Source organism: Micromys minutus (assembly GCF_963924665.1).
Source record: "Micromys minutus genome assembly, chromosome: 13".
Taxonomy (NCBI): Eukaryota; Metazoa; Chordata; class Mammalia; order Rodentia; family Muridae; genus Micromys; species Micromys minutus.
This window is the reverse complement of record NC_137982.1, coordinates 4451370-4522258: the sequence shown is the minus strand read 5'-3', so window position 1 is coordinate 4522258 and position 70889 is coordinate 4451370. Positions and strand designations below refer to the sequence as shown.

Genomic DNA, 70889 nt, shown 5'->3' with positions numbered 1-70889 from the left:
CCCGAGGGACTTGTGAGGATTGAACTCAGGTTGTCAGGCTTGGCAGTAAGCACCTTGTACCTGTTGAGTCATCTTGATAGCTGCTGTCATGGAGTAAAAAGTATTCTTACCTTACCACACAGTCTTCTTAAGTAGCACTGTGTGGATGCTCTTTGGCTTCTGAGCACATCTCTAGGCAGACATACCATACATTCTGGCTGGGCTACTGTACGCTGTAGTCTTGTGGAGTCCCTGACCACAGGGCTGCCAGGAGCCACTGCTGCCCAGCAAGAGCACTGGGCATGGTAAGAGTGAAACATGCAAACTTGGGGATGTGTTTCCTGAGCACATATGGCTTTCATACCATTCTAAAGCTGAACACTTGTGCTGTTGAGCCCAGGTGACACGGATGTCGTCAGTAGAGTTCCATGGGCAGTCTTAGACTCCGACATGTCTCATCCCTCCCTGTCTCCACACTGGCATCTTTCTTACATTGTAAACCCCACAAGACACTAAAGGAAGGTTTGCTTCGAAGAGATAGTTGCATTTTTAAGAGGTCAAAGGCATAGCTGAATGTATACATAGCTTTGTAGCCACAGCTTTGTGTCAGAAACCTTTAGCCCAACCGTTAGGTAAGATCTGTGGTTTGCACCATTTTCACTTTGCCCACTGGACTTCCCTCTGCACACCTGCAACCACTTTTCCAATTACAAGTGTCTGCCAGGCACGGAGAGCACCTCTCGTCTGCGGCGGGGTCTCGCAATGCCGGGGAGCTGTCTTTCCGTGTTCTTCCAGCTTGCCTGCTCTCCAGTGAGGTCCAACATCCTCACACTCTGCCCCAGCAGCCTGCAGCTTTTACCGTGGACTGGTGGCAGTTTGTGCACCCTGTGTGTCGTTTCTCTGTTAATCCATCTAAGACTTCGGTGAGAGTTTAAACTTTGTGGGGTTATAGTTTCATCTGATACCTTCTTCAATCATGTCTTTAAATAGACTTTTTTCCATTCCATTTATTCTAAGACCTAAGGCCTGGGAATATTAGATGTTGGCAAGTTAGGTCACAGACTTTAATGCTTGTTTTCTGGGACCCTTCTCTCTGTGCCGTTTTGAATGATGGGTCCCGGTAATGTGTGAGAGTTTGCTGATGCTAGACAAGTACTTGCTCTATGGCTGAGCCACACATCCAGCTGTTCTCCACCTTGCATGTCCCCTGTTCCTCTGTAATAGTCATGTGTTAGCAGTCATGTGTTAACAGTCATGTGTTAACAGTCATGTACTAGCAGTCATGGGTTAATAGTCATGTGCTAACAGTCATGGGTTAACAGTCATGTGTTAACAGTCATGTGTTAACAGTCATGTGCTAACAGTCATGTGCTAACAGTCATGTGCTAGCAGTCATGGGTTAACAGTCGTGTGTTAACAGTCATGGGTAGCTTTAATTTTCTTCAATATTTTTAATGATGGTTCTTAAACCCTTTAACCTCCCTTCTAGCCTACCACCCACTAGAGGAAGTGGGAAGAAAAGGGATGTAGAGGAAGCAGACCTGTTCAGAAAGCGTTCTTTAGAACAAATCCCATCTGCGTTGTGAGCAAACCAGCAGTTCAGTTCATAGGTCGGCAGCTGCAGCTCCATCCACTTGCAAGCGCTTCACAGATGCACCAGCCGCCCAGTTCATCAGCGTCAGGATAATAACAGCCTTGACGCAACACAGCAGGAGCAGCCAGGCCTCACCTGCGTCAACTCAAAGATTCGGATCAACGGGGACGCCAGGAGACGTTCTCGGCTGTGTCTCTCTCAGTGAAGACCAACAAGTATTGTCAGCTAGCTCTACCAGTAAGTAAGCCAAGCCTCCGTCACTGTCCCGGAGTCCTATTTATACTCCCCCCAGAGGTCATGTATCCTCCACGGGGTTACTCTCAACACACGAGTCTGTCTTAGTAAAACTTCACATGCATTGTATCAGTTGATGTCACTGTGCTAATCAGCCCGAGTCTGCAGAAGTGACAAGAACCCATAACACACCACCAAAGGGTTTTTGATGCATTTTTTCTCTATGGAGTCCTGACCAAAGGAACTCAACTACACAATGTAAAGTGGACCAATAATTGCGTGTAGTCAGTGAAGAATCCTTCATTATGGGTCCCTTCGCATGCTTGTTTTAACAGAACATCCTTTGTCCTCGGTCTGCTTCAGTGAAACGTTCCTTCACACGTCTGCCTTAGCCTTTCATCTGTGTCTACTTCAACAAAACGCACCTTCACATCAAAACACCAACACAGCTGACTTTCCAAAGAGCCCTAGGTTTCCCTTTGGTCACATTTTCTTTTCAATCAAGTTATATGAGATCACTAGACCTTTGAAGTCTTTATTAATTTTTTTGCATATACTTATCTATTATGCTGTGTGTGTGTGTGTGTGTATGTATATTGAGAGTTGTGCTACAATGTACAAGTATGGTGGTCGGACGACTACTTCTAAGAGTCAGTTTCTCCCCTTCTACATTTGGGTCCTGGGGATTGAACTCGGAATGTATTGCCATCCATAGAGGTATCCTGCCAGCCTGAAGTCTTTTCTGGAGCATTTTAAAGTGGATGTAGGGTAAATGGCATCCTTACTCTAGGACTAGTGTGCCACCCTTTGCCTAGTGCTAGGTGCCTGAACCACGGAGACATCTGTTGTCTTTTGTGGGAGCTGGGTACTGTGTGGCCCCTGGTTTCCAGTGTTCTGCTTGGTCCTCATGCTATGTAGACCACAGGTGCTGAGAAGAGGCCTTTAGGGGCCCAGGGTACCTGACTAAGACTTTGGAAAGGGTTCTAAGTGTTCTTTATGCTCACATTCCATCCTTACCAGCCATGCACCCTCATTCATTCATTCATTGCCTCTGGGGATCTCCTCTGAGATCCTCTGATCTCCTCTGCTCCCTGAAACTCACCATAGCACCCACTAACTGGTGAAGTGGAAACTCAAGGGTTCTTTGGAAAGTCGGTTGGATGGAGCTTTGCTGGGGCACACATGTGAAGGGATGTTGAGCTGAAGCAGACACAGGAGAAAGGATGCTCTGCAGAAGCAAGCGTGTGAAAGGACACGTGATGAAGGGTTCTTTGCTAACGACATACTTGTTTCGGTCCGCCTTACACTGCGTAGTTGAGCCACATTTGTCGGAACTCCATAGAGAGAAATGCAGAGAAAAACTCAGAGTGGTGTGCTGCGGTTTCTTGTTGCTTCTGTGGACTTGGCAGAGTGATGTCAGCTTAGGCAAGACATATGCTGAGGCAAGACTTGTGGAGGACACATGCTATTTGGAGAGAAAATAAATAGGACTCAGTGGACAGTGACGGGCAGAGGGAGGCGCTGAGCCAGGCTTGCTCATAGAGCTCGATGTGCAACGCCTGTGGGTCTCACATCTCCTGGCGTCCCCCCCACCCCCCGTGTCCCTCCTGCTGACATGAGCCGAGGCTGAGGCCTGGCTGTCTTTTCCAGGGAGTACCTCCATTGCTGATTCCTACTTGCTATCCCAACTCTACCAGACTGGACGGCTGGTGTATCCATGACATGTTTTCAAGTGGATCGAGCTGCCTCCTGCTAACCTGTGAACTGAACTGCTGATTTCCAGACAACACAGGCAGGAGTTGCTCCAAAAACCCGTTCTAAACAGGTCCCCTTCCCCCAGATCTTTTCCTTTCCACTACCTCTGGTGGGTAGCAGGCTAAAAAGGAGGTTGAAGCATTTAAGAACCATCATTAAAAATAGGTTTTAAAAGAATTAAAGTTACAGACTGGGGTGCAGCTCCTGCCACAGCCAGCATGTGAGGCATAGAAACCCTCATACTAGATGCACAGGGACACTGAAGCCCCAAAAGGGATGGGACGGGCCTGTGGTCCTGTCATGAGTCTTCACCAGACTCAGGCCTGGTCAGGCCCATGCCTTCTCTCTCAGGAGCCTCTCTCCTGCTTAGGTAGATTCTGACCTGATTTATTTTCCTGGCTCTAAAGAAACCCGGAGATTGGGTCATTTATGAAGAGTAGAGACTTGTCTCCTGCCAGTTCTGAAGACTTTAAGACCAAGGGCAAAGAAAACAGCCGCAGGTCTTATGTCTGGGACAGGCTGCTCTCTGCTTCCAGGATGGACCTCGGGCCCCTTTAGGTGCTGAATGCTGCATTCTCACAGGGCAAAAACTGAAAAGGCAGAAAGGGACAGCCAACAAGGCTTTCACAGTGCCTCATTCTGTCCCGAGGACAGAGACCTGCGACACTTCCTAGGCGTACTTCCAAGTCAAGCGCTACATGACCTCAGGGGTGTTTCTGCTAGGTGGGGAATTGATACAGAGTCCCTGAATATCCAGCTGCCCAGGGACATAGACCACAGGCCTTATCTCTGTGGGACTTGGGGGGGGGGCAGTTATGGGCAGGGACCCCCGCCCTAAGCCCTTCAAGCAGACTTGGTGCTCATGTTTCATGGGATGCAGGTGAACCTGCTGAGCTCTGGAGGGTAGGAAACTAGTTCTTGGAGTTGGGAATAAGTTCCACAGAAATCTTAATGTCCCAGATGTTGACAACATTGAATGCACCCCTAGCATAGCTTCCTCACACAAGGAGGCCAGTGGCCTGGGATGTTGCTCCAGGGCCCCCACAAAGATCACTCATCGTTCTTATAGGAGTCAGATACCGGTTCTGTTCAGGCTTGGGGACCAAGGACTAGAGGCGATGTCTGTGCTGAATGAACAGGGGCACCTGTGTCTAGGGTCCTGAGATTCCTGCCTTCTCCTCCCAGCAACCAGCACTCGTAGTTGTATCCTCCGTGTGCCTGTGGCCTGCCACTGCGGAAAGGGTCAGGAAAGACCCATGCGGCAGTGATGCGCCTGTTTCTCATGGTCCTCTTAGAACTCCTCTGTCAGGTTCTGTTCCCCTGGAGGACCGAGGACCACAGGCCCTGGACATACCAACTTGGTTCTGAGCCACAGGACAGAATGACCAGGCAGCTTATACACTCACTGGCCCCCAGTGCCCCAAGGCGCTGAGCTCTGCCCCCTCCCCATCCTGTTTTTTGTTTCTTGCTAGCCCCTAAGCTGTATTCCAGACCCTCCAGCAAGCTAACGCCTGCACAAACTCCTTTGCTAAGTAAATCCTCTTTTCTGTAAAAAGACTCGAGTTGCTTTCTCTTCGTTTCTACAGCCCACATTTTTCCAAGGACTACTTACTACTTATTGAGAAGGAACTGAAGCTAGGCCGATGGAAGCGCAGACTCTGACTGAGAGCCTCCCATGGGGATCCTGCCCTGCGTGCTCCTGAGGTCCCTCTGATCCCCATGCCTCTGTGACCCTGTCTGTGTGGTGAAGGAGAGAGGGTGGTGGCTCTCAAGGTTGCTAAGTTTGGGGAGACACCGGCCAAGAGATGCTCTGTGAGGACACACCCTGGCCAGTGAGATGGTGCCGCGTCTGGTTGCCATGGCAACACTGCCAGCATGCCCGTCTTCTGTAGAAATGGGTCACACGCTTGCCTCCTCCACAGTTTTGAACTTCTGTAAAATAATGATGATTATCTCCAAGTGCACACTGGCCTGCTGCTGCGAACTCTTCCTCTTGGCCACTTTCTGAGCAGTGTGTCACTGTAATGAGCTACCAGTCAGAGGACGGGGGGGACATTTGTCACCTCAGGGGGCCAATTTATCTCTGTATTCCAAAGTCAGCTGCAGCCTGTGATGAAAGATGAAACAACTTCATACACAGTCATGGAAGTCCTGCTTTAAGTCTGACTTTGTGCCTCATTGTGACACCTGATGAGTAAGGTCGACGGGCCTTGCCGCAGTGTGTGTGACTCTGTTCGGTCTGTCAAGGTCTCTAGGGGCCAGACTAGGAAGGACCCTGCCATTCATTCACACCCTAAGACGGAACAAACCTGTGTATTTCAAAGACGGGAGGGTGGGCCACTTTCCCAAGGCTGATGTCAGAAAACCAGAGGAGACACTGCAGTTTACTGGAGTATGGGGTGGGGTGGAGTAGGAGATGCACGGTTATCCCGGGGGTGGTGGGGGTGGAATACCCGAGGAGTGAAGGGCAGGGGCAACCGTCCATCGTCCTCATCTTCCTCAGGCACAGAACCCCTGAGTTCTGGTGGGTTGGTCACTAGCCTATAGATTTCCAAGCCTCCCTTGCAGTAATGGGTAATGCTGGTGACTGGTGTCAACTAGTGGAACAAGCACAATGTTACACTTGGCCTTGGGAGCCACCCCCAAAAATCAGCCTATTCCTCGTTTTGACCTGTGCTGTGACCTGCTGCCTGAAGCTGGCATGTGATGGCTGAGTGCCGGCTGGTTTTCTGGCCACAGGGCAGCAGACCCAGGGTGGCAGACATAGGGCAGCCGAATGGCTGCTGCGAGCTCTGAGCCTAGGAGCTGAGATGCAAGGCCATGCCTGGACCACGCAGAGTTCTTGCCCGGGAAGTCTGCGATATAACCTGGCCTGGAGAGCTGAGGATAGAACAGCCGAGGGTCTGAGCCTGGGCAAAGGCTTGTCACTTAGTGCTGGGTACAGATGGCACAAGCAGACCTGGGTGAGAGGGACACAGGGTGAGGATGGCTTTGTCCTTGAACACTCATCCTCAGGGCAGAACTTCATGATGGGCTTTGCTTCTGACTGCCGTGTTCACACAAGTCCGAGACGGAAGCTCCCAGAAGGGAGTGTGAAGCGTTCTGTTGAAATGGTTCACACCTGTAGCCTAGCACACAGGAGACCTAGCATTCCAGCCTAGCCCGACTCAGTCCCTGAGGAGACAGCCAGTGGGAGCATTATGAGAGGGGCCATCTTCCTGACAGACCCAACGTCTGGCTCAGACACTCACAGCCTGGCATTAAAAGTTAGATAGACTCCTCAGAGGCCGTGGAAGGAGTCTATCAGCAAAGACTGTTCTGTATGAGGAGGTGGGCACAGAGAGTTCATGCTACCCCAACCCCTCTTCTCACACTTCTGACTGAGGTGCCTCATTTCAGGCATGGAGGGCAGCCCAGACCCGGCAAAGGAAGTCACGGAGGGCAGGAAGATGTGAGGAAGCTCTTACACACTCACATGAGGACGGGGTCTGGAAGGATTATCATTCTCTGAGTCTCCAGGGGTCCTGTGCTGGCAAGAGGACAGAGGACCCTGCCTTGCACGCAAGCTGAGGAGAGAACCCTGACATCCTGCCTCCAACTCTGTTACTTGTGTGAATGTGATTCTTATGAGCCAGACTTGGGCTCCTTGTGGGCTGGGATGAACCTATTCCACCCTTATGTGATCCTGAAAACGGTCCACGGCAGAACAGGTGTTATTTGGAAGTGTGCTTAAACTCAAATGCTATAGCCTGTTAGAAGTGGCTCAGACCTTGACTTTCCTTGCCTGCCTGTCCTACATTCTTTTTTTTTTTTTAAGATTTATTTATTTTATGTATGTGAGTACACTGTGGCTGTCTTCAGACACACCAGAAGGGGGCATCGGATCTCATTACAGATGGCTGTGAGTCACCATGTGGTGGCTGGGAATTGAACTCAGGACCTCTGGAAGAGCAGTCGGTGCTCTTAGCCACTGAGCTGTCTCTCCAGCCCCTGTCCGTTCTTGACACTTCCTCTATGGTCAAGGCCACTCCACAGCTTCAAGAGCTGAGGCAGAAGTGTGGGAAGGAGCCCTGGATGGGGATGGCCACTAAACTGGCCTACCGAGGACAGAGCAACTACCTCTTGGGATTTGCCATTTCCTCTGTGGCTGCAGGGCCTCTTCTGGTCCTCTGGAATGTGAGGGGTGCCCTGTGGTCCCTAGACTCCCCAAGGCGGCTCTGTGGACCAGGTTCTGTCTACGTGCTCCACTGACTCACAGTCTCTGTGAGGCCTGCGAGCACCACAGAGGTTTTTTTCCACTGCCGCCTCCTGCAGAGTCCTCCTCTTCTTGGTAACTTAATTAGCTCCCTTGTTTCCCAAACAGGGGAGCGTGACTCAGCACTATCCGCTATATTTGTCCCTTGCCCCCACCCCAGGTGCCTAGTAGCCTAATCCTTAGAGAAATTTGATCATGAGGTTAGGAAGGGATTTGAAGGTGTCCAGAACCTTGTCCTGGCCACATCCGGGATGCTCTACTTGTTCCCAAGAGGTCTGTCACAGAAGACCTGAGGCCCCTCCCTTGCCCTGACTCCAGTAGGAACCTCTGTAGTTGGTGGAAGTTTAAACAACAAAAATAAAGTTTATTCTATCATCTCCCTTGGGCACTCAGAGCCGAAAGGCCCTGTTTCCAGCTTAGTGCCAAGGTCTCTCTTCCTCCCAGAGGCTTTAGCACAGAGCAGCTGGGGCCCTGGGGCCACACCCTGCATCTCGATGGCCTGTACCTGAGCCCTGATCCTCACTGGTCCCTCTGCTCCTCTGTTTGTCATTTTCTCCACGTGCCAGGCCTGGCTGCCCCACCCCTGAGGATGTGGTGGACTCACTGAGGAAGAAGGGCCCTGGGAACCCCTCACATTCCAGGGGTGCCATGCTCCAGAATTCAGCAGGGAAGCAAAATGCACCAGACAGCAGATGGTGTCTAGGGTGACGGGGTAACAGGTTGTTAAAGGGCCAGACCTTTCTCTTGGAAACCCTGGGCATTAAGCACCTGCATAGTCTCTTCACCTGGATGGGAAGTGGGTCTGTTGACATGACCATAGTCAGCTCCATTGCAGGTGATAGGGTCCCCATAGCCCCATGGTTCATGGGAAGTCCAAGGCAGGGCAATATGTTTACTCCAAGTCAGGAGCCATGCCTTTCTCCTGTCTAGCCCAGGGTCATCCTGCCTGTCTTTAAATCCCTCTGTCCTAGGGGACAGATGCCTCCTTCTCCCTCCCCCTCTTCTTCCTGGCATGACCACATCAATGCAGTAGGTGGCTTAGACAATCACCGGGCCCTGGACCATCTCCATTCCAAAGCTGTAAGTGAACTACATCAACCAAGGCTCTTTGGCACGGAAGACTCCCTGCTCACAGATTCCAAGGCAACACTATGGTTTTTCTGCGTGCTGCTGTTCCGGTCCAGCCTCTGACCATCCCTTGTCTTATCTTTGAATTCGTTTACTTCATGCAAGATGCTACTGCCCAGGTTCACATGGAGCCTTCACAATGAGCCGGCTCTCAGATGTCCTCTTGGCTGGACTGTGAACTCTGAAGACCATGTGTGCCTTTCTCAGGTTCGGGTCTTAGCCTGGTGCATCATCCCAGCCATACTGTGGTCAAAGAACAGCCCCCAGGGCCTCTGACTGCCGCCCACCTGGCTGAGGCGCTGGGTGCTTTATTTCTGTGCACCTGCACCAGGAGGCTGGGAGGCAGCGCTATCATCCCTGGCTGGGAAGCGTAATTATAGATGAAGAATAAATGGCATGTTAACATAGCCGACTGCCTGCTGCCTCTCCTGCTGTCATTAGCAACCAAGTGACATGGCCAGATGCTCCTAAGTGGACTACTGAGGCAGTGATGGAGGACCAATGGAGGACACACCAGCCTGGGGCCCATCTGAGGTTAGGGTTGTGCAACCTTGCTTGCTTCTCTCTTGCAGCTACCCCTCTCCTCTCCTTTACTTCCTCTGCTTCAAGGGCAGGATGGATTCAGAACTGAGGCAGCCCCTGACCTGCTGCCTTGCCTATCACAGCAGCCTGGCCTTCCCACTTGGAGGTTCAGCCTTGACCCCCAGTCCACCCATATAGTCTAGCACCCCTGGTTGAAAGAGTGTTCCCTGAAAGTCTGTGGGATGAGACGGAAGGCTGTGGGGACAGCCAGTAGCAGGCGACCGTGTCAGTGCCCCACACGGGCACACACGTACTGGCTTATGTGGTGAAGCACTGTCTTCACTCTCTGGACAGCTATGAGGCTGGTGGCAATGCTGTGGTTTAATGAGACTCACCGGTGTCCATGCATAGAGGGATTAAGAGGGGGGCTGCTGAAGGTGACATGGTTTGAATATACACTGTTAGCTCTCTGCTGGGTGTTGCATACATGCACCTTGGCGGCCCTGCATCAGAGACTGCATCAGAGACTGCAGCTCAGAGAGTGTGAGTCACCTGCCCGGGGTCACACAGACTTGCAGCTGGCCTCTTCAGCTCAAACCAGCATTTCCTGCTCTAGTCTAAGAGGTACAGAGAGGTGAGGCTTTTGTTTTTAAACTGGGGATGGTGGGAGATGAGTCTTCACCAGTTCCTGCTTCCAGGAAACCACACCTCTCAGCCTCCCTTGAGTCAGGCTGGGACCATTGGATCTGATGTGGTCAGTTCCGTGTGTAAGGAACCATCTTTTTCTAGGGAGATTCAGGAGGAACAGCTTGGAACTCTGTGTATCACATGGAACAGAGCAGAGATGTCAAGAACTTTAGACCTGGGTCATTAACCTCTGACATTTACCCTCAAAAATCAGAAAAATGCAGCCTGCTAGTCATACCGAGGAACCACAAAATGGGGTGGGTGGGCTCTTTCTCAAACAGGAAGTGAATCTCAGCACAGCCAAGGCAGAATCTATGGCTCTTGTGTCAGAATCCAGAGGCTGGGGAACTGTTCTGAAGTTAGGGGGAGCCCATGCAGCTGTGCTGGAGGTGAACGTGTCTCCTAAACCCAAAGGGCTGTGGCAACATGGCTCCATCCTCTTCAGCCTTTGCTTCTCAGGAAGCCCCGTTACTTCCGTGGTTTGTCCCCCACCGCCCGGGGACATTTAGGCCGTAAGTCAAGCGTTTTATATCCAGAAAGAGGGAAGGCGGCTTCCCTGAACTCATCGCTCTGATTTATAAAGTCAGCGAATTCTACAGAGCTCACGGTGACCAGTGTTTTATGATGCCCTTTTATATGCACAATCCATTTTATGACTTGTTTAAGAAAGAGACAGGAAAATGCATGCCTTCCCTGTGTAGGAAATCGGCAGGCCCAGCGTCTCCAATCAATAAAATCACATTCTGCTGACTTTGAGCAGGAAGCTGAAATGTCTGTGCAGGGGGGCGTACTCCAGCTGTGGGCGGGGTAGCTGGAGGGTTCTTGACTTTGATGTTGATTTATTGAAAAAAACAAACAAACAAACAAATAGATCTGACTTCATGCACAGAGGTGCAGGCAGGGTGGGGCTCACACTCCTGGAGAGATGCCGGAGAACAGACCAAGTGTGCAAGTGCCAGTCCCCAGGGTAAGTTACAGCCATGCAAGGAAACAGTGGGAAGAGGCTGTGAGCCACCCAGATTTACATACTGTAGGGTTTGTGGTTTCTGGGGAGGTGGGAGGGAGCCCGCCCTTGTCGCGTGTGCACCTTACAAATTTTCTCTCTGCAGTCTGTATTTCCCTTGTTTTCTGGTCATTCTATGCCCCAAATGATAGTTTCATGTGAGCATACTGGAAGGTGTTGGGTGTGTACCCCCCGTATGTGCAGACACGTATGAGACATAATCAAATCCATTCTTCACAGGGCCCTTGTACCTTGGGCATGTGGCATTGGGCACACAGTGTGGCAGAGCTAGACTCTGAGCCTGAGGGAATTAGGTTGGACAGGTGTGTCAAAGATGCAGCTTTAATTTGGACTCTGAGGCCTTGAGCTAATCCCAGCCACCAGGAACACAGCGGGTAGAGTAAGTCGAGGAGGAGTCCAGGCCTGGCTGGGTCTGCTTCTGTCTGCCCACCCTTCCTGGCAGATCACAAGTCTCAACAACGGAAATAACTTTGGCCTACTATTGGTGTTGGTATTCTGTCTAAGCTCCACCCCACGGTTACCTGGCAACAGCCAGGTGTGCCTTGCACTGTAAAAGGGCTGCTTGCCCCCTCCTCATACTTTTGCCTCTCTTGTCCTCTTGCTCTTTTACCCTCTTCCTGCTTTGTCCCTTCTCTCCCTGTTCCCTTTCTCCCTCTTTCTCCATGTGCTCATGGCCATCCTCTTCTCTACTCCTCTTCTCTATCCCTCTTCTCTCCCTTTGCCTCTTTCTACTACCCTCTTAACTCCCCTCCCCATGCCCTAAATAAACTCTATTCTATACTATGCTGTCATGTGGCTGGTCCCTCAGTGGGAAGGGATGCCTCTCTATCGTTCTATAAACACATCACTTGGCCCCCTGAACTGGAGCCACCCCTGTCCATTGAAGACGTGATTTAGGCTTTGGCAGCTGCTCCCTGTCTCTGACCTTTCACTTTCAGGATTACAGAACCCAGGACTGGATTGCTGCATCCACACGCAACACAGTTAGCCAACTGTCTGTGCCTTGGACTACAGCCTGAAGCCAACCAGGGGTCACGACAGCTTTGCCCATCCCGTCCAGAAATTGCTCCTGTCCCTGAACTCGACGAGGTCCTTCTGTGTTCTGCTGTGGAGAGCCTTAAGCTAACAGTCGTTCCCCCAAATGCCTTGCCCCAACCTGCCCCCGCCCCGATCTGCCGTCCCCATTTCCCTGGCTGTTTGTGAATCTTCCCCTCAGCCTGCATCTCCCTCACTTGTCACTAAGATCCCTCGGTGGTTCCCAAGCCCCTCAAGCCAAATCCTCCTCAGGCCCCCTCCCTTGCCCTTCCTCAAAGCCTTTCTTTGTTTCCTTCTCAGTTTTGGGGTCCTTCTTGCATGATCTTAGCTTGTTGTATTTGTCTGATCTCAAGCCTGCCTTGGCCCCGCCTCCCTCTTCCTTTTTGCCATCCATGATCCCCATAGCTTACCCGGATCTCTCTGCTGACTGTCTGGGAATAGCCCAGTGCTCCTGGACATGGCCCCTCCTCCCTGCTCCTCAGGTGACACTGACCTTCACTCATGCTTCACGGGTAGCTCGAAGCATCCATCCATCCTCTGTGCACACTTTCCTTCCCTTGGGTACCAGGCACAGCATCCCCAGGCAGACTGAAGCTGCATCTCTTCTACATATCTCTGGCTATTTCTATGTCTTTCCATTCTCTTACCGCCAAGTTCTCTGCCCCTTCTTTGGACTCAGCCTCTGTACTATCCATCATGTGAGCATTTGGGGGAGGGGGACTCAGTTCTCCTGGAACCATGGGACCCATCAGGTTTGGGGGGGGGTGCGTTAGATATCAGCAGCCATGCCAGGAAAACCCACAGAACAGTGTACAGTAAACTGCATGGAGAAACTCCGCTTCTGAGTATTGCTTTTGAAACAACCAGTTGCATCTAATCAAATAATGACTCCTGTAACTCACAGCTAATTTGTTTCCAGGATCAGCCTTCCGAGCTTGCTCCAGTTGGGATGTGTTTGCTGTCTCTCGGTGTCTGCACACGTCGCCTCAGCTCCTCACCCCACTTTGCCTACTCTGAATAATTCACACATACCAAATTGCTTCTCACTCCTGCAGCTGAAGCCTGGCGAGAGAGCTCTGTGGGGTGGGTTGTGGCCGGGAGATGGCTTTCTTCTGCCTTCTTTGACCAGGGGCTCTGGGCCATCTGAAGCTAGAGCAAAAGGCAAGAGACTTGGTACCAATGGCGGAGCTTCTGTGCTTTCTTTGCACAGAGCATTTGTCCTAAATGTTTAGTTCCCAAAGGCAGAGAGGATGCATACAAGGAATTCAGCCTTGTTTGGTGGCACTAGCTTCTCAGGAGGTTAGGGATGGAGCGTTTGCAAGTTCGAAGTCAGCCTGGGTTACATATGAGTTCAAAGCCAACCTGAACAGTTAGTTGAGACCCAGTCTCAAGCTAAATAAAAGTGAGCTAGGGGTGTGATCTTCAGTACAGCAAGAAGATTTCCCCAGCAGCCCCTGCTGTGTATGGCAGGCCTCCCAGGAGAGGGCAAGAGCCAGAACCTCAATATCTTGTGACTCAAGGGAGGACAAGCCATTTCTTGCTCCCCTCAAGTTGAGCGCACAATGGGTGTTTCCTATAGCCTATAGCTCTAGAAAATGTCTAGAAACGAAGAACGGAAGGTTCTGGAAGCCAAGGATGGACTCCTGCTGGATTTCAGTCTTTCCAGTGGGAAGTAGCAGTCCCTTCTTCTTCTGTGGTATCCAGTAACTGCCCATCCTCCAACTGTCCTCCTAATCAGAGTTTTCACTTTGTCAGCATGGGCTCCACATTATTAAACAGATTATTCCAGAACGAATTTACTCCTCAGCTTTCTGTCCGCCATTCTGCTACGAGTGAGGGAAATCTCACAGCAGCCCAGTATTTCCTGCTGGGTGTGAGCAGTCTATGCCCAGGGCAGTCATGATAGTCTGCTACCGAGTGACGCCTCTGTATAATGTGTTTGTGTTTATGTAGTGCTGACCTTACTCTCTCATAGCTCTAAAGCAAGCAGGTAGTGCAGAGCAGAGGCCAGGCATCCTTCCAGGAAAGACATATGAACTCGCAGGCCGTGGGGCATGTATGGAAAAACACAGTTCTCATGGGTGCCCCTCTCACCCGTAGCTCCAGGCCTCACTATGGTGGGACATGTACTCTACTAACAGGTTGACTGTATGGGCTTCTTCGTCACACCAGGTATACTAAGTGCCCCTGGGAGAGTTGAGGACCAGGAGGGAATTTCTGACTTCTGCTGGGTCAGTACCCACATCTGTAGAGGGCACAGGCATATCCAACCACTATCAAGTGTCTGAGTGAGAAGGTGTTGGGCAAGTGGGCTGTGCTCCCAGAGCCTGGTGTTCTCATGAGAACTGGAAGTAACGGATCTTTCAGCTGAGTTGCCCTTTCCCCTACGGTAGTGCCACTGCTTTGGCAGAGGCGGATTCACCCACCAGGTCAGCCAGTAAGTCCCTGTCCCCATGCGGGCTTAGATTTTTAATACGAGGAAAGGTGGGGATATTTATCATCAGACAGGATATCAAGTGCCAGAGGTTCGGTCCAGTGGTTAACAAAGAGGAAAAGGTCAGTATCTGGCCAGGATGGGGATGGCAGGGGTAGATAGAACCTACTCACAGAAGGTTCTAATGCCCAATGCAGAGGGACTGGGCAGGATGGCCAGCTGCAGTAAAAGGAAGGCCCGGTTGAACGGTGATAGCCTTTAATTGAATCTCTCCTCTGCTGGTCCTTCCTGAGGCAGCTCCTCTGGATGATCCTACGCAGCTGCTGTTTGTCTTCTTTATTATGGCTTTGCCACAGCCAATTTAACAGGGACAGTGCCAGACTGGGTGAGACAAACAGCCTGGAGCTGCTAGCAGACCTATCCGGCTAATTATAGGGGTGGCTTTAGGGCAGGAGGCAGTAGGAGCGGAGGCAGGCACCTGTGCCCGACATGGCAGTGAACTGTGCATTTAAGGCTTCTTGCTGGCCCAGTGGGCCTCAGGTGTCACAGGTGTCCTGAAGACAGCTAAGGCCCTTGCTGGGGATGAGGGCAGGGGTCCTCCAGGAGTCACACAAAATTCAACCGTCAGAAATAGGACTACCAGTGACTCCCGCCCAGGACATCATTCTTGGTGACCTTATTTTCCATGTTTTGGTGGGAAAAAAGAGATCAATAGGAAGTCTATTCACATCTCTAGTCTGCTGGGTTCTTGTGGTCCCCGTGGGCTTGGCTCAGAGTGGAAAACAGGCCTGGGCTGGGGCTGGGGAAACAGCCTTAGTCCTCCAGGACTCCTGAACCAGCCAATTAGCAGGCAGTTGCTGTGTGATAATGCAGCTGGTGTCTCCGTCTTGAGCCAAGGCCGGTGTCTGGAGACTTGGGTCTCTCCTTGAGTTTGTTCCAAACTAGCTGTTCTAAGCGGAACAGGTGTTAAATGGTCTCTCTGGGCCTCTGTGTCTCTTCTGACAGAGCGAGGACGGCAGTGCCTCAGCAACAGAGCAAAGCACCCATGTTAGTTAGTGGGGGGCACCTTCTCTAGGCTGGCCGGGAAGGAGCGACTATGACACATCTCTTAGTGAGACTGTCTATGTAGACTCTGAGTACGCTGCCATGATACCTGGTGGAGACGTTCCAGCTCTGCAGCTCATCCTCCTGAAGAGGATGGCTAATGGGATGGTTCTTCAGCTCTCTCAGGGCCCCTCCCTTGAGGCTAACATTGGTATTCCTGGTGTTGGGTGAGGAGTAAGGCCAGCAGTCAGGAGGACAGTTGGGTGACTTCCTCCATCAGCGTGGTTTGAATATGCTTGGCCCAGGGAGTGACACTATTAGAAGGTGTGGCCTTGTTGGAGCAAGTGTGTCGTTGTGGGCATGGACTTTAAGACCCTCATCCTAGCTGCCTGGAAGCTAGTCTCCTGTTTGCCATTAGAACAAGATGTAGAACTCTCAGCTCCTCCTATGCCATTCATTCCTACCAAGAAGCTGCTGTGCTCCTGCCTTGATATTAATGGACTGAACCTGTAAGCCAGCCCCAATTAAATGTTTTATAAGAGTTGCTTTGGTCATGGTGTCTGCTCACAGCAGTAAAGCCCTAACTAAGACAGCCAGTGTTTCACTTCCCCAGCCATAGTCACACAGGATCGTTAGACAGGAAGTCCCTGAAGCCCTGGGAGGGCAGGAGAGTCATGCTCTGGAAGAAGACAGGTGCCTGGGGACAGGAGGCAGAGTAACCACTCTGTTACTGGGAATACTGACTTGATTTTGCATGGGAGAGAGAGAAAGGGAGGGAGAGAGAGAGAGGGAGGGAGGGAGGGAGGGAGGGAAGGAGAAGGCAATAGGATAGAAAGGAGTGAAGAAAGGCCTCTCTCCCACATGCCTGCCCCTCCCTGTAAAGGCAGAGGAGATAGGAGATGCCCAACTCTTGGCTCCATGTTCCTTGGCCAGGATCTTGACTGCTTCCAAGGCCCTACTCCATGCCAGGCCACAGTGACTCACAGGCTCTGGAGGATAGAGGACAAACCTGGAACCTTTTTTTCGTGAAGGCTCTTGTACCTTCTGCTGCCTGCGGCGGGATGAATAATCGGGTCGTGACTCAGTTGCAGAGCCTGCAGAGTGCTCTCCTGTGTAGGGCCCAGAGGCTGGCTGGTGGCTTTCCCTGCCACCTGTCAGTCTGGTTCTGGCTTCTGCTCTATTGCCACATGTCAAGGGAGGCCCTGAGAGGCTGCACAGAAGAGAACTCAGCTTGTCTTTGTAGCCCTGTAGTTTCAGAAACTTGACACTTGGATCCCTGGGAGTATAGAAAACAGGACATATATATGCAACTCAGATGCTCAAAGCATAAAATAACTGATAATGTTGAGCCCAGTTGGCAAACCCACAGTCAGAGCTGGGAAGATGGGCTGGTAAGGTGCTGCCTGAACAAACATAAGGACCTGAGTTCAGATCCTCCCAGCACTGACATAAAAGCCATGCAAAGGGTATATACCTGTCATTTCAGTGTGGGGACAGAGAGAGAGTCTTGGATTTGAAGCCCAGACAAACCAAATTGGTGAGATCCTGTCTGAAAAAATCATCTGTGGGTTTGCTGAGACAGCGGCTAAGCCTAATGACGTAGTTGATTCCACACAGTGGAAGGAAAGAACTGATTCCAGAAAGCTGCGAGCTTCCACCTACATGCTGTGACACGCACACAGGCAAGTGCACACACATGCACACAGGTACGAATGTGTGGACACACGCACTCAGAATAAAAATTAAAACATATAAGATAAAGAGTGTCTGAGGAAGACACCTGATGTTGGCCTCTGGTCTCACATGTGTATTTGTTCACAGGTACACATAAATACACAAATATGTGCACACACAATACATACATACAGCATACACACACACACACACACACACACACGAATAGCTTTGCATCCTTAAAAAAACCCTTGGGAGCAAGAACAACCCTCCCAACACTGACTGTAGACTTGTCTAGTGTGCTCAGAATCATCAGCCATGATTTTTATGCTTTAACCATCTGAGCTGCACTCAGTATGTCTTGTTTTTCCTACTCCCAGGTTATGAAGACTCAGGAATCCACAGGGATGTGCAGGCCCCTGTACAGTGTTAAGACCACCAATACTTTAGAGATTCCACAATGAAGCAGGGGCCATTCCTTAAGAAACACATGAATGTTTGCGAAAAACACAACCAATCACCTGATGGCTGCTTAATCCTCTGCCCTAACATGAGTGCCTAGTCTGTCCCTGTCCAAGGCTGGTGAGAGCACCAAGCTTCCTACTACCACATCCATGAGCCCAAGATGGCCCACTGAAGCCAGCAGCTGCCTTCTCCAGCTCAGGGATGGAGCATGGGTGTAAACAAGAGGTCCTGTATAGCAGACCTTTGTAACTTCCTCAGGAATCAGGCCTAGTGACTCCAGCAGAGTGGAAGAGGGCCACAGGATACCTGAGGCAGGTGCCGAGACATGCTATGGAACACAACCCCTGTAGAGACTGGGGGGACGCCTTGCCTATCTGTGAACAGAACCCGGAGTTTCATGCTCTGATTTCTGAGCATCTCAAAGAACTGCAGGATTTTGATTCCAGGCCAAACTTTTAATAAAGAAAATTCATCCAGAGATGCTAGGCTATTGGCTGATATATCCAGATATTGGAATCCGGAAGATTTAGTGGCAAGGGGTTGTTTTATTTGCTTTCTAGATGAAGCCATTTTTTCTTGGGTATTTAATCTCCTGGCAGTATATTTTCCTGAGCAAATACAGTGTCTGGGACAGCAAATCCATGTGGCCTCGTCATGTCCTTATTTTGTCTTTCAGTGACTCGCAAATGGGCATTTGCTTACTTCTGATTTTTTAACTGTGTCATTAAGGAGAAATTACACAGAAATCAGCCCACAGTTACTATCCGAGACCATGGCTCCAGTCTGATGATGTGCATACAAAACTCCATCTTACTGGGGCTGGGGCAGAGGCCTCTCAGCTTGAGTGATGGTTTCATTGAAACTTGGGACTTTAGGTGAGCAACCACCCAGTGTGTCTCATGGGGGTGGGGCTCTGCATGCTGTCTCACCCCAAGATGATCTGTGAACATGAAAGTAGGAAAATGCCTCCCACCTCTGAAAGTTTTAATTGGAAGCTCTACCATGCTGTGGCCTCGGACCCGATGTTCAGGGAGCCTTGCAGTTAACTATAATTAGGGATTAGCTGTCCCCAGACCACCCCTCTCCTCTCCTTACTCCTGTCACCTCAGGTGAATGGATTCTTCGAACTTTTAGGAATAACAGAAAGCAAGAGAAGAATTCTTCTCTCTCTCTCTCTCTCTCTCTCTCTCTCTCTCTCTTTTGTTTTGCATTTAGAGACTCACCTATTTTAGATGCTTGAACCACTTCTCTCATCTCTCATAACCCAGAATACGTTGGATGAGATTGGTCACAGGAGGCCCGAGAGCCCGTGGAAGATTCTCCAGCAGGTGCAGAGGTGTGGAGGCCTCTAAGATGTTTGTGTAATGGCAGGAGGGATCTGAGGCCAGAATGAAGGTGGTCAGGGGCATGTGAGGGTCCTGTGCCTGGTGATCACAGTGAGAGGGGGCCAAAGCCAGCCCTATCTCTTACAGAAAGCTGTCCAACCTGCAGGTTGAGTGTGGTTACTGTGATGGTTTGTATATGCTTGGCTCAGGGAGTTGCATTATTTGGAGGTATGTCCTTTATGGAGTAGGTTTGGCCTTGTTGGAGTAGGTGTGGCCTTGTTGGAGTAGGTGTGGCCTTGTTGGAGTAGGTGTGGCCTTGTTGGAGTAGGTGTGGCCTTGTTGGAGTAGGTGTGGCCTTGTTGGAGTAGGTGTGGCCTTGTTGGAGTAGGTGTGGCCTTGTTGGAGTAGATGTGGCCTTTTGGAGTAGATGTGTCACTGTGGGAGTGGGCTTTAATACCCTAGTCCTAGCATACTGGAAGTAAGTATTCTGCTAGCAGCCTTCAGATAAAGATGTAGAACTTTCAGCTCCTCCTGCACCATGCCTTTTTGGATGCCACCATATTTCCTCCTTGATGATAATGGACTGAACCTCTGAACCTGTGAGCCAGCCCCAATTAAATGTTGTTCTTATAAGAGTTGCCTTGGTCATAGTGTCTGTTCACATCAGTAAAACCATAACTAAGACAGTTACATTCAGAAGAGGACAGCTATGAATGTGGCCCAAACAAAATCATGAATTTACTTCAAACATTTAGAGATATTTCAGGGGCTGGAGAGATGTCTCAGTGGTTAAAGCACTGACTGCTCTTCCAGAGGTCCTGAGTTTAAATCCCAGCAACCACATGGTGGCTCATAACCATCTGTAATAGGATGCGATGCCTTCTTTGGGTATATCTGGGGACAGCTACAGTGTATTCATATAATAAATAAATCTTTAAAAAAAGAAAAAGATTTTTGCAATTTCTTTTTTTAATCTTGAACTTTGCAGCTAATGTGTCAAAATGTCAAAAGGTTGGACACACCAGAAAGGCCGGACACACCAGAAAGGCCATTGGTATCAGCAGCCCACTGAGAAAGGGGACTGGGATCCAGGTTGTGGTCCCTAGATCATCAGCAGCTGGGAACTCCACTCCAGGACTGACTGATCTGTGCTTAGTACCCTTCGAGAGGCCTCCAAGACCAGTTCCCACCATTGTGCTGTGGCTCTATTGTCAAGGATGCTATTGTACTAAGAGTGCCTAGCATGCCCAAGCTGGACACAGTCCCTAAATGTCCACAAAGGTTCTTAGTACCAGGAGTGTCTGGCACGGGGGTCTGATCCAGAGAAGAAGAGTCAGTAAAGGATGGGAGGCCCTGGGGCAGCCCAAGGTGTGGGAAACTCCAAGCCTTTCTGGCTTTGGGAAGTAGAAGGAGAACTCTCTTCTGAGTTCTCACGGTCTACAGGGCAGCTATGAAGTCTGGGGGTGCCCATTACATCCCTCTTGTCACAAACAATAAGCAAAGCGAGGATATCTCCTAATATCTTTATTGTTTCTCAGATAACTGAATAGTACAAAGTTGCCCTCGTTGACTTATTTTTTTTTCTTTAAAAAATGATCTTTCCACACATGGCTGCCCTTGGGGAGTTCCTTCCTGGAGAAAACTGAAGTTTCCCAAGATGCGTCCTTCCCATCCATGGTTACATAATTCAGATAACTTGACAAGAGAAGAATTCCACTGGGTTATTATCAACATGAACTTGACTATGTCTCCTATAAGGGCGAACACTGATTTTTTTTTTCTTTTTAGAAACAGAAACCATCCACTTATCAATCCAAACTACAGCATTGCATGACAACATTCATTGCATAAATTGAACACACGAAGTTACCACCTTGGGGGATAACAGACGGACACCTCACGATCTAGCTACGGGGTACGCAAGTTCAACAACGTGGGTACAGCAACTTCACTCTACGCACACCCACCATCGCTTCGGAAAAGTACTAGACACAGGTCCATGAGCTACCGGGAGTCTCAGCACAGTTAATCTAAGAGACAACAACACGGTCAAGAGAAAGGCAGCTGCGATAGTGTGGGCCGAAGCAGCCTACACCGAGTGCCACGGGGGCTGGGGGCTCTGGGTGGGGAGAATGGCCATCACGTCATCTCGCTGGGCACAACCTAAGGAAATGTCCATGCAATCCTAATGGTGGGTTGTTCTTGGGTGAGAGGGACCAACAGTCATCGCCTTGCTTCTTTGAGTTATTGGACCAAGAGGGATAGGGGTGGGATGGGGACAGCCAAGGAGCCTTGGGCTGCAGTTCCATCCACATACACGGCGGTTTCTTCTGAAACCTGTGGCCCACCTGCATGAGTAGGCGGAACACAGAGAGGACACCATCTCTCGGCGTCAAAATTGCACTGATTTCTCAAAATCATGACCGTTAGTATTCTTGGAATCATTTGGCAGCTGTTTCGTGGAAATGTCCTCGCATGAGGACTTGGACCCTTGGCTTCTGGAAAAGCGGGAGCTACAACTCGTCGGAGCGGATGACGTGGAAGAGGGTGACATTGTAGAGGGTCTGATGGCCGTTGTTCCAGGCGTACAGCGCACGGTCTTTAGGGTTGTAGTCCAGCATGGAGATGTGAGAGTATTTGTTCTGGAAGGGGATGTCAATGTACTCATAGGTTGAGGCGTTGGTTTGGTAGGCATAGTGGACCTTGGTACCCCCCGAGTAACCGTTAGTGACGTAGAGGGTGCCGCAGATGATGAAGGCCTCACCGGCACTGCGCTTGGGGTAGCTGGTGTTCCAGGTCTGAAGGATCTGCAGTGAGACAGGATCCAGCTTGCTGATGACAATGTTGCCTGCATTCTGGTTTGTGGCATAGACAGCCCAGAGCCCGTTCTCGTCCACCATGAGGTCGATGTCTGAGTGGCCACCCCAGGCATAGTGGTACATGTTGTTGTAACCAGCGTAGTCCAGGCTGCGTGTCTTCAGGATCGTCTCTGTCTTCAGGTCAAATCTAATGATAATGTGACTCTGGAATTTGTTGAAATAGATGGAGCCATTGTAGACCACCTGGCCCGTGCCCGACCAGGGGTGTGGGAGACGATGCGAGGTAAAATTGTCTGTGTTCATGAAGTCCACCATGGACTTGTACTCACGGACAAAGCGGTTGTTGTGATAACCATCCATGTACCAGACCTGTAGCGAGAGCAGATGTGGTTAATGTTCCACAGTAGGAGGGTCTGGGAACTTAAGATGGAAGGAGCTTCTTGAACAGTGGACTCCCCCTGGTCTCCACTTGGGCTTATTTTCCTACCCCTGTGAAGAGTGGGGCATGATGGAGGGACAGATAGGGGTCAGGCAGTCAGGGCTCTCCTATATGCACAGTCCACAGTCAGTCTATGCAATATACAACAGTGGGTGGTAGGGAAAACCCCACCAGGTCTACAGATAGAGCCCTCACTACTTGGGATAGCACCATGTTATAGAACAATGGTCACGTCTTTTTGCTCACTATTGGATCTTAGCCAAGGGTTTGTGAGAAAGGAGTGTCATCAACTCGGGGACTCAATGCTCAAGTCAGTGTTGCGGAGGGTACAGCTGCTAGATAGATAGTCACACACTGGGGAGCTTCTGTCTGTAAGAACAACTGTCTCTCAAGGTTACTGGGAAGAGCCATTTTCCAGTGTGCTGATGGGATGTGGTGAGTGAGGTAGTGAGTCTCCACCTTATCAGCCTGTTCCTGATGTACAGTCTGAGTCACTGTCTCTGCTGGTGTGTATGTGTGTGTGTGTGTGTGTGTGTGTGTGTGTGTGTGTGTGTGTGTGAGAGAGAGAGAGAGAGAGAGAGAGAGAGAGAGAGAGAGAGAGAGAGAGAGACGTGGGGATGGGGACCAAGCTTAAGCAGGGAAAGATAATTAACCCAGGCTTTGGTTTGCTGTAGGGGGCAACTGTTCATTTTCTAACCTGGTGAAAGCACTTATGAGATTGGAATGTGGGCCTCCCAGCCATGGAAATCAACCAAGTAACAAACTCAGTCTCAACCTGAGTTAGAAGGGTTACAAAGCAAGTGAATCCTGGTGACTGCTTGCATGCTAGTTAACCTGAGAACCATCTAGACTTGGAACAAAAACCTTTAATCATCTTAAAGCCATGTTGGGGCAGATGAGGAAGGGGCGGGGCTAGGAGAGGAGACCTGGCTCCACTCTCTGCCTGGCATTAAGACAGCTGCTTTATCCATGGAGAGCAGGGGTGGGGGGGTGGGGAGTAGTGGGGGCTGAGCAGGGATTAGGGCTGTGGCAGCAGCTCTTGGGATTGGTTCCTGAGACATCTGATCAAACTCTGGGAGGCAGATGTGCCTTTTGTTTTTAATGAGATTAAAAACAGCAACAGCAAGGACAGGGTATCTGTCTTATACTGAGTCTCTCTTAGACCTGCCCTCAATGATATGGGTCATGGTTTAGAATGGAGATATCAGGACATATACAGATAACCCCTTGATCTCTCTGGAAAATCGCTACCTACCTATACTCCCTCACTGGGCTGCCTCATGGATGGGGAGTTCTCCATCTCTTTGTAGCCTCTGCTCTAACCTCCTTCCATAGCCCTTCACCTATGAAGCAAACTCCTCCTTAGTGTTTTGGAGTGGGCTCTCCATGGCAGGAAGCTAGTGATTGGTTTCTGGGTCTAGTGTACAACAAGATGATACCAATATCAAACTTCTAAGGATTTTTAAGTGGTCTCTTCTCCATATACTGGCAAATCAAACACAGGACCCAACTGCTTTCTGAAAACACAGATTAGGTTACGTTGGGCAGTGGGCTTCAGAGGTTGCATATTCAAGTACAGGCTACAGAGGCTGCTTGGGACATGGACCATTCTACAGAAGAGAGCTATATGGCTTGAAGCCCAGAGCATCATGGGAAGAAGCCCCATTTCTACAGGGTTGCTCCTCCACTCAATGCTGTGATCTCTGCTCTGAAATGCCTTTGTTTCTCTTCCTTTCCGAAGCTAGTGTTGTCTCTGGGAAGTGACCCCAGAGACAGTTGCTGGCTCCCAGAGACATGGCTCTCATGTCCTCTGGAAGGACCAATGGTTCTTTCCAACTAGACTCAAGGATGTCCAGCTAAAGTTCGATGGCACAGTTGAGGGTGTCAGGGTACCTATACCATTAGACTTTATTTAGGGGACAAAAGTGTCGTCATAGGAGCCTATGCACCAGTGTAGCTGCCTTCAATGTAGGAGAGCTTCTTAGAACATAGCCACCCCACCTTCACTCTTCTGGTCCTGATTTGTCTCTCAATAGCTGACCCTGAGAATTTTGGCATAACTGACTAGACCACCTGAAAGAGAAATACACACACACCCTTTCCTAAGTAACTGCACAAGGGAGACTGTTAAAATGACTTGCGAACCATGCCTCAAGTTCAACTCCACTGTGAACTATGTGTGACAGAGATTCCTTTAACCCATGCTTTATCTCTCGTATCACCCTTCCCTACCTGCAGGGCGGACCTATAAAAAGTCTGCTCTTCAGGGAACTAACTCCGTGGCTAATAAAAAGAAGTGCGTCGGCATAGCCTAACGTCCAAACTTAGTTAATAGATTTAGTAGTTTTCAAGTCACTACATCACACCAGTGGCCGCTGCCCAGCCACACAGGGACGTTCTTCTCACACCCGTGCCTCTTATTTTCCTGCCTCAGAATTAACGTGCTAACCTTATCATTCTCTTTGATAAATGTCACGGGCATGCCTGCCTTGGAGGTTCCCGAGGCTTTGTGGGGCTCCCTGAACTCTTCTGCAAGTCTCACCCTTTTCAGACATGGAAACAGAGGTTACTTAACTGAGTTCAGTTGCTTTTCCGCTGAGAGAGGGACCAGGGAAGAGCTGCCATGGCTCTGCTCCACATCTTATGGTATAGTCGAGATGTTGGGTGATGCTATTTAAGGGACCATCTTAGTAACAGGGCTTTAGTTTCGTTCTTCTCTCTGGCTTGGCAAGCATCTGACAAGTGTCCTCCTGAAACCGCTAACATCAAGGAATTCAGCCTTGGAAACCATGTTCTAAAGGGAGCAGTTAGTGAAGGGGTGGAGAGAGCCTCAGTGGGAAGCTAGGAGGAAGTGGCAGGATGCCAGCCACCCCAGGAATGTCCTAGTCCCTACTCCCACTGAGAAAGGATTAGAAAAATGTCTAAGCTGCCTGCAGACAGAGCTGCAGGCACTAATAGATCTGTGTAATCTAAAGCATTCTGGATAATTCCACCCTCTGCTCTAAGGATCAGCTGCTGATTTTGATGCTGTTTAGATGAGGGAAAAGAGAAGGTTTGAAGAGTATGCCACCCTTTTGAACATGAGCCTCCTGGGGCAGTGGGAACATGGTATAAGCCCCTCTCTGATGTCTTGTGTAAGCTACACTGAATTCCTGAGGTAGGGAACTCATAAGAAGCAGAAAGGGAGGTGGGTGGGACACGGCTCTGCTAGACTGTCCCAGTCCAAGTAGACTGTGAGCGTGAGAATGCAGAATGAAATCTCTATAATTCCAGGGGCCTGGAGCTGTGGTAGAGTGGTAGGGACTTAGGTATCCCACACACAACAAGTACAGCCAGCTCCTCCTCCCAAGCTCTTCCCACTTCCATGTTGCTGTAGAGGGCCTGGCCTCTGTTGGGGGCTGAGGGTCTGTGGCTCAGTGCTGAGTCAGGTTTCTTAGCACAGCACCTTACATAGTTGGTGTTTGTTAGAGGACAGCCCATGTAAGGGTGTCCCAAGCTAATTCATTTTGTTCTAACGGTTTACACAGAGGCAGTGGGGACTGAGCTGGCTCAGCACAAATGCCCATGTGAGGCTCTGCAGCTTCCCGAGGCCTCCTCATCCCTCTCCTCTGTTTCATCCCATCTTCCATGGATGCCTGCTCTAAAGCCAACATCAATTTCTCTTTTCTTTTTTTCTTTTTCTGAGTGTGTGCCGAGTTATCGGTCTCCCATGTGTATGTGATCAAAAGTAAATGGGGGATTGGAAGAAAGCAAACAAAACAAACTCTGCTGGTGTTGATCAATGGTTAAGCGAGGCGGTATGTCACTTAGCAGGCTGGGATACAGAGGCCACTGTGGGGAGCACGTGGTTCAGAATGGTTAGAGCCCAAAGTGCCCAGAGCAGCATCCAATACTATGTCTGCTGCCAGCCAGCATTCTCCCTCTTCCCTGTTGTCAGCCCTCATGAAGTCCCCTCCTTCTAGCCTCTCTGCCTGCCACCAGGGCCTTCTCTCCTGGAAGGCAGTCACGAAGCAGAAAATAGATACTCAATTGTCACAGCACCCATGGGTGTCCTGACAATGTTGTGAGCCTACATCCTTGCTATGCCTTATATCCTAGATGCTGAGGCACTCCAGACTTGGGTCCCTCTCTTGGCCTCGGCTAGCCAGTGTGGGATCGATGGTAGTTTTCCTGCTCTGTGCTGTGTGGAGAGGTCCTTACTGGGTGGCATCAGGAGCCTCAGTCCAGAATCTCACAGATTCAGTGACACCAGGGACCAGTTTGTGAGGACCATGGGTAGGATCTGGTCCATTGAATAGTGGTTAACAGTTTCTCAGAATCTTGGAAGAAGGTGCTGGTGCTAGAAGGTGTATAGTGAGCAGTCTGTGTGTGGGGGTGGAGGGGGGGGGAGGCGCAGATGTAACTATATCATTCTCTGCAATCCAGAGCAGGTAACTAGACATCACATGGCTGGGGCGTGCTAGTCTGAACTTCCTAGGCATCTTCTGTCTTGGCTCTCTTTCTCCCCATCATGGCATCCACATCTGTAGTAAGGGGGTGTTCCTAACCAAACTTTGAGCAGAGGTAAGTTTTTCTGACAGGATGTGGGTACAGTTACAACCTAAGTGTCCCAGTTAGCATTAACTGTCGGCTTGACACAACCTAAAATCAGCTGAATAAAGAGTCTCAGTTGAGTAACTGTCTCTAGTAAGCTGATCTGTGTTCATTTCTGGGAGGGACCATTTTTGACTGCCTTGCCTAACAGGAGGGCTCATCCCACTGTGGGTGGCACTATCTCCTGTGCAGTGGTCCTAAGCTATGCTAGAAAGCTAGCTACGCATAAGCCATTGTTAGCTTCCTCCATGGTTCCTGCTGTAATTTCTTGCCATGTGCGAGTTCCTTAGTCAGGAGTGATGCTTAGAGGAATAGCAAGCAGGTCAACCCTTCAGAGTCCTGCTTGAGTTCCTGCCCTGACTTCCCCTAGTGATGAACGTGGTGAGGAAGTGTAACACAAAATCAACCTTTCCTTCCAAAGTCGCTTTCTGTTGAAGTGTTTTATCACAAGCCACAGAAAATAAGCTAGAAGGTTGAGAAACTTTCTTACTGCCATGATTCAGAAAGTAGTGTGAATGCATACCCACATGGCCCTGACCCTACTGCAGCTTCTGGGCAGCCTGTCCAGCCTTCCCAAGCTGTCTGACCCTTGGCACTGGTCTATAAAGCCATGTCTGGAGGGTCTTTTGCCAACCCCCAGTCTCCTCCTGTTTCCAGTTCTGCCTAGCCTTGCTCTGCCTGCTTTGGAGGAGCATTCAGTCCTCAGTGTGTCTGCCCGTTCTCCTGCATTTCAGGCTGCTTCCTCTGGGCCCAGGGAGGAGCATCCAGTCCTCAGTGTGTCTGCCCGTTCTCCTGCATTTCAGGCTGCTTCCTCTGGGCCCAGGGAGGAGCATCCAGTCCTCAGTGTGTCTGCCCGTTCTCCTGCATTTCAGGCTGCTTCCTCTGGGCCCAGGGAGGAGCATCCAGTCCTCAGTGTGTCTGCCCGTTCTCCTGCATTTCAGGCTGCTTCCTCTGGGCCCAGGGAGGAGCATCCAGTTCTCTGTGTGTCTGTCCGTTCTCCTGCAAAGCTCTGATGAGACAAGCTTTTGGCAGAAGCACCCGGGACCCAGGAGGTTCATCCTGGCTGCAGCCATTAGTGCTGGGTGTCATCAAAGAATCACAGAAGTGCAGCTTCTCTTCCATCCCTGTGGGAGCTTCCAGGAGATCCTGACAGGCCCTTAGTCCCCCATCCAAGGGACCAGCCTCTGACCCCCCCCAGTTCCTAAAAGGGCTGAGACCAGTTCCAAGGAAGGAGAAATAGACAAAAAAAAAAAAAAAAAAAAAAAAAAAAAAAAAAAAAAAAAAAAAGAAAGAAAGAAAGAAAGAAAGAAAAAAAAAAAAAAGGAAGAAGAAAGAGAGAGAGAAAGGGGGATGGGGGCTGCTGGCGGCTCAATTTCCTTTTCTGAGCTTTGCCCATGGGGGAAACACCCAGGAAAAAGGAACCCAGCCTCTTCTCGGAATGGCAAATGAGTACAAATCAGCCGTCGTTAAACAAGAAAGGCCTAATAGATTCCATCTCCGGAGCAGAGGCTGTGATGGGAACAGCCCGGAGCGGTCAGCACAGTAGATGCTGTTCCCCTCAGTGCCACCGCTGGTTTCAAACGGACAGCCTCCCTTTCCCTCTATCTGTCACTTGCATGGGGGCCTCCACCAGCTTTCCTTCAAAGACGTCCTTGGGAGACTCTGGCTCTCTCTAGTCCACATCTCCCAGAGTTGTCTGCCTGGGAGGTAGACATGGCTGGCACTAGGGTGAGGGACAGATACCAGGTCCTTTAGGTCCCTTAAGAGCTTCGGGGACACTTACCCGGTTATCACCTTCTGGGGCCAGTGGGTCTGTCATCCAGGACCCGAACCTTGAGCCAGAGGTCTTGACAGTCACCGGGTCACTTATGCCTGTCAGCTTCCCGCAGGCTGGAACAGAGCGCACATAGGTGAGGGCCAATAGGCGACGAGAGCCTTGGCCCCCTCCCCCAACGGCACAGCTAGGCTAGGAGGATGGTGCTTCTTCCTCTTCCCTTGCAAATCTGGAGCCCAACAGCTCATGATGTCACTTACACAGGTCCCAAGAAGAGTCACCCCCTCTTCTAGAGAGAGCAACCGAGGGCAGCAATGGCAGGACATAGCAGTGAGTGGCTGCCCTCTCGGACCTCATGACTCCTTGTAAGCAAAAGACCAGGGCGATCCCATAACTAGTGAGGGCCGGCCTCAGCAAGCCTCAGTCTTCTCTAGGAAATGGAGCAAAAGAGCTCAGTAGTTTCCGGCTGCTGGACTAAAGCACTTAACCAGCATAGTGGGAACTTAGAATCCTGGACCCAGGCAGGATTCACCTCCCCAAACAGAAAGACAATCCTGGCAGCCCACAACAGCACCCCTTCCCTGTGCATGTGTCTGTCTTGGAACAAGCCCCCTGGTGGAGGTGGGTGGAGGCTTGGTGACTTCTTGCTGTGTCTGTGTGTGTGTGTGTGTGTGTGTGTGTTGTGAACTCACCATGTTCTCAAGAGGGCTGGGATTAGAGCATCATGCTCTATGGGGACTTGAAAGTGACCTCTGCATGCCTCTTGTCTCAGAGCTGGCCAGAAATCACCTCAGAGCTACAACTTGGTCATTCGGGAGGTGCTAAGGCTGTGACCCAGCATTCCTGCCTTAACCTGAAACTCTCTGCCACCCTATGAACCCTCGGCTTGAGCCTAATGTGCAGAACCTCCTCCTTCTCATTCTACTAGGTCAGGCTTGAGTGTGATGCCCCCATACCTCCCAGTCTATAGGATACCCCTCAAGGACCACATTAGCATACATACACACAGTCTGTAAAGTTCAGAGAAGAGCCAGTTGCTTAGGCAGGATTGTGAGAGGCTTAACCTGAGACCACAGGGAAGCAGGGATAATCCTACAGTGAACAGGGCAGGGCAGGCCCCAGGGAGGGTGCAGTTCACCCCGCTGCCACTCTGTAGCATCTCCACAAGCCTGCAACAGGGTGGACATCTTCACAGTGACATTGCACAGTACTGGAAAGAACAATGGCTTGGCTTGGCCCAAGAGCCAGCAGAGAGGGGACCCTGGACAGCGGGAGGCTCAACAGGAGTAAAAACCCACCATATACAGAAGAAAGACACTCCGGGTCTGGATTCCCACCCGCTCCAGCCCTGGTACTGCTGCCCAGACTGGGGGAGGCAGTGCCACCCTGTGCCCACTCTCCTGTCCCTTCCTCAATGTCACCTCCCCTTCTAAGAGGAGCCTGGGTTTTCCACTTTCTACTGAGGCTCGGGGCTTCATGGAGGTCTAAACGGCACATCTCTGAGCACAGAGCATGTCCATTTGGTCTCTGTTCACATTGCTCTGCCCTGCTCTGCCCCCCTGCCCTGCCCTGCCCCCCCTGCCCTGCCTGCCCTGCCTGCCCCTCTGCTCTGCCCTGCCCCCCTGCCCTGCCTGCTCTGCCCTGCCCTGCTCTGCCTGCCCCCCTGCTCTGCCCTGCCCTGCCCTGCCTGCCCCCCTGCTCTGCCCTGCCCTGCCTTGCCTGCCCCCCTGCTCTGCCCTGCCCTGCCCCCCTGCTCTGCCCTGCCCTGCCCAAGCCCTGGGTTTGGAAGAGATATCAAGGAAAGGGAAAGGAAAAAGAAGGGCATGGGGGAGAGGCTAAGGTGGAGGGACAGCAGCTGGAAGTGAGGATCCTGATTGGTCTGCGGCCTTAACCAACTTCACACACACATGCACACACATGCACCCATCCACTTGCACACGTTTGCCTTCTGAAGTTCAAGTGAATTCATTATGTGCTACCTGTAGAGGCTGGGCAGGGGAAGCCATGTGCCCAGCCTGGACTCTCCTCCTCACTCCTAGTTTTTCTTCTTTTGTTCCTGTTGACTTAGGGGGTAGGTTTTGGGTTGCCAGGAGACAGAGGCTCCCTCTAAAATGGGAGGGAAGTGAAAGAAGCCAACAGAAGGCAACCTCTCCACAAATCTTCCCAACCCCACTCTGCCACCCAGACCCATCATCCACAGAGCACTGATCCCTGCAATTCCTCATAGATGCTCTCCTGCCCATCCTGGAGACATGATCAATGAGCTGCCTGGAGGTTAAGGTTCAAAGGAATCAGCATGCACAGTTGTCATGGCTGGAGATCCCGGTGGGAGACATCTCTACCACCCAAAGGCACACTGTGCTTGTAGCCAACACATGACTTAGCCACATACTAGATTTTTTTGAGATGCCAACTCACATTAGAACTGTCCCAAACCCTCTGGAGGTCCCTTCCTGGTTGGACATTCTTCTGAAGAAACCTGATGTCTTCCTGTGCATCACCTGGACACGGCAGAAGTGTCAGGAGGATGTCCACCTCAGCTTAGGTGCCTAGTCCTGGCCCTAGCCTTCCCTGCCTCTGTGTCTGGTCTTATTCTATTCCCACTACATAGTGGTAGCTCACCTTCTCACCCAGCCTCTCCCACATGCTCAGACCCTAAAGATATCTTTATCCCATTCATCTCTGTGACCTTAGCTAGACTCCACATTTAATGGGGTTGCCAACAGAAACACCTAGGGCTGCTGCTCAGGTAAGAAGTCTCTTCCACTCACCCTACTTCCCCACAAGCGAATGACTTAGTTTTCAGAAGAGCCTCCTGCGTATATCAGTTCACCATCTGATAAGCGCTGGGCTCAGGAGGGTGAGCCTTTTGGGAGTGAAGTCCACCCTACATGCTACCCATGTTGATTACCAGCAAGTAGGCACCGCATCCCCAGTGCCCTCAAGAAAGCAGATTAGCATAGGTGGACACGCAGACCGTTCAGAACAGGTCTGAATTGTTCAGTCATTCAACCATGGGTTCAGATAGGAATGTGCAGAAAATAGGACTTTGTGCTCAGACAGCTCAGGAGCAGCCTTAACAATCCTCCCACACTCCACCCATCGGAACCTTTCCTTTTGCCATCTCAAAAGTGCCTGAGTTCTGCAGGAAGGATGCTCAGCAGGACCAGCCTGCCAGCCACACCCAGCCATCCTCTCTTTGCACAGTCACCACACAGTCAGCTTCCCAATGCCTCAATGCTGAGGAGGGTAGGGAGGCGTGGCTACTGTGTCTCCTGCTCTCTAAGCTGCTGGGGCAGGCACAGTTCCCAGAGCCCATGAGGCTGGAGGCTATCTGCCCTCCTTGAGTCAAGGAGTTATTTTTGGTTCCCTGTCCACTCTTGTTCTGCCAAGACCTCTCGAACTGACAGAGCCAAGGAGTTCACGGTAGAGGCTTGGCAGTACCCTGCCACACTCAGCTCTAGAATGTGCCCCTCTTCAGTCACATACTCAGGAGAGATGGGGGCCGGAGGTTGGGGGGAGAGGCTTGCGGAAGGATGGTGCCCAGGTGGGAGGGTCTTGGGATGGAGATGCCTGGCCAAGCTGGAAGCTAGACAAACCATATATGCCTGTGCACTTCCTGGGAACATGCCAGGCTGAGAACAGCCTGGACCATCTCAAAGTTTGGGTCAGGATAGGCATCTCTGGGAGGCTGGGTGTGAAGGTCTGAGTCCTCACTGACCTCCATTTTCAGTGTTTAGCCCTAAAACTAGAGAAAAGCCAAGTAGGAAGAAGTCTGCAGGCTGGGGACAAAGCCCAAGATATAGGTGAGACAGCCCCAACCCAGGCCCAGGTATGGATCCACAGCTCACAGCAAACCTGTGAGTATTACCCTGGAGTCATCCTGCCCCACTTGCCCTAGCCAGGAAAAGCCAGGCCTCTAGTAGACCACATTTTAGAAGAAATGGAGGAGGCAGGCCTGGCCCAATAGGTGCTGTAGGCTGCAGGACTCCTGGGTTCTTGTCCCTTGGGCTGTCTGAGAGTTATCACAGAGCTGTGCCTAACTCTGTGGGTCACTGTGCCCACTGCCCCTGCTGGTGGAGGCAGCATCTGGCATCTCAACTGTTAGGAAGGTGTCCTTTGGTTTCCCTCAAAGAACATATAGGAACTCACAGCATAGCCCAGCATGGCAGCCAGTGTACCTGACCAGATCAGGAACCTGTAAACCTACTAGTTTAGAAGCTGGGTGGACAGTTCACCTGGTCAGTAGGCAACTTGTAAGTGGAAGCCACAAGCTTTACTAAGACATATTTTCAGTAGAGTAAAAACCACTCTTTCCCCTTGGGTTGGCCCTAGCTCTCTGGGGTCTTCCAACCCATCTTCAGAAAGAAAACAAATCCCACCAGGGAGCCCTTGGCATTAGTGCCAGGATGGTATGACAGGGAGGTCACTTAAGCCAGCTAGCCCTTCATGGCATCAGTGACCAAAGAAGCCTGCAGCACCAATGTGGCCTAAGTCCAGGGAGTTGCTGCATTGAGCAGTCCCTGCTGAGGCCCAAGTTCTGGCCTTACCCAGGTTAGCTGTTGGGAGCTGACTTTGCAGCATCCTTCCAGCTGCCGCCAGGGTTCTGGGTAGCACTGCTTCTCTCCTGCCTGTGGACAAGACTCGCTCTAGGGGATTGCACTTCCTAGAAAAGACCCAAGACGTCCTGCCCAAGCTCAGTCCAGTAGGACCTGGCTGGGCCATTTAGAAAAGCAGGCCACCCCATCAAGGAGCCAGGAGCAACTGCAATTCTAGACCTTGAATTGTGATTTCTGCATGTGTGAAGGAATTTTTACCAACTGATTTGAAGGAAAGAGGCAACCAGGGCAGTTCTGATAAGAGACTTTGAGAGGTGCAGGGAGCGTTTACCTCCCTCACTCCAGACAGATGTAACCAAGCACCTGCTAAGGCAGACACACCAAGGAGACTGAGGCTTGAGGACTTAAGGACTTACACTCAACTATGAAGCTTCTGCATGTGCAGAGTTCCACCCACCGGGCCAGCCGTGAGTGCTGCCACAGCCAGAGGCTGCCTCCTGGGTCTTGCCATCCTGTTAGCGGGCTGCTGTGGAGGCTTGGGGACGATGCCTCTCAGCAAGGCTAAGATTGAACTAAGCAGCCATAGCGTATTGGTCCTTATGTTCCTGGGCTGAATGGAGGCCTGGGACGGATGCTAAAGCCATCTCTAGACCTATCTATCAGTCAACCATCTGCTACCTATTTCTATCAGCTGCATATCTACCCAGCCATCACCCAGCCTTTGACCAATCCTCTACCTGTCTGTACATCTACCATCAGCTCTGCCTCCCTTTATCCTTCGGTTACTTCTTCTCCCCACCCCCACTTTCCCACCCACCCACCCGCTTACTGATTTCTCACACTCCCAGCTCCTCTGAGGCAGAGCTGGTGACATGAACAATATCTACAAATTCTCACAGGGACCCTAGGGCCCAAGGATTTTCTGTACCTTTGGGTTGCAAATCAGGATCCACTGTGATGGAAGCTAGTGGCAAGGACCTGGGAAAGACACCTACTGTTGAGTGTCTCTTGCCACTTTGGCTATTTTATAGCTGGGCACCCCAAGGCTGCCCAGACTCACTGCCTCAAGGCTCACTACCCATCCCCCCCCCCCAGCTGCTGTTTATCTTCAAGTATGAGATTACTGAAGCCCCTCAGGTGGCCTCAATGGTGCACCCCAGGGTGGGATTAACTAGCTTTGTCATTCTCTCTTCATTCTCAAATGACACAGCCCAAGGGCAGCCAGGTGAAAGCCCCAAGATCCTAGCCATAAGGTAAATTCACGAGACTGCTAAAAATAGGCTATGGACAGATGGGAAGTCTGGCTAGCCTGGGATAACCTGGAGAGTCCTGTGCGCTGCCCCCCCCCCCCTCAAGGCTCACTAGCTTGGCAGCCTTGGCAGTGTCCCACCATGGTCTCCATCTGGATTCTTTTTTTTTTTTTTTTTTTTTTTTACCCAGCCTAGTCATCTGAGGGGAACAGCATTTTGGGAGAACAATTAGCAAACCTGGCCTCTGGGCTCTTCAGAGGTCAGGAAGATATCTAAGTGCTTGTCTGGTAGGGCTGGGAGTAAGGCCATGGTGGAAAGCCAAGGGAAGACTGGAGGGGACTCCTAGCCTCAGCACCACACTCTAGGCACTCCTAGAACCCCTGTGAAGGCAATGGAGGAAGGCTCTCATCCAGACTCACACATGGGCTGACTGAAGCTACAGCCTCCGCCACGATGGGTCATGGGTTTCATGAGGCACAAAGTAAGAGTATACATGGGATGTGGTTCCTTGGTGGCCCTGCAAGTGTCTCTTCAAAACAATTAGTCCCCAGTACCCAGCAGAGTTTCCCAGTTCATCTTACTGGGACAAGCCAGGTGCAGCCACTGAGAATCACCTGCAAGTCACAGGACATCTAACAGCAGGGCCTGCGCCTGTGTGTTGGTCCATGTGGGTGCACACGTGTAAGTACAAGTTCCTACGAAGGCCAGAAGACAACCTTAGGTGTCATTTCACAGGAGCCAGGCACCCGGACAGGGTCTCTCACTGTATCCCTTCCCAAGTGAGCCATGCTGGTTGGACAGCGAGCCCTAAGACCCACCTGTCTTCCCTTCCTAGCGCTAGGGTTCTTTTTGCATGCGTTCCGGGTACTGAACCCAGGCCCTTGTGTTTGCTCTGCAACAGAACCACTTATTTGGTCCAGGCCAAGGCTTTTGGAAGCTGTTTGATTTTGGGGGTGTTTTAAATTTGTAAGGGGTGAAGTCAGAGGAAGGAGGAGTCAGAGCATCACACATAGTCCCTAAAAATCTTTCTGGAGGCAAAGTTACCATCATAAGTACAAGCTAGAAAAAGAAATGAGTTGGTCAGGCTCTATAGCAGAATGTTGATGCTGGTATCCGGACGCAATATGAATGATTTAAAAATGACCCTGAACATCCACACATGCAGTATGGCCAAAGCCAGTGGGTAATCAGAGCCCAGATGCCCCCCACCTCAGGACTGTCAGGGAACATGAGTCTGAGAGGCAGACAAACCACCTTGCTCACCAGTCCACTCCACCCAGGCCTCCAGCAGATGACCCCCACTTGCTCTGCCCATACATAACCTGAAGCTGTGCCCCCTTTTTAATCCCGACTAAACCTGACGCATTGTCTCAAGGTGTCTCATCAGTTCTCTTCTTAACCTGTTTGGAGATGTGTTTCCAGCCCTTTTAAATGTATCCTACAAACACATGCACGGACCACACACATGCATATTAAGCACTCACACCTGTGCACCCACGTGTGCACCCACCCAACAGCACGTGGCATCTAATATATTTTTCCACAGGTTAGATTCAGTGGGGTCTAGAACTGGCCCAGGCACGGGGCTTGTACAGGGGTGACGCCCTGGGATGGGTGTTGCCTGAACTTCTTGCTGCTCTCTCTGGGTGGCCCTACCCAGTAGCCCTGATGCAGCCATCACCTGCTGAGGCCAGGCGGGCACTGGGGCTTCAGTATCGCTCCCTACACCTGCGTGTGTGGCAGAGTCGGGCCAGACAGTGCCACACCGGCAGGGTGCTGGGCCTACCTAGTTTTTGCATGCATGCACGGAGCCTTTCTTCAAGATTGGACACTCTGCTCTGAAGTTCATCGTAGTCATAGGCGCCAATTTCCTCTTGCAGTTCGTTAAGCACTGACGTCAGATTCTGGACCTCCTCCTTAAACTGCAATACCAATTTGGCATCGGCCTTGTACTCTTCCAACACAGGAATCAAAGGCCTAAGTTCATCCATTTTCGCTTTTATTGCCTGCAAGGTTAAAATAAGCTAGTTCAGTGCGATGCATGCAAAGACTTGAAAGACCCTGCCTTGGCCTGGCTTCTCTCTACGAGAGGGAAGGTGCGCACACTCCCACTTTAGCAATCCATCAGTTATCGGGTCCCAGTGAGTCAGGAGAGCGTATTAAACAGTCCTCAGAACACCACGATATTTGGGAAAGGCCTTTATTTGTCAGTTGAGAATGCAGCATCTTAAAGTTACATGCTTTAGGTCACATACACAAAGTTTGTGGTTTGGTTGTTTTTTTTTTTTTTTCTTTCTTTTTCAAAAAGTGCATTGACAAGGGTTCAAACTATTCATGGGATGCATCTAGAGTCACATGCAAAAGGAGGATCCTGGTTGGATTCAAGGTTCCTTAGTGAAATGGTGCTAAGGATTGGAAAAGAATCGTAAAAATGCATGGTGCAAAAAGCTCTCTGGCTCTCTCATGGTTACATGGGGGGACTGCTTCTTCAGCCACTGGCGCATTGAAAAAACTCTTTAAGTTAGCCCTGCAAGCAAGAAAACGAAACACCATTGAATAGCTAGCTCACTGGCCTGCCTCAAACAGCCATTAAAAGACATATATTTGCATGGTCACTTAAGAAAAATCACACTTTAATCACAGCAAAGCTGGGATGGTGATGGTACTCCCTCATGGTTCCTGCTGAGTTTCCCTCCTGCAGTGATTACAGCAGCATCGGAAAGGGCGAGGGCTTGCTGTCCCACAGCCTCAGAGATCCCAGCTTTGGATCTCAGGGTGCTCCTACCTCATGTCACTGAATGACACTTCTGACTTCACAGTCTGCCGAGCATGGAACATGGGAGGACAGATGCTGACCAGGACAGAAACAAACTCTTCCTGGTCTATAAGGTCAAAATCTCTCACCAAGCTAAGTCAGGATGACAAAAGGGCACAGAGTCTCCCTGCCTTGGACACGAATCCAGGCTTATTTTGCCTCAGTGGGATCCGCCTGCTATTATTTTATTTATAACGCAGATTTATAACTTCATTAGCTAGCCATTTTGCCTACCTAATGTACCGCTTTTAAAGGAGGATTAGTTCCTGCTTCACGTAGGGAGTGCATCAAAGGATGACATTAGCAGCAGAGGAAGGGAGGAGACAGAAGCTCAGCAGTTTCCAGCCAAGCGGCTGTGTAATTTGACCTGTTCATTTATATCCGAGCCCGATTCCTAATTAACATGCATGAACACCTTAATTAAGGTGGCAGATAATTCCCAGCCCAGTCCTCTTGGAGAGTCCGTGTATATATACATACTTGTACATATGTATATATAATTTCAGGTCAAAGGAAGTGAGCTTTTAACAGCCAGGGTCACACGGAGCCGCAGACCGCTTAACGCAGCTGCATCTACAGTGTGCCTTGTCACAGCTAAATTAGGTCAGAAGTGAAAAACTGCCCTGAGTGATCAGGACCCAGAAATGGCTCTAATCAATTAAGCTAATCCTCGGCTAATGTGATTTACCTGCAGCAGCTGTGGAATGCCGAGGGCCTCTAATGATACCCTGCCCAGCTAATATGCCTCCGCTAGAGGAGCAGAGGGCTTGGGATCTACTGGCTGATGAGGAAGGGGGGAGGTGACGAAGGGGCTGACCAAGCCCCACCCCCTTCAGTGGCCCGACTGGGCGGCCTCTCTACTCCCAGAGTGGCACAGCTTTGCAAGCTGAGAACACTTGTGGTGCCCCCAGGCCTCTGAGCACTATATCTGTGGGGGAAGGGAAAAGAAAGTTGTCTGACATGGAGGAGGAGGAAGAGGAGAAGGAAGTGGGAGAGAAGGGGAGAGGAGAAGAGGGAGGAGGGGAGGGAAAGAGGAAGAGAGCTCTGTGGAGACCGCATACCTTGAACTGCCTGGCCAGATGTTGCTTATGGCTCTCCTCCACCTGCTTGAACTTGGACTCCAGGCCTTTCATCTGGTTCTCCATCTTCTCCACGTACTGCAGGTCTCTCTGAGTCCTCCTGTCCAAGACTTCTATGGATTGAGACATGTTTTGCACCTGTCAAGAGGGCAACAGGTTCAAGGCAAGAGCTGCAGCAGATGTCAGGGAATCTCCTCCGCTCATTAGCCAGGCTGACCTTTCCCACAGCACCACCCCGGAGCCAGGAGGGGCCCAAGTGTGATTTACCAGTTAATCACCAGCATCAGGCGCAAGAACTTCCCAAACACTGCGAATCGGCTGGGTAAACGCCCCTCCCCCCCATACTCTTCCAGTGGGGTACAGAGATCAGGGAAGGAGCCTTGAGTTGCTCCACAACCGGGGCTGTGGGCCATTTCACTCTACGTTTTATGGGCGGGACCTATGTCGGGGAGTGACTGAAAGCATCAGGCAAGTGCGCACAGCGAGAGATGAACCCAGAGCGATGCCAAGCCCCCGGTGTAAATTCCACCCCCAAGTCTCCTGGAGTGTCCTTGCTGACAGCGTCGGTGTCATAAGTGGGAAAGGAAGGGATATAGAGCTGCTCCAGGCTCTGTGCCGAGCCTTTCTCCACCGCACACGCCGTCCATCACCCCCACAATATCATAGGCAGATGACTGCTCGGCAAACACGCACATTCAGAATGCAGAGTCAGGAATCAATCACCCAGCAAATGAAGAATCGCTGTTTTACATCCTTACGGGCATTGTTGAATGGAGTGTAGCCTCGAGATGGGACTCTATTATTCAGCACGATTCCAGGGAGCGTCAAAGAAAAACAGTTTTGGTGCGGCCACCTGCCAGCACATTTCATTTTCAGGAAACTGGCTTTGGCTTATGTGAGAATGTATGCTCACCAGGGGCGAGGGGGGCGGGGAGCCGAGGCACTGAGGATGCCGCAGTGGGTTGGGTCATTTTCTCAGAATCTAATCCAATTACTAGCAAGGAAGGTGCTTCCAGACTGGCAGGTCTTCTTGCTGATTTTTCTTTTTTTTTTCCTTTTGGATATTAAAAAAAAAAAAGCCCCTCCGGGGAACAAAGTCCTTGGGATAGAGGTGTGGCTTCACTGCACAGTGGTCAATCAGTGCCTGGAGGGTTCCCATGTCCCACTACAGATCCTTCAGTGGAGTAAAATGGGAAGAGAGACTAGCAGCCTTCTCAGTGGCCAAGGGAAGATATCACCCACCTCAGCACGTAAAACCATATGGGGTTTTAGGACCTGAAAACAACACACAGGCTCACCTTCACATCTCAATGTACAGAACAGCCTTGCAAGGGGTTTCCTGGGGCTCTGCTCACCTTCCTCAGCTGCTCGAATACAGCTGCTCTTGCTGGACAACCTCTCTGGCTGCTTGATCCCCCTCTGAATGGCTGCAGTGCCTCTTGTGGGAAAAGAGGCCGTTTGCTCTTGTCCATCCTTTGAAGCCCAGCCCAAATGCCACTGCCCCCAAGGAGTCTCCTGGGATGAACTCAAAGGTCACTAAATGACTTGGGAACAGTACCACCTCATCGGCACTTTGGAAGGTGTAAGAAGGGGCTTCATCCACACCTGAATCCCGAATAAGGACAGCCAGCGCCAGAAACCTGTGCAGCCTGCCTGGCCATCTCTAGCCAAAGCCTCTCTTCCTAGCCTCTTCCTTGGAGATTTGCCGCTGCCAACGAGAACAGAGCTCAAAAGTCAGCAAGTCAAATAGTGAGCAGGGGTTTAGTGTGGGAAGGGGTTCAGTCCAACACAAGACTGCACAGTGTGGGTGGGAGATGTTTGCCCTTCCTACCAGGGACCAAATGCTTTTGATGAATTTTCAAATGAAAAAATTAGCCTTACCATTAAAAACAAAAACAAAACAACAACAAAAACCTTAAAAATGTCAAACAACTTGGTTGCTTTAAGATAAACCTAAAAGTCTGACCCCCACTTTCTGACCAACCACTCAGCTAAGTCTTCCATAACAGAACATGGGTGACACCCTCTGGGAATACCAGCTTCTACACACTCCTACTTCCACCAGCAGCTCCAGAAGCCAACCAGCACGTTCAAGGTCACAGGGTCACGGTGTAGTCTTAGCCACTGTGGCAGCAGGCACCATGGAGAGGGGGAGGAGACATGCACAGCAGCCACACACCTGTCCCCCACCTGGGAATGGCTAATTGCTAATGTTTATTGCTCATGTAAGCACCGGCCAGAACCAGCCTTGTTATTTATCTCAAGGGGCGAGCCGTCCTGAGTCCCACATGCCAACACATATGCCAGCTCAGAAGTTAAGAAACTTGGCCTCATCACACAGCCAGCTCAAGGTCTGAGACTAGAGAGCCTCTGCTCTGGCACCCAGATGCTGTGATTTTCAGAGGACACAGCTCCATTCTGGTGTCAGCCTCCTCCCCTCCTCCCCATCAGATCCCGGAGGAGCTGCTGGAGCTGAAGCCCGGTCCTCAGCAAGGACTCTGGTTGGACCAAACTGGAGACTTCAGGGCCTGGTACCTTTCCTGTTGTGCAACCAAGTGGGTCTAATAGGAAGCCCGCAACGCAGAATGGGTCCCAGGGTGCAAAGGGGCCCTAGGAATCCAGAGCCATTTCTGCTGGTGCCCACAATGGCCTGGCCCCGCCCTGCAAGCTGGCAAAGTAGAAGAGAAAAGAGGCGTGTTGACCAGACCCGGCCTTAGTGCACGGTTGGCAGAGCAGGCTTGGCTCAGTCAGTGCGGCCGGCACAGTAAATGAAGGGCCTCTCTCCAGCCGGTGCGCAGGCCCTCCCAAAATAGAGTTTGCGTGGCGAGAAATGGAGCTTTAAATTTTTAAGCAGCAGAACTGTGGCCTGCATAGGCACAGAGGAAAGCTGTACGGCCTCATTCTCAGGGGCCCCCCGAGAGCTTTCTGGAACTATTTCCTAGCTTTGCCCTTCCCCCGGGGTCCTTTGGCTTGGGCTTTAGTAACCCCCAGCCCCGCCCCTTTGCCACAGTTCTGAATAATTAAAGGCTCAATTAGGCTCCTGTCTAGTTTGGTGTAAATAAATGTCCGCAGAATCTGTTAAATATATTTTACTTGAACTCTTTTCAAGCGATTTACTCTGGTGGCGGAATGTGGCAGAACAGGGCCAAGAAACCAACACACACTCTATCCCTTTGGGGTGAGCTGGCCTCACGGGTACCTTGATGGAAATAAGGTCCCAGGCCTTTTCCACACAGGGACTGGCAACAACTTGGGTGTCATCCCAATCATCAGGATGCTTCCTGCCTCAGCAGCTGAGTCCAGAAAAGGGGGACCATCTACCCAAGGTGGTGGGAGTCCAGCTGTGGCCCAGCTCCCGTTGGGAAGGCCAGGTCCCGGCAGGGGTCCAGCTGGGCTCCAAAGCCATCCAGCCTTTGCAAAGATGATTTCTGATCCCAGGGCTTCTCCTTCAAATTCCAAAGGATGCCTCACCCCAAGGATCTCACCCAGGAGAGGGTGTGAAAAGCCCAAAGCCAATCAGTAGGAAAAGGAAAAAGCCTCAGCTCTCTGGTGTGTGTGCATGTACATATGCGTGTGTCAGACACAGAGAGAGAGAGAGATTGAGAGAGAGGTGACGCCACTGTCTCTGGGTAGGAAGGGTTCATGCCCTGGAGGCATCTTTTCTTGGGAGAGGGGAATGGGCAGGGCAGACAAGCCCCTCATTTTCCCTTTTCCCCATGGTAGCACCCCAGGTAGGACCCCAGTGAGGTCAGCTACGGAATCTGAGGTCCCTGCAGGCAAGAAACAGAATCCCAACCGGAAGATAGCTGGTCCAGTGACTTGGACTAGCTCCCTTCCCAGCCAGCTGTGTGGCCTGGGGACATCAATCTGAGGAGTGACCAGTGCCACCAGTGCCACCAGCTCTACTCAGGTCTGGTGACAATGAGATGAAACAAGATCCAGAATGTGTGCATAGACACATTGCTGCCCTCATGTTGGGAAGCAACCACTAGGAGCATCCCTGGTGGGAGCGACTGGCCAGGCGGGACGGGGACATCTGAGAGCCTGTTTGCCAGGCACCTGGAGCTCACCATTTCGCTGGCAGCATTGAGGAGACTTTGGAACAGACCACGAGCACTGCTCAGAGGAGAAATGGCCTGTGATGAAGGAAAGCCATGCTTCTGGCTTTCCCAACAGGATCCTTCCCAGAGCCCTCAGAGCCTAGGAAGTAGGTGTATTCATCTCCCAGCTAGGGCCACCCTTGTTCTTTTCCCACACACTATCCATGCAGTCATCTGCCCATTCATTCATTCATTCATTCATTCACAAATATGCAGATCACAGCCATGCCAGGGGAGGCCTGTGGTGGGCTCCGCAGGCTAGCCAAGCCTCAGGCTGCCACACCGCACTCTGTACATGCAAACTCATACATACCCCCCCGCCCCCGCTCGGACTCACCTTTTCCAGTAGCTGCCTCAGCTGTTTTGTGCGGGCATCCCGTGAACACATGGTCTGCTGGGGGGCAACCACGGTGCAGATACACCTGCCCTCACTGTCCTGGGCAGAGCTGTACACCTGCCAGCTCTCCTCGGGGTTGGTGGGTAACACCTGGAGAGGGGCAGCAGGGAAGGGCAGGAGGAGAGAAAGAGAGAATGTGAGGATGAGGGAACCCTGTACCTGGCTGTGGAGGGCTCAAGTAGATTGGAGAGAAACCGTGCCTTAAAATGCATCTTCAACCTCGGATGCTCCGAGCTTTGACCTCTAACGGAATTAAGGCTAGGGAAGGTGGGAAGGGCTTGGGATGAGCTAGGTTGGGTGAGGGGACATATTAAAAAACAGTGGCTAACGGGTTAGGGAATCAGACACCCTCTTCTCCCAGCAAGGTGCAGATAAGCCTTGGTCTCCTGTTCCCTAACACTTGGAGACAAGCGCCATTGTTAACAGCACCCAGTCAGCACCTAAGAACTAAGAGCAGCAACAGCCTAGAGCTGTGCTCTCCCCAAACACAGCCTGGCTAAATGTTGGTTTCCAACTCCATGACGCTCCCTCCACCCCACTAGCCATGTGGTGGATGCTAACATATATGGTATGTGAGGGTCACCCTTCACCTCACTCCTGAGGGTTTGCCCAAAGACCACCAAGGACCCAGAGCTCTCAGTGGCCAGGTTCACCTTGCAGGCTTTCTGTACCCCCATGACCCTGACCTTCAGACACACAGCAGGGGCAGTGGCTACCAAGGCTCCTGCACACACACACCCCCATAACCCCCTGCGCTCCCGCTGCTGCAGCCTGCCCAGCCTCTGGCCTTCTCTGGCATCCTGCACTTCTCTGCTATTTTTAGATAAGGATGGGGAAGGAGGCAGAGAAGCTGTGGTAGTGATAGACTTCATTTCATTCATCCAATCTCAGCAGCTCAGGGAAACTCACGTTGATGTTTGTGTTTGGCATTTTTGAGACAGGGTCTCATTTTGCAGCTCGGAATGTCAGGGGACTCACTCTGTAGACCAGGCTGACCTCAAACTCACAGAGATTCACCTGCCTCTGCTTCTGGGATTAAAGGTGTGAGACACCACTCCCGGCACTAGGAAACTCATTTTTAAAACAACAGGAGAGGCAGACCCATCACGAGTCATAGATGCTGGTGGGTCACACCACCGAGCCCTTGGGAGCCAAACTGGAGGAAAAGAGACTGGTCCCTCACCTGCCCTATTCATTGAGAAGGTTACACCAGGGCCCCCTTCCAGTGGCCCCTCACTAAAGGGTGGTCTCAGCTCAGCCTGCTCCATCTATCAGGGAAGTCAGCCTTATCCAGACCCTCCACCCCAACCCGCCGCCATCGCTCCCAATCCGCGGGCTGCTGATCTCATGGAGATTGCGATTTCCATCTCAGAGACCGGTAGAGAGGGGTGGGTGAACTGGGCAGCTGGGTTCCGCCCAGCTCCTCTCAACCTCCTCCGGAGTGGACGCTTAGATCTTCGAACGGGGATGGAAACGGAAGGATCCCTTGGGATTTGGGGTACTCGGGTGACATCACAAGCTCTGATCTTCTGCCTTGGGCCCCACTCTGGGCCGGTCCAGCCAGCCTTTTACAAAGTAGGGCGAGCTGAGTCCTGGCTGGACCTAGCCCACAAAGGGCTTTATAGCAGCATCTCCACCCCTTACTTGCTGAGTGACCTTGGCTAAGTCCCCAAGTCCCTAGCTTCAGTCTCCTAAGCTTTGCAAAGAAAGACTTCCTAATATTAGTGAACGGGGACTCTGGACTTTTGAACCCCTCCCACCACCACCAGAGCAGGTGTCCTCAAGCCCCTCCGGGGGACCGGGCGCAAGAAGCATCGCCCTGAAATCCCAGAGTGCGGGTGGCGGCTGCAGCTGGAGACGCTGCTCGGCTGCAGGGCGGAGGGTGGGCTTGTGACCCCGGCCCCTGCATCCCTCCCTCCCAGGGTGACCCCATCCAGTGCCGCACCGCTGGGCCAGCCCGGGGCTTCGACCCAAGAGGCAGGAGGGAGGAGGGGCCGCGAGGGCTCAAGGCGGGCGCACTTACGCCGGTGCTGCGGTCCAGCGTCCCGCCGCTGGCGGCCGAGAGCCGGGTAGTATTGAGGCCCACCAGCGAGGGCAGCGTCTGGGACATCCAGTTGGTGATCATGGCCATGGTGCTTAGCACGACCCCGATCTTCAGCAGCGGCACCGACATCGCGCCTCGAGTGGCCTCCTGCGCCCGCGCCGCGCTGGCGCCGGCTCCCGCGCCCCGGGCAGCCTCAGGCGGCGGGCACCACGGCGGGCAGGGGCGCCTGGCCGCGTCCCCGCGCCCCCTCCGCCCGCCGCCGCCCGCCGGTCTCTGCCTCCCTGTGCGCCCTGGCCATCGCCGCGCCGCCTCGGCGCCGGGAGGTGACCAGGCGGCCCTGCCCGGCGCGCGCTGCCTGCCCGCTCTGCCCGCCGCTGCAGCGTCCCCGCGCGCTCCGCTGTCGAGAAGGGCCACCCGGTTCTGAGCGCGGCGCGGGATGTGCGCGGGGGCCGCGGCCGGGGGGCGGGGACAAGGCCGGGCGGAGGCCGACGCAATCTGCCCAGGAAATGGGTGGATTTTTCCTCCCAGCTCCGGCTCCCCGCCGCCCCCTGGCTGCAGGCAGAGAGGTCTGCAGACCCGTCGGCCGAAGAGTTTGGGTCACCCAGGAGGACGGATGAAATGCCCCCACAAACCGTAAAAATAATAAAACCTCAAGAATCTCGCATGGCACGCATCCACAGCCCTCTTCCCCCCGCTCTTTCGGTCACTCTCGTGGCTCTGTGTCGCCAAGGCCCGGCCTGCTTGTGGTCAGTGGTCTCCTCCCGTGCTGTTGGGCTTGTCTTCCCAGGTGGATTGAGTCCAGTCAGTTTGGGGTTGTCTCCTGAGCCCCAGCGTGAAAGAGGAGCTTGGGCGGGTTCTCCAGAGCCGGCTCAGGAGTAAAGAGGAAGCTACAGACACGGCTGGGAACCTTGGACAACTACCTTGGAAGGAAGGGACAGGTGGGATTCCTAGTGGAGGAACACCATGGGCTTCTGGGAGCAGGTTTGAACAGAGAGGGGACTGGAAGGGGATGGTATGCTCACTGTACCCAGAAGAGGATGAAAGACAGCGCGCCCACCTACCATCAGGAGCTGCAGAAAGCATAGTGCTCAGGAGGAACTAGAGAGACCACATCCTGATCGTGGACTATGGTATGTGCATTGAGTGCGGCGAGGGGCTGGGCGTTTAGAGCATCTGGCGTCTCACCTGTAGGTTTAGATGAACAGGGGTCCCTCTGAGGGACCCAGCTCAGGGGCAGGCAAGCTTCAGCAGTGTCTGTGCCATGACTTGTAAGTCTCAGCACAACACCACGGCCGGCAAACAACTTCATAGTGCTTTTGAATTTGAAGCAGCCATCTAAGCCGAGGAAAGCCAGGTCCTGTAGGCAGTCCTCAAAGTTGTCCCAGCCCTGGGCAGGGAAAGCCAACCTACTCGCACAATCCCTCCCGCCTTCCCCTGCCCACTGCACTCTCTCCCACCTGGTCAATTTTAGTCTCCCTGGAAGGGGGTTTGGAAGAGATGTCAGAACAAAGGCAGGCTTCCTGGTGTCTGCCAAGAGGGATATGACATTTTCCCGGGGCTCATCTCTCTTTGTTCGGTCCCCATTTGCAGAGCAAACTTCAACAACAGCCAAGATGATTCTGGCCTGAGTGCTGGGTGTGAGCCCCGCTGGCTTAAGAAGTCAGTTGGACTTGTTTTTCTGGTTAATGCATTCATTGGTGCCTCTGGTTTGGGTCAGATGCCAGCAAATTACAACTGTTAGGGACGGGCGCCATCTCTCAGTAAAAACTGGTACTGCAGCCAGTCACACCCAGCGGTCTTGCTGGATTCAGCATCTGGAGATGCAAGGCTGTGCCCTATTTCCTCTGCCAGTTTTTTTCCCCCCACACAGATTCAGGGCCATGGCTGTGTTTACTCACTTGCTTCCGACTACACAAAGGTAAGGAACACTTAATGTTTATCAACCATTTCAAACCCAGCCCAGTCTCAAGCCGTCTCAGGAGCCACCCATTTTATTGAATACCTACTTCAAGATACAAGGCGCAGCACACCCTAAGCTCTGTGTCAGACGCAGCATGGAGACCATAACTGTCTTTGTTAGGCACACTCCGTGGGCAAGCACCACTGAGTCTTTCCCTGCTGTCTGTTGGGCAGATGTCCCTCCAAGAGGTCAAGTGACCTTGGGGTCAAGTGGAAGTCTGCCATGAACTTCCATGAGACAGTGACCTAGCTAATGAGTCTTACTGTGACTCAACTGTCTCATCTGTAAAATGGGCTTAACAACAGTAACTTTACCCTGTGGTGTGTTATTAGGATAAAGAATCAGTGTAGGAATAAGTCCGGCCTGCTCTGGTGACAGCCATTGTCACCTTTTCAAATGACAAACATGGGCTCAGCCAGCAACCTATGCTGAGCAGGCTGAGGAGCTAGGCTTTGATACAAGGTGTGATGCCCCCGGGCCCTCTGACACACCTTTGGAACAGTGAAAGTAATTCCCCATAAGCAGAGATCCCTTCTGGGTGGGGGATTTATAACCATGTAGATATAACCATATATCCATATAACCAGAGTTGTTTCAAGGAGCTCCTGGTTCTGCGTTAGGTGAGTGATTTCTACAGGATTCACAATCGCTGCTTCGAATTGGAGAAGCTTAACTTAGCTGGGCTTTTGCAAGGACACAGAATTCAGGGAATTTGCAGCAGCGGAGCTTGGGTCTGGGCAAGTCGCCCCAGGAATTAGTAGGTAGCATTAGTTCCACTGGCCAGGAACTGCCTCCCACCCACATGACAACAGGTCACTGTGGCATGACTTGAAGATTTAATCTCCAGCTCATAGTTCTCCTAAGCCTATGTGGGGAGTCAGAGGTTTTTGGCTCCCCTAAGACATGGCTGAGAAGCATTCAATATAGTTGATCAATTCACAAAGAATGCACCAGAGGGAAACTGGCTATTGGGAACCATGCTGACATTGAAGGACAATCATTAAGGCCGGGTGGAAGGAAATACTAACCCTACCCATACTGATGCTTGTCAGAACTGGTCATCACCTCAGAATGTGGCTAAATTGACAGAGAACAGAAGAAATACAGATCTGATCATTTCGGAATGTGATTAGAACAGAGGTTTACATGAATACAGATTTACTCTTCCAGCTCCAATCCACATCTGGTCTTTCACCAGATCGCAAGCCTTTCCTCCTGCACCTGAGCCTCTACACCTGCAGCCACACCCGAGACTCTTATTTGAACCTGTTTCTCAACTTGTACCCGTACCTGTGCCTTTCCACAAGTACCTGAGCCTCTCCACCTGCACCTGAGCCTCTCCACCTGCACCTGAGCCTCTCTACCTGCACCTGAACCTCTCTACCTGCACCTGAACCTCTCTACCTGCACCTGAACCTCTCCACCTGCACCTGAGCCTCTCCACCTGCACCTGAACCTCTCCACCTGCATCTGAGCCTCTCCACCTGTACCTGAACCTCTCCACCTGCACCCCAACATCTCCAATTTTACCACAGCCTCTCTCACCTGTACCAACTGCTCCACCTTCTCCTGAACTGAGAGATTCAAGCTAATTTCTTCCTACTCTTCCAGGTCCAAAGCAAAGTACTGCTCAGAGTCTTTTTCCAGATCTGGAAGGAGGGTCTACTCTCCCTAAGGCATTTGTGAAGGACATCTGAAAGAGCTGGTGTTAAGTGCCATTTGATTTAGTGTTCTACATAGCACTTCCAGAAGTGATCCTTGGATTGTGGAAGAATTTACATTAAAGTGTTCATGGTGCCAGCCAGCAGCCAGTATTCCTAAAGAGAAACTCAAGCCCCAATTTCTACATGGTTTCCCTTGAAGCAAGGGCTAGCCCACATTTGCCACAGGTTAACCATCACACCGACGGAACAGGTGCTGTGCCCAGACGGTCCTGCAGATTTGCCATTCAGGATGTCACTGGGTCCTCTTAGAAGCTTACAGGGGAGTGCTACCCCCAGCCCCACCTGCATCTGTGTTGCGTGGTGTTGGAGGATGAGCAGATCTGGCCCAGGCAGTGTGGAAAGGCAGCCCATTCTCAGGGCACAGTCCATAAGCATGGTAGTGCCCCTTGGATGACTCGGCACCAGTCTCCTGCATGCCAGGAGTGTGTAACCTATACAGCTCTCATCCTGATGACCTGGGGAATTAGTCAGAGCTCTCTTGGCTCTTTCTACTGAAGCTGGTAAGGTCTCAGAAGGCCTGAGGTCCTATTTTCTGTGGTGAGCCACACTGCCAGATCTCTATTCTTATGCCCTCCCCTTACCGGTGTTGGCTTAGAATATGCACAGTTGCATCAACAACCAGGAAACAAGGATACTGACCTACCTCCATAGCCTGACTTCCTCAGCTCTGAAAGTGAGGGCTAAGTCTGCAGGCTGGTGCAAGACTCTTGCCCAGACATGTCCCTCCTGCCAGATGCTAGCACTTGGTATGTAGAGGGTGAGAGATGCTAAGAAATTGCCTGGCAGTGACCAGACCATGAAGGATAGGCATGCGCAGTATGCTAGCACAGCCTCAGCACCAGAGAATGGACGCCCCGGGAAGGAGCCTCCTCAGGTGTCAGGACCAGCAGTGACACCTGGAGGGAAGTAGGTCTCCAGTTCAGTTCCTGATGCTCTCTAGCAAAGGGTAGTTCCAAAAGGCCAAGTCTGGAGGACAGGTTGAAGTATAAGGATGTCTGTGGCCTTTTTCCAAATAGTTCAAGAACAGGAGAGGGGAAAGAAAAAAAATTGAACAAGAGAGAGGGATGTGTGTGTGTGTGTGTGTGTGTGAGAGAGAGAGAGAGAGAGAGAGAGAGAGAGAGAGAGAGAGAGAGAGAGAGAGAGAGAAGAATAACAGAGACCAGAGGAGAGTGAAATAGAGGCCGAAACAAAGACACAGAGAAATGCAGAGACAGACAGACAGGGACAGATAGACATTGAACACAGAGAAAGGAAGGTAGAGACGGAGAGGGCCGAGAGACCAGCAGGGGCAGAGGCTAATGGAAAAGTCTCCACATGGAGCTGCTTCTCATCTTTCTCTGAGGCAGACAGAACATTCTGGAAATAGGAAAATGATTGCATTTAGCCCATCACATTCTTTCAGCAGCCACCAAAGGCCTCATGGGTAGCCAGGCCGCAGTCTCCCACACAAGCCCATGTGTGTCCTCCGGAAGCACAGATTTGGGAACACAGATTGGTGGAGCTGTGCTTACACCCCTATCCCACCTCAACCTGAATCCTTGCACTCTGGATCACCCAGGTCAAGAGTATTTGACCTGCTATTGTTGACTTCTCTGAGCAGCGCTGGGGCTACTCGTGTGTTGGTGCCCCTGCTCTCTGCCTATGTATCATAGGGAGTGATAAAGAGAGGGGCTGTCCTTCCTTGTGGCCCTGAGTGAGAAGGCAGAGAGAGATTCCAGGACCAGCCAGCCATGGGCAGGAATCACACTACAGCCACCAGGAGCCACTGAGTTTGGGGTTTATCAGTAGAGCTAGATAAAGACAGCTAATCCAGGGAGCTGAGGTCCTCTAACAATTTGACCCTTTCTCTTCTTCTCTGGTTCAACTATTCAAGTCTCCCAGTGACCAAGTGCCAAACCCACCTAGCAAAAGACTCCGTGTCCCTCAGCAGTCCCTAAGACAGTGTCCCCACTGATGCCTATTAGGTGTGTGCCTGCTCTCTGTTCATCCACAGAGCCGACTGCTACGGTACTGCTCCCTTGGGCCTTAGCAGTGCCTCTGCCTCACTCTAGCCTCTTTCATTAATATCTCAGCCCACGTACCCAGAACCGTTGGGAAGAACTGGAGCCAAACCCTGGGAGTGGCACCTCCCATTGGACACATTCCCTTTGGGGCTAACCTGCAGTTTCCGGGAGCTATAATGACTCCATTTCCTCCTTCGCAAGAGAGAGGAGTTGTCAGAGCCGAGGATGGGCGGCAGCACCTGACCTAGATGTGAGTTAAACTATGCATGATTAGAGATAACATGTTGGCTGGGGGGTGACCAGCAGGGAGTGGAGGAACATCGAGATGTCATACCTGCTCGGCAGCGGATCCTGATGCTGTCAGACTCTGTAGGCTAAGCCCCTGCTTGCCAAGCTTGACTTTCTCTGAACCCTGTCCCCTCTGCTGCATGACGGCCTTGCACTGCAGAGTCAAAGCTGAGCTACGACGATTCTCTGCTACCTCGAACAAGGATTCTGTTACCTTGGGGAAAACTCCTGCCTGAGTCCCTATGCCACCGATGGGCACAGGACAGTAGTCAAGCCTTCTCCATGACTGCCACACACAGCTGAATCACAAGAAAAGACTAGGGCTGGGCAGTACCATGTAACAGAGCAGGGGCAGCCATGTGTTGGGTGGGTGGCTGGGTGGCTGGGTGTAGAGACTCACATACTAAAGGCACAATTCCTGAAAGAACCTCTCTCTACTCCTTTGGGTTCTGCTATGCTGTCTAAATGTGACCAGGTCCCTGAGATGCACTGAGAAACACACCCATGCTCTCCCTTTGACCCTTAGATACCAAAGGTATCACCTGCAGCCAGTGGTAAGCTCCCTTGTCAGAGCCTGTAGGAGAGCCATTCTGTATCCTGGGGGCAGCTCTGAGCCTAAGTCCTTAGGGGTGAGACCACGGGATTGGATAGAGTGGCTTGAGGTAAGTACGCCCACTATTGGGCAACTGAATCAGAGATGCCAAGGAATCAGCAACCCCACCCTGTGTGTGTTGTGTGTGTGTGAGAGTGAGAGAGAGAGAGAGAGAGAGAGAGAGAGAGAGAGAGAGAGAGAGAGAGAGAGAGAGCATCTTATTTTGTAGCCCAGGCTCAAGGCAATCCTCCTGCTTCAGCCTCCTAAATGCTGGGATTATAGGCAAAAGCCACCTCGCCTGGCCTCAGATTTTATTTTGAGATGGAATCTTGGGTATCGCAGGCTGACCCCAAACCTACCGTGCAGCTGACACCAAGCTTTGGAGCCCCCAGTCTCTATTCCTCAGGTCTTCACTGAGCTCAGTTTTAAGTGGTACCAAGGACAGAACTCAGAAGGGGCTTGCGTGCATGCCAGGCAAGCCCTCCTCCAACTGAGCTATACTTTGGGGTGTCAGTTCTGTGGAGTGAGAGATAGTTACGCTAATTTCTGTAAAGAAACTCTAAGCACCTGTCACCAAGCTGTGGCCATGAGCTTCAACCCAGGTGCAGAAAAATTTCCCATAAAGCATATTGCCTCAGAGGTTTAGGCAGAAAACCTATTCTCGAGAAGCTTGAAACAAGGGTGGGTCACACAGACAGCACTGATCCCTCTGAGGAGACCCAGGTTGTCCCTACACTACACAGACTGTACAGATCTTGCAAATGGTGGGGGCCACACCCACGCAGGGATTGGGTGATCTAGAGACCTGCACATAGGTGACATCTGTTCCACATGGCTAGGTTCTACTTATGACTTCTGGTATCTCAAGATTCTGTACAAATTCTAAAGAAGCTCTGGTCTCATGTGACCCCTGGCATTGCTATGAGACTGAGCAAAGGGGTCCCAGCATGCATTATTAGATGTCCCTGGGTCTCTGCAGACAAGAGGACCCACCTGAGGGCTGAGCCTTAGTGGGAGAACAGAAGCCCTGACCGTGGGGTTCAGACCTTGTGTTTGTTCCCTTCCACACCTCCCCTTGAATGTCAGCATCTTGTCCCACAGCTCTGCACCAGAGCGGTTGGTGTGACCTGAGGACACAGCAGGCACCTCCTCTCTCCGGTGCTTCATGACACAGAGCTGTTTTTTTCTCTCTATTTTAGCAGACACCTGAATTTCAGGTGTCAGACAGAGCTGGGTCTGCATCTGGGGCCCCCACAGAGGTTTCTCTCCCTCCCTGAGTCTCAGTGTTCTCATTTTAAGAACAAGGGCAGCCCCAGGTCACAGGGACACTACGGTATGAAAAGCTCAGTCCCCTATTCATGCCTGATGAAAGGATGACCCAGACAGTGTTAGCCCTTAGCAATGACTTCCCTACCCCATACCCAGAGTCCCTGGGGAGCTTCTCTTGCTGCAACAATCTGAGAAAGAGTAAGGGGGGAGGGGAGTTATATTTTCCATCTCCCACCCTCTGTTGGACTGCAGTGGTGACTAGGTCACCTGGAGGTGGAACTAGCCAATGGCTACTGGTCTCTGCCAGCCTCACAGAAACAGCATCCGCACTCTCTCTCACGGCTGCAAGCTGCTTCTCTTCCCACCAGACCAGTTCAGGCTCACAGTTCCTCTTGCACATCTAATTCAGTGTAGCTGGTAATTAGTTTTGTATCACCTTCTTCGGTGATGCTGATACTGATCACAGGGCCTGATAACTTTAATAATAAATACCACCCAAGGCAGACAACCACTAACTAGCTTTTGATTGTGGAGGGCTGAAGACGGAACAGGAAGCAAATTGCTGTGTGCGCGTGAGATTTACAGTAGTACTGTCCATCTCCCTACACCCATGTTCTCCAGCCCCCTGTGAGCAAGGTAGGCCCAGGTATCTGAGTGCTATGTGATCCGGGCACTTGTGCTCAGAGCTATCACCCAGTCCCGCCTGGCTCCCTGTCACCCTCCTCATCACACATCCTGTGTGACCAAGGCAGACGAGGAGCTTAGGTGAGGAGAGGGGCTAGGGAGACGAGCAAGAATGGAGTTAACATCACCTCCTCTGTCTCTACCTCTCCTACCCACAGACCTACCTAGGTGTGGCCAAGTGCTTCTTATCTCTGCAGAAACCCACAGTGACAGCTCACCAGGATCAAGTGCACAGAAGTCACTTAGTAAAGACAGAAATGAGCAACAGCAACAGTGGCAGGCACGAGGGGAACTATGAGCATTTACAGTGTTGGCCTCTGGGCTGGGTGTGATGGTTAATGAGGAGCTGGCCCCCAGCAGTCAGCGGAGCATGGGATACAGGAGAGAAGGATTCTGGGCCCTTTGTCTACAGCAGCTTCTGCAGCCCCTTTTCTTTCCTCTGTCTCCCTTCTCAGCCTCCTGCTAGGACCCACTCAGAAATGACACTAGAACCCAGCTGGGATGTCACCCTTCTTCCCAGCTTCTACCATTGGCAGCTAGAGCACTTGCTGCAAGCCACTCTTGTGTTAAATGGCATGGCAGAGCCTCAAATTTTCCCACAAAGCGTATTGCCTCAGACGACAGTGACAAGGACTTGGATTTGTGTGTCACCATAAGCTCAGAGCTGAAGGGGGCTAAATCTAACCAGTTGGTGGCCAAGGAAGGCTTATTACAGAAAAGGGCTACTGAGTGGAGCAGACCCAAGAGTGGAACAGGCTGGCTGTGGACAGATAACAGAGGAGTTCATGGGACCATCCCATTCAATCTTCCTTCTAAAAAGATGGAAGGTTGGACTCAGAGCGATAAAGACCTGACTCAATGCGTAGTGTGCTTAGTGTGACAAGAAAGAACAACCTCCCTGGTTCAAGGTCATTGCTGAAGAGATTCTCAGCCCTTATCTGACTCCTACAGATCACGCTTCTATCTAAGCTGAGGCTTGGGGTGGGCTGTGCTTGGGCCTGGAGACCAGGGAGCCCTTGTCATGCCCGAGACCCAGGACTACAATAAACAACCCCCACTGGGAGGCTCAGGATGATGTCACTGACACTGCCCTCCAAGAGCACCTATATCAGCTTTTTATTAAAAACCACAGAACAAAGCCACACCAGGCAGCCTTCTGTTCGAGGACAAAGTTCAGGAGGGCTACAGCTTTGCATGGAGCAAACTGTCAATCAGTACTTGGCATTTGATTGAATGGATCATCTTGAGCCAGCTGCTGGGAGGACAGATGGCCCAGAACGTGCTCCATGACCCCACCTGCCTCCTCCCGCAGGCATCTCATTAATGGGCTGGGATGGCCTATCTATCTCTGGCTGGTTCCCATACCCACCTGTACCGGTCTACACTCACCACCCTGGGGATTTAGGTTCCCACTGTTTGGAAGAGCTGAAAGCAAATGTGGATGTGGGGTCACTTCCCTTGGCCTGGAGTGGAAGATAGATTCTTTCTGAGGCCCGAAGGTGTTTGAGTAGTGTTTCTTGTCACAGTAGCATTGAAAAAACAGATTTCCAGGCATGGATATCCTAAGGGACTAACTGACTCAGTGCAGCCCAGCCTCCCATCTCAAGCTGTCACCACTGACTGTGAGAGCCACCTGTCCCTCTCCCAATGGGCCCCCTGACCACAGAACACAGGCAGAGAGAGCTGAGCCTTTCTAGATTCCACATGGTTGGATGATTGGAGAGATATTGGCTCATGAGACTGAAATCCCATCACTGTCAGGGTAAGAGGGTTTCCAGGTAAGATTCTACAAAGGAGATTTCAGAGGCCCTGCTAGGAGAGGTGAGAAACCTTAGGGTTCAGCTTCTTAGAAAGAACCTTTTAGGCAAGCAAGTCAACTTCTTAGTCTTTTAAACACTGGCTTTGGATTTTGGGAGCTGGCCATGGTCCTGAAGTTAGCCCGCAGGGAGGGGGCCCTTTATGGAGCCTCGATGTGGGGTTACTGAGTGTGCAGGGCTCTGCTGAAGGGCCTCTGCTGGAGCGCAGGCTCTGTTAGAACAAATGGGCAAACACCATTATAGAGACAAAGCATCTAACTGAAGTTCAACTAAGTTTTCTTCCCACAACAGCAGATCTTTGAAAAGACAAGTAGAGGATTTAGGGAGAAAAAGCCTCTTGTGGTTGGACACTTGAGGCCTAGGGATTCCCAGAAAGGGAAAAAAGCATTTGGGGAAAAGGGTCTATGGGGAGAGTCACTTCCAAGACCACCCAGGACTTGCTATCTTTATGCCAAGATGTGTTGGAAAAAAAGGCATTGCCCTTTCTAAGGCTGGCACTCTGCTAAGGAAGATCTGTGTGGCTCTTTTTGGCACACAGGTGCATGCGTGGTGGTGGTGGTGGTGTGCATGCGTGTGTGTGTGTGTGTGTGTGTGTGTGTGTGTGTTCATTCATCCATCCATGCACCATGCCCAGTCAGCACGCTCCTCCACGCTCTCCCAGAGTTCCACAAAGACCCTCTCTAGGGCTAACTGGATGATTGTCCAGGGAGCTCCAGGAAAAAGTCACAGAGGGCAATTGGGACATCAAATCCCGCTGTCAGGTCGAGTTTAAACTGTGTGTCCTAGCCAAGCCAGCAAGGGCTTCCAGGTGAACAGGGGAAGCTTGCTCCAGAGTCTTCTGCCTGTGGTCTCCCGACTGCTCTCAGGTCTCTTCTCTCTCTTTTGTTTCCTCTTTTATTCTGAGAGATAGACAGAAAAAGGTGGGCTGCCCATCGACATTCTGGACTTTTGACTGCCAAGGGTTGGGGGGTCTTAACTCAGATCAAGGCACAGTGGCACCACACAAAGGGCATTTTAATGTCACTCCTGAGCAGCCCAAAAGCTGGCAGGCTCTTTCCTATTAGACCGAGCACCCTAGTAGCAAAGCTGCCTCCCAGCTGGGAGCTCACAGCCTCCCAAGCTTCAATTTTAAAATGGAGAATACCCTCCTAGACACAGATTCCGGTCGGTACATTGTTCTGGTCAGATAAGCGCTGGGCATCTCCAGCCTTTCCACATGCACACAGCGTATCACTCGTGCCTCTAGCCGCGTGTGGTCACAGCCCCCCAAATCTTCCACAGCCAGCCAACAATGCACCCGAGCGCCTTGCAGCTGCCCTTCCAGGGCTTAGTGGCACCATGCCCACCGCGCAGAAGGTAGCGTTGTTCCCAGAGGAACAGTCGGGCCACCGAGGGGGGTGTGTTGGGAGGTAGGAGTTAGGTACCTCCACTGGCAAGAATGCCTGGGGGCTTGGTTGTGGCCTCCGTCTTCCCTACCAAATGACAAACCCAGGAAGCAAAGCCCCCAGTTTGCCATCTGAACTTCTCAGGAGTGGGGAGGTGGTTTTGGGAGAGGGGCTGCTGTTACCCTCTGATCCAGGGCTAGGGAAACCCAATCTATATTAGTCTGCACCCATCCCTCAAGCCCGGGGCCGGTCGGCACTCCAGTCCCCTCCTCAGCCCCAGCCCGGGGGACAGCTCCCCGACTTTGCTCGGCTCACGGTGGCCCTGGCAGAGGAAAATGGCGTTGGTCACACGTACTTGGGTGAGTTCGGTGCCCATCACTAGGAGGACCAGGAGGCTGAGGAGCTTCCGGGCCGGTTGCATGTCTCGCGGCCACTCCGATGTCCTGGCGTGCAGGGCCTGGGTGCTAGCGTCCGGCGGCTGCGGGGACGTGGACGCGGATCCCGGCTGGGGTTGGGGCTGGGGCTCCGGCCGCGGCTCGGGCTCCGGTGGCGCCTGCTCAGCAGCCGGGGCGGGCGGCGTGCGGGCTCTGCTGCGCTGAGCCTCCGCTCTGCATATTTATGGTCCCGGTTCCGGCGCGACTGCCTCTCGGGCAGGGCTGGGCTGGTAGGGCGGGGGCTGCGCTTGCTTTCCCTGCGCGCCAGGCGGGTCCCCGCGCGCCCGGGCTCGGCGGAGAGGCGCGCCCTGCGGAGCTCGGCCGCGCGCCCGGGCTGCAGCGATGCCAAAAGTTTGCTCGGTGAGGGGCGCGGGCGGGGGTGGCGCCGAGGGACCCGTGCGCCTCGCTTGCGCGGGGAAGGGAGGAGGGAGGGCGGCGGCCAGCGGGGAGGCAGGCTGGGACAGGATGTGACATCAAAAAGGCGGGGGAAATTGAACTGGGCCAGACAAGTCTATCCTGGCCAGCCTTAGACCAAGGGGAGCTCCGGGACCCACTCTGGAGACCCAGCCGAGGACCGATGAGTGGGGACCGAATGGCACCCAGGGAAGTACTCAAAGAGGAGGTTGTCCAGTATGCGCGGAGTGACATCCTCAGAGGCAGGTTCCTCTTAGGTCACCCTTAAGGATCAGGGTAACAAGGATGTTTCCAGAAGCAGCCGGGAGGGAAAGCCAGAGTCAGGTCACCTGAGATGGGAAGAGGCCTTTCCCCATCCCTGTAGGGTAGTCGGCTAGGGGCTGAAGTGTGAACGGGAAGAGGTGCTGTTTCTATATCCAGGTGAGGGTTGGGATGGCGTCTCAGCTATCCCACAGAGGTTGCTATACACATGTCTTTGGTTGTCACTTTCTTTACCCCACATTCCCACACTCAGGAGAGGAACCCCCAAGAGTGTCCAGAAGAAGATCCTCCAGCAGGTCTGGGGCATCCAAGCCCCTGTGGGCCTAACCTGTCCTTGTCCCCTCTCCTGGCCCTGGAGTCCCCCAGCCTTCGGTGGCAATACTCTTTTCTCATATTTTTTTTTTTGCACCGAAACCTTAGACTGTAGGGGACTTGTCTTGGGGCCAGGCTTGTTTTCCATTTAAATTGTACACTTTGGGGGAGGGTTTCCAAGGTGTTTGCCGAGAAGCTTAGCTGCCGAAGGCTTTGGAAGCATCTCAGATGATTTGTTCCCATTGCTTTGCTTTCAGTCTTAGGAAAATGATTTCTATAAAGAGAATCCCTAATAGCAAATAGCAGAGCTGTGGAGGGTGTGGCTCCATGCCTTACGTCACAGTAGAGGGAAGGGGGTGGGCTGGGGTGGGCTGGGGTGGGCTGGGGTGGGTAGGGTGGATGGCTCTGGTGTAGGACTTACCCAGGGAGTTCAAGCAAGATGGGGTGTGACTTTTTGTGTGGGTTTCAGAAGGGGCTTTGCAAGGGCCAGTCCAAACCCCAGGGAGCATGTTAGCAGAAAGGCAGGCCTGCTCTATGCTTTGGAGCCTGTGTGGTCCAGGAGGTGGCCTCTTTTAGATCCAGTGGCAGAAAAATGGTGTCCTTTAACATCAGTCCTTTGGCTGGGTGAGGTTCACCTCTATGGTAGCACCTAGCAACTAACTTTCCTTGTTTCATTGGGTGTGGCTATAAGGATGGGCGTGGCCGTGAGACTGGGCGTGGCCATAGGAGTGTACCTTGTTTCTCTGTCCTCTTCTTGTTCAGGGATTATTCACGTTTAGGTGTTTCTCTTCTTGGCTAATAAGAAAGATGCTGTGGCGTTGAGTATAAACACCTGTCTCTGGTGCAGCTTTCAAGTATTAGAAACGGAGTGTGGTTAAGGAGAACTGGGCCAGATGGTTGTATAATTCGAAAAGTAAAGGTGAGCTGAGGTGATGGTTCAGTTTGCAAAGCACTTGCGGCTGGAACAGGACGACCTGTGTTTGTATTTCCGGAAAGTATACTTCTAAGAAGCTGTGTTTGCCTGAAGTCCAGTGCTAGGTAGGCGGAGGCAGGGGAATCCCTTGGTTTGATGGTCTGTCAATGAGAGCTCCAGGCTCATTCACGCACACACACGTGCACCCACATACATACTCACAAACACACATGTACACGTACATGTGCACACACAGGCACACATGCAAGCATGCATGCACAGGCAGACATAAGAACGCACACACACAGGACAGGAAAGAGATTAGACATTACTAGGACTAAAGAGAGAGGAGCAAGGAATGATTACTGAGAACAAAGTCATGTTTGAGGTTTTCAATGAGAAAGGTTTTGAAAGTGGAGGCAATGGCTGGATAGAGTTGCTCAAATGTACATTTCAAATGTCATATATTGGACAAACTCTTATCTCAGTAAAAATATTGTAATTTAATAGACCCAAAACCCTTGACTTGAGCACTTCAGATTTATTTTCATTTATGTGTGCATGAATGTGTGCGTCTGTGTGTGCCTGTAGTGTGTATGTGTGAGTGTGTGTGTACTGTGTATGAGAGGCCCCACAGAGGTCAGAAGAGGGCACTACTTCTCCTGGAGCTGGAGTCACACAGGTGGTTGTGATCCTCCTTGTGTGGGCACTGAGAACCGAACCCAGGTCTCCTGAAAGAATAGCAAGTGCTGTAAATGGGAGAGTCCTGTGAGGTCAGTGTTAGTGTTGAGTAAAACTGTTTTTTAAAAGTTACTTACACAATCTAGAGGTGTACCACAATGATAGAGCATGCACTAGGCCCTGGGTTCTACTGTAGAAACACACACACACACACACACACACACACGCTCCATCCCCCCAAACCTAAAGATTATCAGTTCTTATATGACTTTAAAAATATATATACTACAATGAAGATAACATCAAGAAAGCCCACCTCGGGGCCACTGAGGTACCACTCGGTCTCTGCATGTCTGTTCTCTCATGAGTATACAAATGACTGAAAGTTTATTGTCTTTACAACCACAGAAATCAACCTGGCTTCTGATTCAGGTCTGCCTCTCAGGAGCCGCTGTGATCCTGGCTGGTCATCCCTAGGTGTCCCTCCCATCCCTGCCAGTAGAGTGATGACCAGTAGGCCACTCTGTGCCAACCCAGTGGAGCAAGGACACTACTGAGAGCCAAACACCTAGCCCTGCTTGGCACTCAGGGATGGCCTGGGACAGGGGAAGTGAGTGAGGCTGTCATTTGTACATTCAATCTGGAAACTCTGCATCCCTTGGCATGATGGTATGCTGTTTGTCTGTAACATGTACACATTTTCCTTGCTTATTTTACTCAGTGTTTCCGGTGGTTTTATTTATTTTAATTATTTATTTCTATTATCTGTAATTATGTGTCTGTGCAGGTGGGCACAGGCATCCATTGGAGGCCAGAAGAGAAGGTCAGATCTCCTAAGAGTTACAGGCGGCTGCCACCCCAGAAAGCCTCTGAAAGAGTAGCAACTGCCCTTAACAGTGGAGTCTCTCCAGTCCTGTTTTAATTTGTGAATTTTTAAAATTTTTAGTTGATGTATAATACTTGTATTTCCTCCCACATACTTCCAGTCAAATCGCCTCTAGATTGTTGCTAATACTCGGAGTAATGTAAAACTGTATAAACAGTTATTATAATGTATCATTTAGCTCGCTTTTGCAGTCCCCCATTCCCAGGAGCTATTTTCCATCTGTGGACTTGGGGACCTGCAGACACAGAGGCCAACGGCGTTACACTGTAGCTGAATATAAAGCCAGGACAGAGCCGAGCAGAGCAGGAGCCACTGGCTACCTAGGAGTGCATCATCATGGGAAAGATCTGTGGAGACTGCATCCTGATCACTCACTTGGACTGTCAGTCTTGTGACTTGAAGGCTAGCAGCTAGTGTGCTCAGTCCCTCCTCCCTGTGGCCCCCAGTGTTCCACTCCTGCCCCTCCTCTGACCTTGTCAAGGCAGAAGCTTATTCTGCTTGGCCCAGTTTCTGTGTTGGGGTAGATGTGGTGGTCCCTCTTATTATCTAACCACCTAGCCACTTCTTCCGGATCCACCTTGTCTCAGGGTGGTCCAGTTTTCCAGGCTGCCATACCTCATACAACTCTCCAGACACAGGGCTTTCCTGTCTGTAAAGGCCTAGGTTCAAGGGCTACCATGTCAGGCAGCCCCAACCTCTCCGTGCCAGCCTTGAAACTCTTCAGCTGTCTCAGACATGACTCAGTGGGTGCCCAGCCACCAGGGCTACGGAGCACGGGGCTGGCTTGGTCCACTCCACATCCTAGCTTCCTAACTACCCCACCCGCTGTCTTCCTGATGGACTATCCAGCTTTCCTGGTGGTGCCTCTTCAGGACATCCAGCAAATCGGTATGGTTTGTACTCCTTTAAGCCAGACTTCCTGCTACTACTGTGCCTCGTTCTAACGTGACAGTGTGTTTCCAAGGCAACGGCACTAACTCCCTGTCCTCTCTTTGAATTTCCTAGCAAATGGGGCCTGAAGCCTTCCCAGCTGTCCAGCTTCAATGTGTCCTGCCCCAAGAGCAAAGACCAGAGCCTTCCAATGGCCAGCTTCCCATCGGCACGGTGTGACTGAGCTGGGTACCCCATGCAGACCTGTTATCCCCAGGTCTCTGCACTGACTCCTCTGACCAAGCTTGTTGAGTGGGGTCTCATGAATGATGTTTGCTTATTGGGAATGCACTATTTGTTGGGCACTGTGCCTAGGGCAGTCTGGAGAGGGGGCCAATGGCAGACTCATACCAAGGACAACTGACTCGGGCATTATGACCAGTCGTTTCTATCTGGAAGCCATCGGGGAATGATGGGGCGTCTGCTTTCACTGCTGCGTGTCCTGTGCTGTTTCTGCTGGATTGAGTTATAGTTGTGAAGATTCAGCCTATCACCCCAAATATGTGCAATCCTTAGCCCTTCTTCTTGGCGGTGCAGGAAGCAATAATAACCTTTATACTCCCATTAAGCCTTGGCCTGAAGAAGGCCTGGGTGCTGCCATTCTGAGTCTCTACACTCATCTTGTCCTTCCCAGCACAGTGATACAGCAGTTCCTGGCTAATCGCCACCTTTCTTGTCCTCCTGGTCTCACCAGCTGTGTTAAGCTCAGCTTCCTGTCATCATCCCCTGCTTATAGACAGCAGAGCAGGTAAGAAACCCACTTTGATGTCTGACCCTCCTAACTCAAGGAGCCCAGGTGCTCCTAGAAGTCACGCCACCCTCCTTCCCACTGAAGTTCACCCCCTCCAGCCCCCAACTCTGTGTTCTTGCTACTGTGGGAGAAACTGAGAGCCCTCTGGGGAGCCTCATGCCCCACTCCATCTCCAATCTGTGACCACTTCCTCCTCAGTGGACCAGCCTCCTGTCTCCACTCACCTGTCCTCCGTTTCTGTCAGCACCAGCACGTAGCCTGCCTTCAGCACAGAGCCACCTTTTCCTGCCAGCCCCAGAGCTGCTGGTCACCACTGACTGAGTCTGTTGCCGCTCCTCCGTTCTCACTGGTGGCAAGTCTTGCTCCTCAGGATGACTCTGGACAAGGTTACCAGCGATGTTCACAAACTAGCAAAGACTTTACCAGTAGTGTCTTCACAGTGGCCAGCTACCCTTCCATGGAGCTATGACTGCTTCTGGGCTGGGCACAGCTTTCCCTTCTATGCTCCCAGGCCTTCTTAGTTCTCCATCTTTAAAGATTGAGGTATTCCCTGCAGGTACTCCTCCCCCCTCAATACCCACACCCTACCACACCTATACGGTCTCTTCCATGAGTTATGTTCACAGTTGGTTTGCAGCAGCAACTCTCTTGGAATAAATAACTTCCATGTTTTTGGCCCACAGAGTTAGCTCTGTCCTGCTCTTTCCCATTCCCATTGATGGTAAGTTTGCTCTTCCTGTTCCGGGAACTGGGCTGACCGGGTTCAGCCTGGCTCCCAGAGCAGATCCTGTGGCTTGACCGCCCGACTACCCAGAGTTCACAGCCACGGCCTCCCACTTTCTGATCTTCATATTAAAAAAAAATAGATTTATATATTTATTTTTCTGTTTGTCTTTTTGTTGTTGTAGTTGTCTTTTCAAATCAGAGTTTTTCTCTGTAGCCCTTGCTGTCATAGAAGTTACTCTATAGACCAGGCTGGCCCTGGAACTCAGAGATGTGCCTGCTTCTGTTTTTCAAGTACTGAGATTAAGGTGCCTGGCAATTTTTCTTTTTCTTTTTTCCTTTCTTACTTAGTGTGGTGGTTTAAATATGCTTGGTCCAGGGAGTGGCACTATTAGGACGTGTGGCCTTGTTGGAGGAAGTGTGTCACTGTGGGGGTGGGCTTTGAGACCCTCCTCCTAGCTGCTTGCAAGACAGTCTTCTCCTGTTTGACTTTGGTACAAGATGTACAACTATCAGCTCCTCTTGCCTGAATGCTGCCATGCTTCTTGCTATGATAATGGACTGAATCTCAGAACTTGTAAGTCAGCCCCAATTAAATGTTGTGCTTTGACAATTCAGAGTTGTCTTGGTCATGGTGTCTCTTCACAGCAATGGAAACCCTAACTAATGCACTTAGTTACTTGCTTGCATTATCTGTCTGTCTATCTGTCTGTCTGTCTGTCTGTCTGTCTGTCTGTCTGTCTGTCTATCTATCTACCTACCTACCTATTTGATTTTCCCATCTTACAGTCACCTTTGTCCCTCACCAGGAACCTTTGGTTCAGATCCTCAAGAGCCTCCTTCAGACTTCAGGCTAGCTGTTCCTCGCTGGGAAGCCCTCTATACTGATGAGTTTCTTGGTCAGCATGACACAAGCTTGGGTGTCATCAGGACTGTCCTGTAGGCAAGTCTAGGGGGGCATTTTCTTGATTAATGATTGATGTGGAAGGGCCCAGTCCACTGTGTTCATGGGTTGTATAAGCAAAACAAGGAAAGAAAGAAACAAAACTGATTAAATCAGTAAGTAGTGCCCCGCCATGGCCTGTGCTTCAGTTCCTGCCTCCAGGTTCCTGCCTCCAGGTTCCTGCCTCCAGGTTCCTGCCTCCAGGTTCCTGCCTCGGCTTCCCTTAATGATGGACTGTAATCAGGGTGTGAAAGTCAAATAAACTCTTTTCTCTATAAGTTCTTTTGGTCATGGTGTTTATTACAGCACTAGAAATGAAACTGGGACCCTCAAGGCAAGAACAGCATGGCCGCCGTGGGCCCTGTGGTCTTTGCTTACCACTCTGTACTGGCTGGTGTGAGGCTTGTGCTGCTCTCCACTCAGCTGCCACAGGCCGAGTGGCCAGGCCTGCAAACCAGAGGTTGCTTAGTGTTCTACAGTTCCCAGGTCAGGGTGAGACAAACTAAGGGACTTGGCACAGCAGACATTTATTCCTTCACAGGTTTGGGGGCCAGAAGTCCAAGGCCGAAGCTTGAGTGGGGCTGTGCTCCCTCCCTCTAGAGACGTGGACCTCCTGTCTCCTTCACTGCCTGGCGCCTCGTGCTGTGGCCACTTCACTCCAGACTTTGAGGTCAGCTGACACCAGACTCTCCCTCTGCAAGGCCACCTAGACAGGCATCTGTGAGCCAAATAGCATTTGCCTCCCCTCGTGAACATGTCTGTGTTCCCATTTAGGGCCTATGTCCCATGCAGAGGTCTGGCTGTGGTGGCTGTGAGGCTTGGTGGCTTTGTGAGGGAAAGGGGAAGTAAGTCTGGTTACACAGATTCAGACACACACACACACACACACACACACAGACAGAGAGAGAGAGAGAGAGAGAGAGAGAGAGAGAGAGAGAGAAAGACAGAGAGACAGAGAGAGAGAGAGAGAGAGAGAGAGAGAGAGAGAGAGAGAGAGAGAGAGATGGACAAAGACAGAAGGACATGGAGACAGACACAGAGAGGGATAGACAGAGACACAAATAGAGAGACACACAGAGACTTTCCATGGTGAAACAGACAAAACCACAGACATTGGCAGAGAGAGGTAGAGATAGCAAGACAGAGAGGCAGAAAGGGGGTGTGAGATGAAGATGGGTGGATACGGGGCCAGAGTGCATTATCTGTGAATTCTGCTCTCATGAGAACGCAGACTTGAGGGTCAAGTAGGGAGGGAAGGGGTCTGGATTTCCTGTTGGGTCTCTGCCTCTCAGGAGAGTGTGGGGACTTGAAGTGAGGGAGGATATCATCCTGGAGCCACCAAGTTGGCTCATGAGAGGGATGACCATTCCTGGGGGACAGTGGAGCATCAGAAGGATGGGGAGTGTATTCTGGGTTCTGATGGAGGTCAGAGATACTGCAGTTGTTTGGGTTGATGAAGGAAAGTTAGCCAGCGAGGTTATTCCCTGAGAATAGACCAGAGAGCCACCTCAGATGGAGGAACCTTCATGGATCCCTCTAAAGCCAAGAATACAGAGAAGCCAAGACCCAGAGAAGTGGCTCAGGAAAATACTTAACATTGTCACTAGACATATTCAATGGGATCCTGGGCTTTGTGATCAGCAGGCAGGGAAGAATGGCTCAGGATCCCCAGCAATGGCCTGGATCCCCATCACTCAGTGAAACGCCTTTCCTTTCCACATCACATCAGATCCGGCCACTCTGATGTCACCTTTGGAGTAGGACTCCTCTTGGTGGCTCTGCCTGCGAGCACAGACTAGGTTGCAGGTTTTCTGGTTGAGGGGAGCAGGAAGGAGATGAGGATGCGCCGATCCAGTCATGGATCACAGTCTCAGGACTCTGTGCATTTGGCGCCTTCGCGGGACACATATCTTCACTTCTATATTTGAGCACCCCTACCTCCGCCTCCTTCAGCCGAGGAAGCAGAAGCTCAAGAGTGTGAAGTCTGTCTCGGGTGTGGCAAAGCCTGGATCTGCAGGCTTCCAGGTTCACTTTTTTTCCTGCACTGTGTGCTTCCCTTTGATTGGCCATTTCCCTACCCTGGCAGGATAGAAGGGTGCTGCCACCGAATCCACGCCCAGTGTGCGTTATCAGGTACAGGGAGAGTTGGGGGCAAGTTGCTCTATTGAGCTCAGCATGTTCCAGGCTCCTGCTGTACTGTCTGAGTTAGGCACTCATGTGGAAACCAGGGCAGACAGGAGGGGAGGCGCCGGCTCAACGTTACAGAGATGAGAAGTAGCAGAAGCTGCCCTAACTCCGAGACCCACAGAATCCGGTCTCGGGAAGGCTCTTTAGCTTTCATGGGGTTCTTACTTACCTCAAAGGTACAAAGGTACATCTGCAGGTAGGGTGCCTTAATGAGCCTGACATTTCAGCTGCTGTCTTCCTAGGGGTTCAGGTTAAGAACAAAGACCTAAGAAAATTTCAGGCTATCAAATGGCCATTCCTGTTAAAAAAAAAAAAAAAAAGGCAAAAGGAGATAAGACCCAGCCGTTCCCATTCTCTCTATTTCTTGAGTTCCATGTTCCACCAGAATTAGTTATGGGAGAGTGGGCAGGGGGAGGGGGAGAGGCCGGGAGAGAGAAAGTCAGAGACACAGAGCAGAGAGGACAGGCAGAATAGAGAGAGGAAACAGGGAAAGAGGAAGAGGGAGAGAAGGAAAAGGGGATGGAGGGATAGAGAAAAGAAGGAAAGAGAGAACAAGGAAGAGAGAAAGAAAGAGAGAGGAAAGACAGAAAAGAGGAAAAGAGGAGAGAAGAGAGGAGAGAGAGAGAGAGGAAGAGACGAAAGATAGAGAGGGAAAGAGGATGGGGAGGGGTGAAGAAGAGGGAGAGGGAGGGAGAGAGAAGAAACAGAGAGATGAAAGAGAGGAGAAAGAAACGGAAGAGATAGATCAAGAAGGGAGACAAAGATAAAGGGGAGAGGAAGGGGCAGCAGAAAGACTGACAGGAAAGACACAGAGAGGAAAGGGAAAGAGAGAAAGACACAGGAAAGGGTGGAGAAGGAGGAGGAGAGAAAGAAGATGAGAGAGGAGAGGTAAGGACAAGAGAAGAGAGGAACCAAAGCTGCTTCTAGGAGCAGTCACACCCAGGATGCCTTGGCATGGTCCACAGACACAAACAAAGCTGGTCATTGCTTGACTTTCACATTGGTTCCCAGGTTTCTTGGATTGAGAAGTCATGGCCATGTAGAAGGGCCAGGCAAGGACCCCCTGCTGGCTTTGGTTCCCCAAGTGACCACCCAGAACCAGCACCAAGCCTACTTCCAATGCTCTGAGGGCACAAGGCTATGAGAAGGAAGGACAGAGGTGACAGCAAAGGTCTCTGCCTCCTTTTAAAAAAAGATGTATTTATTATGTATATGACACTGTCACTGTCTTCAGACACACCAGAAAAGGGCATCAGATCTCATTACAGATGGTTGTGAGCCACCAAGTGGTTGCTAGAAGGGCAGTCAGTGCTCTTAACCACTGAGCCATCTCTCCAGCCCTGGTCTCTGCCTCCTTGACCATGTGGTGTTAGCATCACAGTCATGGAAGAGCTGTGGGTCACATGCAGGGACTGAATCTGCTTTGCTTGACACATAAAATGATTTAGAAAAGAACTATGGTCTTCAAGTGTGGGATGATGGCTATGCTAGATCTGGGACCATTTATCTTCCATTGTCACCAGTATCTCACCAAAGCCTTCCCAGGTGCCCACTTTAGTCTGGAGACGAGAAAGCAAGAGCTCAATTCCAGGGGTGGTCAGTGTGTCGGGGCCCACCCTCATCTCCACATCCCAGGTTTCATCTTTGTAGCAGATCTGCTCATGTCTCTGCCTGTGTCTCTTTGAGGGGTGAATGGGATGGTCAAGAGCATCCTGCTGTTAACTGGTGTTTTAGGGTCAGAGCCCAGGCTATCTAGATAAGCTCAGTCATTCATCCATAGCCAGCCAACTGAAGAGACAAAAAAAAAAAAAAAAAAAAAAAAAAAAAAAAAAAAAGCAAGAAGTGTGGGGTGCTATTCAGCACTGTCACATCAGGAGCCAGAGGTCCTGACACAGCGCTCAGGTTTAAATAAAGAGCATGTGTGTGTCATTCCTGGTCAATATGTGGCCCCATCACTGACCCACCATTATGCCAACTCCTGTCTTTTCTGGGAGGTTGTCCCAACTGTGACAAATCTCCCCTTGTGTGACTGGCACCAGGCATCAGCCTTTTCTTCTCCCAGCGTGACATTCCTGGGGGGATTCCAATTCCTTGGGAAACCTTTTTTTTTTTCTTTCTATAGCCAGGCTAACAGTTGAATGTCATTTCTGATGGGACAGCTACACTGTGGCACCAGGAGATGGAGGAAGCAGAAGTGGTCAGGGCTTCATCTCCCCATCTGAGTGCCTTTCCTGTTTCCTATGTGAGTCACATTTGCTTCCTTTCCTAGCAGTTCTTCCAAGTGGCCCCAGGACTAGTGCATGTGTGACACATCTGTGGCTTTGGTTGTATCAGTTGGAGCCACCTTGGGCTTCAGTCTTGCTGGCTCAGCAGTTTCCTGTCCCACTCCCTGGTTCATTATTGTCCAGTGAGGTTTTAAGGATTCATTTTTTTGATTGGCCTTTTTTCCCAGTATCTAAATATCTAGACCATTTTTAAAAATTGAGTTTGTTCTTTTGATTGATTTTGTGGAGGGGAGAGCAGGTGGATCATCTTGTTACAAGGAACCCACAAGAGGTGACCACTCAGACACAGTTATGGCCAACTGAAGGTTCTCCATTTCAGTTGGCTGGGACTACACTAAGGTATTTGAGCATCTAAACGTAGACCTGAGCATTTAAACCAAGCAGCTTTTAAAGGAAAAACCCACATCTTCGTACCTCACTCAGTAAGGGTTTATACACGAAAGCAGTTTAACAGAAACCAAGATAAATCAGTTAGGCTTCTGGTCCTAGAATAGAGTTATGTGATTGTCCACAGAGTCTCTATCAAGGAGATTAAATTCTAGCTAAGCCTGAATTGGCCTCAGCAAGAATACAATATAGAGAAAACTCCGCATTGCCTTGTCCTGTTAATCTTAGTGACTGCTAAGTTTTTTATATATTTTGGGTAGACAGATCTTTTGTCAAATACATATTTTGCATATTTTCCCACTCTGTCCTTTGCTTTTATTTATCTATATATTTATTTTATACTGTAATTGTTTTCGGGGACCTTAAAGACTTCAGCTGTCCTTAAGGCTCATAACATGGCACCATTACTGCCACCTTTTCTGAATTTCTGCAGAAACATTAAGGTAAGCAGATTAATTGCTTTGCTTTTTTTAAATTTTGTTTTCTAAATTTTATTCTGCCTATCTTATCTGTCTACCTGCCTGACTGCCTGCCTGCCTATCCACCCACCCACCCATCCACCCACCCACCCATCCACCCACCCATCCATCCATCCATCCATCCATCCATCCATCCATCCATCCATCCATCCATCCATTCATCCTTCCATCCATTTATCTATCAACCACTGTGTCTGTGTTTGTCTGTAGGCGTCCAGTAGACATGTTAAGACACACATGTGAAGGTTGGAGGAAAACCTTAGGGGGTCCATTCTCTTCTTCCATCAGGTGGATTCTGGACACCAATCTCAGGTTGTTTGGCAAGGCAGTAAGCACCTTTGCTCACTGATCCATCCCATTATACTGACTTTTTCCTAGTGGTACTTCTGAAAGCTAAAGGTTTTAGCTTTCCAGCTAGTCCAATGCATCAATTTCTGTGAATGTGCTTTGCATCCAAAATAGGAAGTTGTTGCCCCAAAGGAAGAGCCTTTGTGGCTCTGGCCCTTGCATTTTGGTATCAGGTCGGTAGGGGTTGATTCTGATAAACCAGCCTGCTGCCATCTTGGGCTTGTTAAACAACTTTTAGCAAAGTCAAACTATGTTCCTTCCTGTTTATGTCCTGCTTATTTGTCTGTCAAGTCCCCCATTTGAACCCCTACTCCTGAGCTATAAAACCGTATCTTCCCCATGTCCAGTGCAGATACCTTGAGCCCTGTCTTAGGGGAGGACAAAGCTTGCCTTAATTTGGCCATGATTTGGGTCAATAGCCTTTTTCTTTGAGTCCATGGGATTAACAATGCCTGCTTCCTCTCACATCCTCTCACTGGCTGAGGAACATTTGTCCAAGTGGCCTTCCTTCCACTTTGAGACATGGCCATGCCCCATACAACATCTGTGTAACATCACCTGTAGCAGTGCCACTGGACGCTGTTGGACATTGTTAGTTTATATGGATAGCCTTTTGCAAAGGTCTGTCTTTTTTTAAAGTTCTTTGAGTGTGTGCACATTCTGTGTATGTGCAAATATTAATAAAAGTTTATTTTAAAGATGGTATATTAAAGTCTGCAGGATAACTCTTATTCTTTGTACATGGGCTCAATAGGAATTTTGGCTTCGTTTTCTAACATGACAGATTATTAGAAGCCTAAGAATAGGATCATACAGTGTTTTAGTTTATTCATTTGTTTTATATTGTTTTAAATTTCAAAATGGGTGTGATGTTGAGTTTTGTGGTTATATTATTTCTCTGGGAGAAAATACAAAATACAAGCTTTTCTAGTTGCCAACTAAAGGACACACTATTTTGGGAGAAAGGCTTTGTCTTTGTGTTTTTAAAAGAGTAATTAGGCACTGGAAGCCTTTCAGAGTTATATGGATCAGATTTGATAGAGGGAGACCACATAACTAGATCTAAGAGAATCAAAAAAAGATATTTTGTTGCTAAAATGTTGTTTTGAGATTTATATATTGCAGACTGTGCAGGTATGGTGAAGCTTGTCATCAGAATGCTGAACTGGCCTGCTTGGATTCCTGATCTCAGGGACTTTCAGCCAGATC

General features: G+C 51.0%; 1 protein-coding gene across 3 annotated transcripts; it reads right to left on the bottom strand.

The window, feature by feature from the left end:
- Nucleotides 1-20704: 20704 nt before the first annotated feature.
- OLFM1 (olfactomedin 1) lies at nt 20705-57167 on the bottom strand (the record flags this gene model as incomplete). 3 transcript variants are annotated; one of them, XM_080927329.1, is made up of 6 exons in its annotated part: nt 20705-22343; nt 28790-28896; nt 36376-36595; nt 38466-38621; nt 42921-43070; nt 57102-57167. In XM_080927329.1, 6 exons carry the CDS (start codon nt 57165-57167, stop codon nt 21669-21671), a joined length of 1374 nt encoding a protein of 457 aa, XP_080783455.1. In that variant the 3' UTR covers nt 20705-21668. The 3 variants fall into 3 exon arrangements, with proteins under 3 accessions (XP_080783455.1, XP_080783454.1, XP_080783456.1); XM_080927328.1 differs by lacking the exon at nt 57102-57167 and adding an exon at nt 45004-45432; XM_080927330.1 differs by lacking the exons at nt 20705-22343; nt 28790-28896; nt 36376-36595; nt 57102-57167 and adding exons at nt 36844-37116; nt 45004-45432.
- Between the last annotated feature and the right edge of the window lie 13722 nt (nt 57168-70889).